Raw genomic sequence first — 72089 nt, forward strand, 5'->3', positions numbered from 1 at the left:
CACCGGACTGAGCCAGGATCGAACCTGCCAAGTTGGGGTTAGAAGGCCAGCGCCTTAACCGTCTGAGCCACTCAGCCCGGCACTTGTCATGTTAAAACATTGCGTATTTCGTCATCTTTTATATACATATCCATCTTTACACAATCGGAGGTAAATAAACAAACGTATAAACAAGCGATATAACAAACGACACGAAGCGGCAAAGCTCAGGCCTACCACGCGTGAAACTTTGCAATGCGCCAATTGAAAGCTCATAGACATCAATGTCGAATGTTATCGATATTTTCAGAGAGTAGTAACTTCAGTCTTTCTGTCGGTACTACTTATGCTGTCATCTTGCAGTAGGGATTGAACATACAGGCGAAAGAAAAAATTGGCTGACATATAGGCCCCCGGCATTTTTAGCAGCAGCTCACATGGCCGATAGAACGGCCGCCTGGCATTATAAGGCCACGCCTACATGCATGACCTTTTTCTTAAATGCATTTTTTTGAACCATTTACATCATACTTGTACTGTTTTCAAGATAACTGAATGAAAGCTTGCATAATTTCCCTTCATAGTATTGTGTATACCCTCAGTCTCAATCTTCAGCCCATAGTAAACAGAGAGTGTGTTATAAAATACTGTACCGGGCGAGTTGGCCGTGCGCGTAGAGGCGCGCGGCTGTGAGCTTGCATCCGGGAGATAGTAGGTTCGAATCCCACTATCGGCAGCCCTGAAAATGGTTTTCCGTGGTTTCCCATTTTCACACCAGGCAAATGCTGGGGCTGTACCTTAATTAAGGCCACGGCCGCTTCCTTCCAACTCCTAGGCCTTTCCTATCCCATCGTCGCCATAAGACCTATCTGTGTCGGTGCGACGTAAAGCCCCTAGCAAAAAAAAATAAAAAAAATTACTGTTTTGATAAAAAAATCCAGTATATCATAATTTCAAAGTTCTGGAAACAATGCTTTCTTCCACAGAGTAAATATATTAACCTCTGAGGTACAGGTTGTTAAACTAATTTTAAGATAAAATATAAATCACTTCTACTGTAAATGTTAAAATTCTTGGAAGTAATTTTGAAAATGATGGGGTAGCGCATATTTTATAATATTTAAAAATCTAGCAATCAAAAGTGTAAAAAAATTAAAAATAAGCTAATGCGTTTTTCTGCAAATAAAATGAGCATGTTTCAAATAGTGTAAGGTATACAGAAGTTCATTGTCAATGAATAATCAATCACCACTGGTGTACCTTTAGGGCAGTCGCACAGGTGCTAGATTCTCTACTTGTTGTTCACCCAGTCTTCTCTTAAAAACTTGAAAAGAATTTAGAAATTTATTAAATATCTCCCGTGGTAAATTATTCCAATCACTCATCTAACTATAAACGAATATTTGCCCCAATTTTTCCTCTTGAATTCCAACTTTATCTTCATATTGTGATCTATACTACTCAAAATTATTCGTCAACTAATGTCATTCCACGCCATCTAGGAACATATCACTTAGTCAAGCAGCTCGTCTCCTTTCTACAAGTCTTCTAACCCAAATTATGCAACATTTTCGTAACTATACTCTCTGTCGGAAATCGTCCAGAACAAATCGAGCTGCTTTTCTTTGGATTTTTTCCAGTTCTCGAATCAAATAATCCTAGTGAGGGCCCCATACACTAGAAACATACTCTAATTTTGGTCTTACCACAGACTTGTGTGTCCTCTCCTTTTGTGATAGAGCTTATTGGATCTGAGGAATAAAATGTATAAAATGATCTAATTTTCAATGGTGAAAGATGTATGTGACCTTTTAAAATCCAGTGGTAATATGAGCGAGATATAGCGTGAGCTCGTGTGTATGTTTGTGTGTGTAAAGGAGAGAGAGTGTGTGTCCTACTCTAAAAGTGTCATGCGATTGTGAACTTTTAATGAGCAAAGAATTTTAAATAATTATCATTACAATAATAATAGCCTAATAACAGCAAATTCTGTGACTTACACGCCAGCCCCGTAGTGTAGGGGTAGCGTGTCTGTTTCTTACTCGGAGGCTCAAGTTTGGATTCGCGGCCAGACCAGACATTTTAATACTGGGCTGAGGCCTGGAATAGGACTTACTCAGCCTTATGACATAAACTGTGGAACTGCTTAATACAAAAGGTAGTGGACCAGGCCAAGAAATGTGAGTAATATGACTGAGGATGACGCCATGGCGATCACATGGCACTCCAGTATCTACAATCATGTGGGCAGTCGTCTTGGGAGACCAACGCGCTAATGGGCTGTGACGTTCTAGATTTGTTTGTTTCCTGTAAGATAATGCTCGGCCATACACAGCAAGAGCCCCACAGGAATGCCTCCACAACGTTGCTACGCTTTGATGGCCAGATTTATCGCACATCGAACATATCTGACACTACCTTGGGTGCAAATATAGAGATATATACCGCAAGATAGCATACGAAACCTATATGCCTCCATGACTGCTCACACCACATCTTGCATCAAAGTCAGAGATGCACCAGCAGGATACTAGAGCCTCCTTTCAAGGATTCAGTTTTAGGAAACGAACTTTCGATCTGATATCGTAATAATTTGGTTACACCATCGTTAGCATCACCCATATCCATTTTCAAACGATTTCGACAACTTCTCCTTCGTGCGTGTATTTTTTCACTTATTTTTTGACAATGAGTGTACATACATGCGTGAACCAGGCTTTACTTGACGCTTTAATCTTCTCTGCCATCAGTCCTGTAGTCCAGTAGATCCTTATTTCAGTGCCGTCTCTCGTCTCCTCATTCTTGGTTGGTTATCACCGTAAGAAATGTATCTCCATGAGCCGCCTCAGTGAGATGCCGTAGACCCAGACTTGTACACTTCCCTCTGTTACATAGGCAAGACGCCCTTCGCCTGCCTACTCCTCTGTACACAGTTTATTTCACTTCCCAATAAAACCCTAAGAGCATTCATAACCTTCCAGGCCTGAGTACATGTCCAAAATAGCGAGCGTTTCTGATCTGATCTCTTTGTTCCAATCCTGAGTAAGACCTCCTCGTTAGTGATTACTACTGTTCTTGGCACACTCAGGCATTCGGCGCTACACCCACATCCCAACAGCTTTTATCTTATTAATCCTGAGCTGCTTAATGATCCATTTACTCTGTTACAATGTTGCTTAGATTCAGAATTAGCCTAGAACAGGGCCTCTCAGGGTGCATGCGCGTGGTGCATGCACTGTGCACGGTGCAAGAGACGACTTGGCTTGGTCGGACAGAGTGCAGAGCCCCCACTCCTCGATTTGTAGCAATAGCGCTTACTCTCTCTTTCCTCACGCCTGTCTCGCTCGCTCCGCCTGTCTCCCTCTGCCCCACTTGCGCCGTAGCGCTCCAAATCCAGGCTGACTTGAGCCGAGCAGAGGCGAGTTGAGCCGAGCTTAGCCGAGTAGCCCAGAAACGAAGCGTTGATCCGAGCCATGCCGAGCGGCAGCGATGCACAGTGCACGGAGCTCTTGCGCCTCTATCTGCACGCGTGAGATTTTGGGCGTTTGAGAGGCCCTGGCCTAGAACATCCCATATAGAGCCTTTTTCAAGAACTGGAAGGCGGCTAGTTTGGACAAGTCCTGGTAATCATTTCGGAAAACTTCAGGCTAATCTTTCTTAAAACTTTCTTGACCATTCTCTCCCAAGTTTTTTTTGTTCCTGTGATTGCTGTTTTACGAGAATCTTCTTCAGCTCGTCTTCTTCCTTCCTACTTTGCACTGTCCGCTCAGTGAGTTCCAGGTGGTGAGTCAGTGTGCTCACATGTTGAAGTGCCTCCACTTTATGTGTCCATCCTACTAAGCCCTTTACTTCCTGCAGATATAGTCCACTGTGGTGTGCATACTTTATCTTCCCTTACCGAATACACATATTTGAACCTCATTCCGCGACAGCAAAACACTCAGTCGTAGCCTACAGTGAAATGAAATGGCGTATGGCTTTTAGTGCCGGGAGTGTCCGAAGACAAGTTCGGCTCGCCAGGTGCAGGTCTTTCTACACGACACCCGTAGGTGACCTGCGCGTCGTGATGAGGAGGAAATGATGATGAAGACAGCACATACACCCAGCCCCCGTGCCATTGGAATTAACCAATTAAGGTTAAAATCCCCGACCCGGCCGGGAATCGAACCCGGGACTCTCTGAACCGAAGGCCAGTACGCTGACCGTTCAGCCAACGAGTCGGACAGCCTACAGTAAAGCAGCATCGTCAAAACCGGCCACGGGAGGCTTTCACTCTCGTTTTGCCACAAATCTTTGTCCACAACTTTTCGTGCTCAGAGCTCAAAGGTCAGTCATCTGACGACAAACATGTTTACTGTGCAACCATTATCTAAAAATACGAAATGAAAGCTCATTATGGAATAAATAAATATGCATTATTATTCTTAATAATTATTTAATATTATTTAAAAACGAAAGTGATCATTTTTTTGCTAGGGGCTTTACGTCGCACCGACACAGATAGGTCTTATGGCGACGATGGGATAGGAAAGGCCTAGGAGTTGTAAGGAAGCGGCCGTGGCCTTAATTAAGGTACAGCCCCAGCATTTGCCTGGTGTGAAAATGGGAAACCACGGAAAACCATCTTCAGGGCTGCCGATAGTGGGATTCGAACCTACTATCTCCCGGATGCAAGCTCACAGTCGCGCGCCTCTACGCGCTCGGCCAACTTGCCCGGTACGAAAGTGATCAGTATGAGTTTCTGCATATCGGTGAAACGTGCTAAAGAGAAGATTATGTATGTATGTCGAGTGCTTAGTCCCGAGGCTGGTTTAGACCTCAACTGCTCCACCATCAGCTGCCATAGGTGGCCCAGGCGTCATTGAAGAGGCGTATTGGGGAAATGAGAAGTGATGTAGTTTTCCATTGCTTTACCCACTGAGCCAGACGTTGCTATTGCATATCAGTCTAGCAAGCCCACTGAAATACCCGTACAGCCGACTCTATGAGAAACATTTTCACACTATTCGTAACAGGGACTGGCTTCATACGGAATGACATTACTAGCATCACACATACCTCGGTCAATTTCATGTTGTCAAAGGCACGGATGAGACTGTGATAGGTGAATGAAAGTAATAAATTTGTTCTAGCCTACACCAGAAAACATAGTGCAGTGTAAATGCTAGGTATTGCCAGCAAAAGCATAGATAATGATTATTATTATTGTACCGGGCGGTACACCTCCGCGCCGCTAATTCAAACATTGCGCCAGTTGAAACTCCTCTACTGGAGGAAGCCTGAACTTTAACCACCATGTTAATTCTAAAGTTTCTCAGAAGATGTCGCTATTGTAAATTTTGAAGAGTTTTTAACTGTGTCTTTTTCGATTTATATTTGTTTTCTCTGTAGTGAGAAGTGTGAACATTCTCTTCTAGATGGCACTACTGAAGAACTACAATTGTGCACCCTAGTGCGAAGTGAAGGAACTGTTTTTTGAGAAATTTTGTATTCATAAGTTTGTTCTTTGTTAAATTTATTTCAGTCATTTTTTGGGATGGCAGTATAACCCTTCTCTTTCCGCTTGTTTTGAATTTAGCCAATCCCGAATTTCTCTAATTAATTTTTGACCAATAACGTATGTCTTCTCCGATATGGATATGTTGCTTGATCCTAGCCAATAAAATTGAGGGGGGTGTGGGTTCTTATCTTGAAAGGTCTCGAATGTTCCACGAGGGTATTTAAACTGCTGATTTTCTGGTCTCCGGGCCACTTCAGTAACATCTATCCGTGTGTGATAAGGTAGCAGGGGGCGGGAAGCGCCTCTTTCTTCGGGCAGCAGTTCATCCATAAGGTAATGGCCTTTTAATAACTTATTTTCTTGCTAGCTCAGCAGTTTAACCCTCGGGGCAGGTTCGAAACTTTTATCATGTAACTTTCCTTTAAAATGTAAAAGACACTTGATGTAAATTCTGTCTCTTTAACTACAAATTGGGATAGAGAGTGCCTAACCCTCTCGAGCACCCATTCATTTTGTTTTGAGGTGACTACGTTTTCATAACAGTTTCCCTTCTCTTCGTAATGTAATAAAGTTTTCTATCGTGTCACCTCTGTAGTATGGGATTAGCCCTTGCATATGCGGCCTAGTGCCAAGTAGGTTTTAAAAAGGTGTATTAGGAGTGCAAGTTACGCCTCCACTCATGTTGGTATTTTGGGGCCATGTAATTATCCTGTTTCTTTACTGAATAGGCCTCAGTAGGTTGGGTATTTTTACCCCTGTTCTTGTGTGCCTGGAGGGCAGCTTGAAGGTAGAGTTTGGTGTGGCCTTTGAATAGGCTTGAACTTTGAGAGCGGGTTGCTCTTTCTTAAATTTGGTTTCTGTGTGCCTCGAGCAGGCTTAACTGGGTAATTGGGAGCTATTGCTCCTTGGCATGGTTGGGGTTTTCTGCCCCTTTGTTGAACTTTGGACATAAGTAAAATTGGGCTCATTGCTCAAGGATTGCGTGTCTGGGGGCTCGAAGCCCAAATCCATTAACAAATTGCAATTGTACATTCTTAATTTGTTGATATCCTACTCAGTACCTGTTATACTTGTTATTTCTTGATCTTGAAAAGAAAATATAACCTTTGTTAAATTTTAAATTAACTTCCATTTCGTAAGTTGAGACCTATTCATCCCAGCACCTTCTTTCACCTCTGCCGGTCCACCAAAACGTCGTAACAATTATTATTATTCTTATTATTATTATTATTATTATTATTATTATTTTATTTAAATATTTCCTATGCATGAACGTATTAAATATAAGCTTCACATTCGGACATAGGTATGTGGTCACCGACATAAACTGATTTCTTCGTTTCACGACGTAAGAACCCTGCCTAATCAGAGGCTATAAATCTGCGATGAGACCGACAAAGAAACAGCATACCACAACCCCTACGAAAAAAAAAAAAAATTCAACGTTGTAGGTTCCCTGTCTTCTACCTCTGTGGACAAGGGCTTGTTACAAAGGCATTCAGTTACCGTTGTAGTATCCTAAGGTGTGCAGAAGGAGTCACTGGAGAGACAAAGAGATACAATGAAATAGTAACGGCGGCAACATTTGGAAACTTCTCCCATGACAGTACCGTCATTTTAAAGTACTGGTGTGGGGGCAGGGTTCTTATGTCGTGAAACAAAGATTACCTGCTATACTGTCATGCTTTTTGCCTCAACTCGCTGAACCTTCGCTTGTTGTGGCTTCTGCCTGAACTTTCAGTCTTGCGCTGTATGCGTTCTGCTTGTCTTAACCGGGATGGTCTCAGGGTCAGCGGTTGCAGAATTGGTTTCGGCCTACCACTGGCAGCGGCTGGTCCGTGGTCCGGCAGTTCTGTACTCCAACCACTGATCTCTATACCTGGATGGCTGGTAGCTTGGGTAGCAGTAAGCCGAATAGAAGATGACTGGCGTCGTAAGATGGCAGCGAGCGCATGGTGCAATAGACCACGAGGAGCGCGCTTGCTTTGTTTGTGCTTAGTTCAGTGACGCCAGGCCTCTTGATTGTAGTTTCACGAGTGTTCTGTGCTGTGTTATTGCAAAGTAAATAGTAGTGTATTTTACGAATTTAGGTTCGTTGCCTTGTAGTATGCTTGTGAATTACAAGATTAAATTTAAATATGTATGTGTTTATCTGAAATATGAATGAAGAAACATTCTACGGGGTATTAACATAGCGCAGTATTCAGCTTATGGATGTACAAACAGAACCGATCAGCAGAAGGAGAAATCATTTCATCGGGGAGTTTTAATAATAATGTTATTTGCTTTACGTCACACTAACTACTTTTTTAAGGTCTTCGGAGACGCCGAAGTGCCGGAATTTAGTCCGCAGGAGTTCTTTTACGTGCCAGTAAATCTACCGACACGGGGCTGTCGTATTTGAGCACCTTCAAATACCACCGGACTGAGCCAGGATCGAACCTGCCAAGTTGGGGTTAGAAGGCCAGCGCCTTAACCGTCTGAGCCACTCAGCCCGGCTCGGGGAGTTTTATACTGTACATAAGAATCTTCCTAGGGTAGTGTTTTGAGTTTTAGGTTTATTGTATCTTATTTCGCATATTCCAGGAGCAAAATGGCAATTAATTTTTGTAGGTTTCCTTTCTCGAGACCCGAACATCTAAGATCATCGATTAGGAGTATCAGGCGGGAGAATTGGGAGCCTTCTAAAACAGCTGTTCTCTGCTCGGATCACTTAGAGGAAGACTGTTTTGATAGAAATGGACAAACTGTACACCTTAGAAGTGATGTACAGCCAACTGTTTTCAATTTTACTGAACATTAACTGCATGTAAAGATTTGCTTATTTTTTTTCTCATAATTAAACTGACGGTTTCGATGAAATAATTGATGTGACCTTATAAGAAAATGAAGTCTGGAGGAATTCTAGACCTTATTTACATCAGTAATAATTATGGGTTTCTGACACTGGAGTGGTGGGAGAAGGGAAAGTGTGGTGGGTGTGTGGGGCTATTCCATTATACTATTCGTGGTATTTGGGTCTCTTTTAACTGGTGTTACATATTTCTGATGATGACTATCAATATCGCTTTGCTAGCTGAATTTAATTAAAGAGGTCTGTAATAGTACATTAAGCTGCAGGCAATGCGATACATTGACTAGTTTTGAATATTTTCTGGTTTTATAAATGTGTACATTCGCTTCAATGATATTTTAATTTGATAATATGCGCGTTATTTCTTGGAAACAGGAAACAGAAATTCATTATCAAGCACCGATTACGATATGTCGAATCTAGGCCTGTATATTGAGCTACGTTTATAGGTACATCATTTTAAGAATGCATAATTTCGTGGCATACATGTATACAATTTACAGCAATGTTTCCAGAAACTGGTTTTCACTCGTATTGTGTTACCGATCGCTAATTGCATGTATTCAGCAGCTAAGTTAATATTTGCCGGCCGTTATTATACACTCATGTTTATTGCTATCCCGGAGATTTACTGACCTCAGAATGACGTGTCAGTGATCCCAATGTCCTTATGCTTTGAGTGAACATGTCTCTATATTTTTAATTATTCCAATGCGCCATTAATTGCGACTTAAAATTGACTATATTATCATTGCTTCCCCATAAGGAGAGCTCGAGGTTGGGTACGCCAACATGGCGAACCGCGCGTTCAACTTCGCGTACTTTCTCCTGCAGCGGAGACCTGCCATCAGCGATCCATGTATAGAGATCAGTGACTCCAACCGATCAACCGAGCAGATGACGGGTGACCACGGCTCTACCATGGCTCTACGCCTCTGTATTCAGGAGACGGAGAGGGGCTGGTCACTACTGTGGCTGCCCTGAGAACGCTTTACCTTGGTTTTCCATTCTCCTGCACTAAAGCGAATGCCGGGACAGTTCCTAGTATAGGCCACGACAACCAACCCTTTCACATTCTCCGCACATCTCCTTCTCCGATACAAATCTCCTGGCCTGAGAGACGGCGTCACCGTCTAGGAAGCCCGCCTCCCCCTTCAGGGAAGGAATGAAACATTCAGTAGTAGTTGTAGTATGGTCTTAGCCATGGAGATGTTGGGCCCCACCGCCGGCAGTCCTGAGAACGCTTTACCGTAGTTTTCCAATCTCCTACACTAAGGCAAATGCAGGGACAGATCCTTTCATATCCCACGGCCGCCACATCCTCTCCTCTTTGGCGTGAGGGAGGGCGTAACACTTTAGGAGGTCTGACGTACTCCTTCGGGAACGAAATAGAAACATTTTAATAGTAGTAGTCGTCGTCGTCACAGCCATAAACAATACCAACATTTTTTGTTTGGTCTGAGGAGAAAACAAAAAGAAATAAATACGGCAAAGTGCCTAACACTCTGTCGTAGTCAGGTGATATATCGTCACGCAAATAATAATGGGAAGTCGCCAAATTTCTCCTTAACGAAGTAGCGTTACAAAGCTTACGAAAAGTAATTATCTGGAGCACATCCAACACATTCAGTACGTACAAAAATGATCAATGAGCTCGAGTGAAACCAGACTAATTTCCACTGCAAATAATTAATCACAGGTGTTCGGTTTTTGCTGCTTTCGTTCGGCTGTACCACTTTTAATTATGGCGGGGAGAAATCATGACACTGGTGTTTGTTCGAACACAGAGGAAAGACGAAGATGATTTACTTTGTTGCTTTTTTGGGTCAAGGCCACCGAATGTAAGCGCATAGAAAGTCAGCACAGGATAACAATTAGATGATACATGAAGGAGAAAGTGAGTAGAGAATTTGTCATGGGACATAGTGGTAGTCTTTGACGCGATTATAATAAAATTTATCGCACGGTTTTTCATACGGAGGAAGAAATACCAGTCAAGAGACCTGAGTTTATGATGGGGTGGTTATTTTACTTTATGAGGAATTACAACTGGAAAACGATCCTGAATATTTACTTTTCTTATTTTTCTACTTGCCATTTCCTTACGTCGCAGTAATACAGACAGATCTTACAATAACAATGGGATAGGGCAGGGCTCGAATTAGGAAGGAAACGACCATGGTCCTAGTACAGCTCCAGTAATTATCAGCATGAAAATGGGCATGCACGTAGAACCATCACCAGAGCAGTCGACAGTCGGGCTCAAACTCACTTCTCCCGCATGCACATTCACAGCTACGGGATTCAAATCACGTAACCACGTCTCTCGGTCTCGTCTTTTAACACGTTCAGTACCTGCTTCTGAGCGGGACACTTGAATGCCTGGACCAGCCATTTTCATGCCCGGCCCTCTTGATGTGCATCACTTAATACAATTTACAATTACTCCTAAACTATAAATGTTAAAAAAATGATACTTTGTGCTTACCTCTAGTAAATATTTAGGGTGTGATATCTGGTGTCACAGGTTTCAAAATACGTCTAATTTTATACAGCCTATCTTTATTTTCGGCATAATGATTACTGTCACCGAAGTGAAGAAATGAAAGAATATGAAGAAAGCGTATTCGGAACATTGTATTAGAAAATATCGGAGTATGAAAAACAGGTTACCGAGCTCGATAGCTGCAGTCGCTTAAGTGCGGCCAGTATCCAGTAATCGGGAGATAGTGGGTTCGAGCCCCACTGTCGGCAGCCCTGAAGATGGTTTTCCGTGGTTTCCCATTTTCACACCAGGCAAATGCCGGGACTGTACCTTAATTAAGGCCACGTCCGCTTCCTTCCAATTCCTAGGCCTTTCCTATCCCATCGTCGCCATAAGACATATCTGTGTCGGTGCGACGTAAAGCAAAAAAAAAAAGAGGTCTTCGGTCCAGTACATTTTTATATCAGGATTTTGGAATAATCGGTTTCCACGATTGCATGATCGAATTCTCTGTGAAAGGCCGGGGCACCGCTCTTATCACTTGACTCGCGTATAGATTGGTCTGCTCACACACATACTGATAAAATTCGTCATTCATGAAAATACTCACGTAACTCAAAATATCCTGCTTATTTTCTATTTGAACGTTTATACCTGAATTCTCTGTAAATGGTGGAACGGGTGGACAATAACTAGGATGATATGTGTCAGGCACTTCACTTTTCTCTATAGGCCTATCGGATTCGGGAATCGGAATTTCCTCGTCACACTCACTTTCTCTATCCGAGTCCATTTCAGGAATAAGTTCATCACCAGAATATTCATTATGAACAATATCTAATAATTAATCTTCCGTAATAAACTTTGTTTTATAAGCCATTACACTACACTCGGTAAGAACGACACGCACTGCACTGGAATCTCAAGTACCGTCTTGACGCGCGAGGAAGTGCTGAGATATTCCCGCTAAAACAGCTAAGATAAACATGAGCCCACTCAACACGATGGTTATCTCAAAAAGGTCAACCAACTTTCTGCTATAACCAGTAACGCTGACTAAGGTGTAAGAATCCATACATGACGAATATAAACAGCATTGCTTCGCGCGGAACATTAAACGTCTTATGCCGTCCACGGCCCGCAATGAGTTTCAGGAATCAAGAAAAAAATGGAAAATATATGACCCTTCGAAGACTCATGGTATCGACTAAACAAAGGGAAGACCGGGCAATTTTGGCCGTGCGGTTAGGGACGCGCAGCTGTGAGCTTCCACCCGGGAGATAGTGGGTTCAAACCCTACTGTCGACAACCCTGTCGATGGTTTGGCGTGGTTTCCCATTTTCACATCAGGCAAATGCTGGAGCTGTACCGTAATTCAGGCCAAGGCCGCTTCCTTCCCATCTCTAGACATTCCCTATCCCATCGTCGCCAAAAAACCTATCTTTGTCTTTGCAACGTAAAAAAGGACAAAATAAAAAGCCATGAAAGGCTTGAAAATGAAAGAAAATCTAGGTCTTCAAAACCTAATACCGTCGAGTTCGGAAGAGAACAATGATTGACAAGGGATGATCGAAGGATGAAGAAGGAATGCAGCGGAAGTAGAAGCTATACCCTGCGCTCTCCAGTTGATAGCCATCATAACGTTCCCTTTTATCCGCCTCTTACGACCGTGGATGTATTCTACCGCCCAATCCAACAGCGGGAAGGAAGTCAATGTCCTTGGAGGACACGTCTGCTCCTCTCACTCACTCATACGTAATGACACAAAGCATGCAGGAGGTGCGCACGGGCAGACATGTGATAGCAACGGATTGGTGCATCGAAATCACGGTTTCCAGTACTTCCTGTGATGGGCAGTTCTCTTGTTCGGTGCACCGAAATCGCGGTTTCCATCACTTCCTGTGATGGGCAGTTCCCTTATTCGGTGCACCGAAATCACGGTTTCCATCATTTCCTGTGATGGGCAGTTCTCTTGTTCGGTGCACCGAAATCACGGTTTCCAGCACTTCCTGTGATGGGCTGTTCTCTTGTTCGGTGCACCGAAATCACGGTTTCCAGCACTTCCTGTGATGGGCAGTTCTCTTGTTCGGTGCACCGAAATCACGGTTTCCACCACTTGCTGTGATGGGCAGTTCTCTTGTTCGATGCACCGAAATCACGGTCTCCACCACTTCCTGTGATAGGCAGTTCTGTTGTTCGGTGCACCGAAATCACGGTTTCCAGCACTTCCTGTGATGGGCAGTTCTCTTGTTCGGTGCATCGAAATCACGGTTTTCAGTACTTCCTGTGATGGGCAGTTCCCTCATTCGGTGCACCGAAATCACGGTTTCCATCACTTCCTGTGATGGGCAGTTCTTTTGTTCGGTGCACCGAAATCACGGTTTCCATCACTTCCGGTGATGGGCAGTTCTTTTGTTCGGTGCACCGAAATCACGGTTTCCATCACTTCCTGTGATGGGCAGTTCTTTTGTTCAGTGCACCGAAATCACGGTTTCCATCACTTCCTGTGATGGGCAGTTCTTTTGTTCGGTGCACCGAAATCACGGTTTCCATCACTTCCTGTGATGGGCAGTTCTTTTGTTCGGTGCACCGAAATCACGGTTTCCAGCACTTCCTGTGATGGGTAGGTCTCCTGTTCATTAACAAGGGTTTAATTTTTCCCACCATATACTATTTTCATTAAAGATACAATAAACTTGGATGACATAACACTGTCATCCGTACTGACATGTTTTTGTTTTTCCATTTGTGTCTTTTATTTCATGTAAAAACTGCATGACCGATCGAGCACAAGTTTGCCAACCAATATAAGTTACTGTCACTCTGTCTCTTGAGAGTACAATGCAGTGAAATAAAACGGGATGCAGATCAGGGGAAAATGCACGCCGGGGATCCTTAACCGTGAATACGCTGACTAAACGGTCAGTCCTATTAAAAAAATAAAGCCTACCAAACTTACTCAGAATTCTGTTTACCAACAGAAAGTTGATATGAATTTTTTCCCTCTTTCCTAAGAATTTTATTTGGCAAAATGCCTTTCTGTGCATTGGCGTCTGATGAATGCGATGAACATTAAAATACAGGTAAGCTGTTAGTCCAACAAATAAAAACACAACATACAGGATTTAGAATTAAATATCCTAATGCTCCTATATGAAACTCTGGTGATTTTCCGGAAATTAGCGCAATTTTTTACTGTTAAAAAGCACGTATAGTATGTGGCCTGGGGCACTCACACGTCCTGAGAGGAGACGGGAAAGCTATAGGTAAAATCCTGAGACCTATGTTTTCCTTCTATTTATTATACGTCGCAGCAATACAGGTGAAGCCTCCATGGCTCAGGCGGCAGCGCGCCGGCCTCTCACTGCTGGGTCCCGTGGTTCATATCCCGGCCACTCCACGTGAGATTTGTGCTGGACAAAGCGGTGGCGGGACAGATTTTTCTCCGGGTACTCCGGTTTTCCCTGTCATCTTTCATTCCAGCAACACTCTCCATATCATTTCATTTCATCTGTCAGTCATTAATCATTGCCCCCAGAGGAGTGCGACAGGCTTCGGCAGCCGGCATACTTCCTATCATCGCCGCTATATAGGGGCTTCATTCATTCCAATCCTGACCCGGTCGAATGACTGGAAACAGGATGTGGATTTTCACCAATACAGGTCTTACGGTAACGATGCAATATAAAATGGCTAGGATTAGGAAGAATGGGACCATGTTACAGTCCCAGCATTTGCTAAGTATGACAACGAGAAACGACGGAAAATATTTTCAGGTCTGGCGACGGAGAGGCCACGACCCACCATCTCCCGAATGTAAGCTCACGGCTACAAGGCCCAACTTTCACAGTATAAATGTTGTTAAAACCTCAAAGACATTCTGAAAATGAACTAAACATAAAGGAACAAATTTAATAATAGACGCTACAATATATATTTTCGAATAACATTGTCTATTTAAGAAGGGTTTACAAAATAACGCGTGGAAGGACTATCATTTGTTTCGCTCCTACCAGCTACAGTACGCTCATACTGACCAGCTTCACATATTGTTCGCATGGAGCGCTGAGGTACTGCCGCTGACTCAACAGACACTCAGGCCCAGTCACTAACACACAGAAGATGTTCGCCATCGCAAGGATAGGAATAGGTAAAAACTGGGAAGAAAGCGGTTGTGGCCTAGATTAAAGTGCAGTCGCAGCATTTGCCTGGCGCGAACATTGGAAACCATTGAAAACTATCTTCAGGGTTGCGAACGTCCGGCTCCATGTCTAAATGTTTAGCGTGCTAGCCTTTGGTCACAGGGGTCCCAGGTTCTATTCTCGGCAGGGTCGAGAATTTTAACTATAATCGGTTAATTCCCCGGGCACGGACACTGGGTGTATGTGCCGTCTTCATCATAATTTCATCCTCATCACGACGTGCAGGACGCCTACGGAAGTCAAATCGTAAGACCTGCACCAGGCCTCTCCGGAGGCTACACGCCATTTCAGGGTTGCGAACGTTGAAGCACGAACCCATCCTCCCTCAAATGTAAGCTTACACACGGCGTTAACCAAGCAGCCAACTCGCCCAGAAGTCAAAAATATAAGAAATAGGCCTATCTTTTGAGCATAAACGTAGCCCAAATATAGGCCGTTCTGAGTGGATCAAGGAATAAGTACATATTCCTCCTATAGAAGCAGCAGCTCAGTTTGCGTCGGGTTCGTAATTTACTTCGAGAATATTAAGCGTTATTATATTATGTAACGCAACCATTAAAACTCCTCGGCCAATGATCTCTTCACTATGCAGGAAATATATCTGCAGGTCTGCTTTCATCAGCTACTGAAATGATTTGATAGATAACTTTTATACCCTACAGCGCTTGGTTACATCCAGTTTAATTGATTAACTACTCCTGTCTGCCTTGCCTAGCTTTCCACTCTGATAGAGATTCTTGTTAATTACACATAATTAAAGCAAGATGTCAATTACACTGTATTACCTTAACATTTATTTACAGGAAATGAACTGAAAATATTACAGGGTATCAGGATGCACCGAAACGTACGTTTTGAGACATGATAGAACGATAAACTTCTTGATTCGTAATGGTTTCGATGGCGCGCTGAGCATAGGAGTATTCCGAGGTTGTCTGGGTTCACAAAAGCTCTTTACGTTGGATTCGGACGCTTTTTTCTTATTGCCCAATTTGTCCTGTATTTATTTATTTATTTATTTATTTATTTATTTATTTATTTATTTATTTATTTATTTATTTACAATTTGCTTTGCGAACACAGGTATGTGTTATGGAGACGATGGGATAAGAAAGGCCTAGGAGTGGAAGGAAGCGATCGTGGCATTAATTAAGGTATAGCCTCAGCATTTGCCTGGTGTGTAAAAATGGGAAACCAGGAAAAACCAACATCAGGGCTGCCGACAGTCGGGTTCAAATCTACTATCTCCCGAATGCAAACTGAAAGCTGCGTTGTCCATTATTTGTAGCTGCTTTTGGAGGAACTGATTTTTGTATCTCTTCTTCATGGGAGACATATTTTTGTTGCAACAGTCAATTTTGAGGACGTGTATCAAAAATTTTCGAACACCTGTATGTTCTGAGTATCTTATGACCTTTAATTTAAGCCATCACTCGTTTCTCTACGCATTTAACTTTACAAGCCCTTCAATGTTCCGGACTAATGATTTTCGTAGTCTGATTTTCTGATGACGTCACGTGTACAAATATTAAATCGGACGAAGATTTTTATTTCATAAAGTTGTGACACTATTGTTGTGTAGAACGCCGTTTGTTCTGTTGAGAATTGATGTAAAAGAACGTAGCTTTCGAGTTACCATTTTCGTAACGATGGTTGAGTCGACAAGCGTTAGGGTCCGCCAAGACCATTAAGGGCGTTTGGCAAGCCAAAACGTTTCGCTGACCTATCAGCTGACCTACAGACTGTAGATTGACATAAGGTCTATAGCTTGACTTTCTCGGTTGGCCCCATTGTCTCTAAAATCAAACAGCTCCATAACTGTCCTCAACATTCTGGATTCACCCAGTTCCAATTGTCAGCCCTGGATCAAAACCCTTGGAAGTTCGGGCCTTCGGATGATGTGCATACCCGCTGTTCTTTGTGACTTAAAAATATCATTAACATAGTTTCTTCAGTGGATCGGTGGTAAAATTTCGGCCTCCGAATCCCAAGATCTTAGGCTCAAGTCCAGAAGATGTAGTGGGACTTTTTGAATGACGAAGAAAAGTCCATTCGACACTCCACGTCGCATGATCTCATATAAAAATATTTCTGGTGACAGATTTGGTGTTTAGCTGCCAAAAATAAAAATAAACATAGAGTTCCGGTACTTCCGCGATCTGGTAGAGTAAGGACATTGACAAGCAGGCAGCCTAAATGTCCCAAATTAAATAGACTATACACCGTTGCTAAGACCATATCATATTTGTAATCCTGGGTGTTAATTCAGTGAATAGACATTATAGACAAAAAATGGTATTGGTGGCTTTTTTTCTAACACAAGGTGAAACTGACGGAGTATCTTATTGGTCTAAAAACAATGCAATACAATACAATGGATTTATTTTGTCTGTCAACATTAAGGCCGTCCGCCTCTGTGGTGTAGTGGTTAGTGTGATTAGCTGCCACTCCCGAAGGCCCGGATTCGATTCACGGCTCTGAAACGAAATTTGAAAAGTGGTACGAGGTCTGGAACGGAGTCCACACAGCCTCGGGAGGTCAACTGAGTAGAGGTGGGTTCGATTCACCCCTCAGTTACCCCGAAAGTGGTTTACCGTGGTTTCTCACTTCTCCTCCAGGCAAATGCCGAAATGGTACCTAACTCAAGGTCACGGTCGCTTCCTTCCCCCCTTCCAATCTTCCCATCCCGCCCGCAAGGCCCCTGTTTAGCATAGCAGGTGAGGCCGCCTAGGCGAGGTACTGGTCATCCTCCCCAGTTTTATCCCCGACCCAGAGTCTGAAGCTCGAAGACACTGCCCCTTTTATCTAACCAGAAAATACAATATTAATTTACATGCGCAGAACTGAAGTAAATAGACTACAATTGAATCATCTTGCAGCTACTAAAGAATACAATATTATAATAAAGAGTAATCATTTAAAAAGAAATAAATACCTTGGAAATTATAAATTAAATTATTGAAAAACAGGAAATTCAAATGGAAATTGTAATGAAATGCAATGCTGGAATCATATTAAGATAAAGCAGTTTAAAATAAGTGTAAGGCACAAATACCGGTACACATCACGCACATTTTGTCCTTCAGTGTGGATATTTCTTCTGTAGTCTGAATTCATGCGTCTGTCTTCATTCATGCCGTAGATTAAGTAGTTTTATTTCAGTTCAAAATGGTTACCTGAAATGGAATGACTACTACCATGACAGTTCTTCATTCCAGTGTCCTGGATCTCAAATTTTCGAGAGATAATTTTGTCGTATAGTTCTGTAGTGTATGTAGAGTCCTCAGCTCGAAATCTGATTCGATCCTCTGCAAATCTACTATCAACTGTCACGACGAGAGTGTCTTCTTAATGTCAGTTAGAGAGTTACTCATACAGAGAGAATACATAAATTAAATAGAGTAGCACACTTGTGTACCATGAATAGTTTAGTTCTTAGATTAATTTATATTAACAATGTATATTTTAGGAGAAATTAAAATATTAAGTTGGAACACACACTTACCACTGACTATAGTTGCTTTACGTCGCACCGACACAGATAGGTCTTATGGCGGTCATGTCCAGGAACACGAACCTTCATCAAGTAGCAGTACATAAGTTATACATAGTGATTACTTTGGTAACTCAATCCATTGGCCGTGCTGTCTGAGCAGCCAAGTGTTGGGGTGATATAGAATGACAGTTAAAAACAGAGTTGTGTGAGGTCAAGAGGTCTCACGAGGAAGTTGATACGGACAAATCTAAATAGTCACGTCCTGTCGTCTGGAGATGGCAAGGAAAGGGGGTAATTTGAAGGATACCATACTTAAAATTAATGGACGACCCAATTAAGTGAAACAGGACGCAGAGTCATGTTTTTGATGACAAGTATTAGAAATGGGGGAGCTATTTTATGAGCATAGGTTTAAGGGCGAGAAGTCAAGTTCATGTTAATAAATATTGCCACGTGCATAGCTTGGAATTTTGTGATACATGGGGGAGGTGGTAGCACCAATGGTAAGCCAGTAAGGCTTTATCTAAGAGGAGGGGAGACCCTCATATCATATTGCTAGTCCATTTAAATACGTATGTAATTGAAGGAACAAGCGTCTTATTGCATTAGTCTTCGCTTTGGAAGCCTTGCCTTCCGCTCACGTTAGGGAATCGCGATTGATTCTCCAAGCGGTCTCGCTACTTAGAATATTTCTTAGTAGATCAGGTTGAACGGTGGTGCTAATACTTGGTATTCACCATTCAGACTTTAAGTCTCGACTTGAGCCCTAGTTCTTCTGGGTTTTATCGTAGTTGGCAACTTAAAGCTGAGGAATCTCTGTGAGAGTCCACGATACTCTGTTTTTAACATCGCTTAGCATTTCAATGGTACTCTAATGTTTTAGAGTCCACTTGCATTTATTTGGAGTAGCCGTTCTGAGGAAGGCTAGTTCCAGTACGTCACACTAAGTGACCGACTTCAATTGTACGTGTATATTCTTTGTACATCATCTGTCAATATACGCACATATATAGGAAATCATATGAGTTTCAACTCTTAACAACCAACTTACCTAACGCCTATAAATTACCACATTATATCCCTTTCGTTTTTAGTACTGTTGTTAGCCATCAGATGATTCCACTCACCGCTCGGCGTCTCACCTGTTGGCCGGGATACGACATGGCGACGATGGGACAGGGAAGGGCTAGGAGTGGGATGAAAGCAGCCGTGGCCTTAAGGTACAGCCCCAGCATTTGCCTGGTGTGAAAATGGGAAACCACGGAAAACCATTTTCAGGGCTGCCGACAGTGGGGTTCGAACCTACTATCTCCCGAATACTGGATACTTAAGCACTTAAGCGACTGCAGCTATCGAGCTCGGTAGAAATAAGAAATGGAAATGTTCTTTAAGTGGGCGGAAATGCCTGTTGAACAATAAATAAATAAATAAATAAATAAATAAATAAATAAATAAATAAATAAATAAATAAATAAATATAAATAAATAAAGTTGTAGGGGGTCCGCTGTCTGTAATTTCACTTGTTTTGCCAATTTTTCAGATATTTATACGTTTTAGGTCAACTCAAGACCGAATCGGTGGTTTTTACTTTTCGCGTCTGTATGTTTGTTTGTCTGTTTGTCTGTTCCACCATCACGTCGGAACGGCTGGATAGATCTCAACCAAACTTCATATTTAGAGTATACTCATCCCGGGAAAGGTGTCGATATGCTTATCATTTTAAAATCTTTGAACAGACGGGGGGTTTATAGGAAAACCAGAACGGTTTTCCTCCATTTTCTCTTATACTATTGATTTCCTGTAAACTTCGTGGACAGTACGTGAAACGACTCTTCATTATAAACAACTTTCGTTATGTTCATAATGTACCTTACTCTTCACATGACGGAGAAATTTACTATTTTCTGCGGGTATCATGCTCTGCATTGAATGACTGACAGACTGACAACGAACCTACAGGTTACCATAGCAACGTCTCTGACTGCATGCCAGCGGGGAAGTAACGTATTGCCATTTTCCTCATCAGGCCTTTAAATTCGTGGTTGTTCCTTGGGTAGGAGGCAAGAGAGGCGTCAATCGACCTATCTGCGGGATATTGGCGAAATATCGTTGGAGGTTATAACCGCCCTCGAATAGATTAAGTAATAACACCATTAGTCATCATCTTATCTGTTTACCTAAGAATCACTGCGCCTAAATTTCTCCTCTGTTACCGCTTTATTATATTCATAACTCACACCAGCATAATTTATTGAGGGGCATTTGATTTTCCGATACATTCACTTGGCATTTACATATTTGTCGTTATCCGGCTGTCCTCAGTTATAATCCATTTTCTATTAATTTCAGCTTTCTTAACTGTATTATTTTCTTCCTTAATTACTCCGTATGTACACGAGTGCTAGAATCTACTGGATATATTTCCACCAAACTTCATATTTTGAATCCACCTGTTCTTGGGTAGGCTTTGGGGCAAATATTGTTTCCACATCCCTGAACTGACTGGGGGTTTATACGAAACCGAAACCGTGATTTTGCACTCCCACAAAATATACACAACCTAACTTAATGGATATCTACCTGCCTTAATGGAAATTAATTCCTAAACCTTTTTTCACATGTGCATCATTTAGATACGAGGATTAATAAGGGATATAACATTAACGGACCGTTTTTCGGTACAAGTCCCATCGGGCTTAACTCAAGAGCGGGTGCGTGTAAAGCGTATTTCTTGCAACTTGAAAACTACTCAAGATATTCGGACCAAACTTTATATTTAGCATCCACCTGTCCAAAGGTAGGTTTTAAAGGTCAATAACATTTCATGTTCTCAGAATTGACTGGTGGTTTATAGGGAACCGAAATGGTGATTTTACTCTTCCACAATATATACTGCACCCATAAGCGAATTTGCGTAATTAATGTATGAATTAAAAGTTGAATAATTCGCATATTGGAATACAGCAGTAGGCTGTGAGAGCTGGCAGTCTCACAAAGCAACATTCTGGCGCCGGTCAGACTGCAAGTAGATCCGCAGAACTTTTCTTAAGGCACGAACAGCAGATAGCTGGCCTAAGTGGTACATCCAATAAAGTTTATGGTGCCGACAAGAAGTGGGAACGTTCTACTCGGTTCTCACGGGAAAATCACGCGTTGGAACTTGACCTACTTAGAAGTACGAGAGAGAAAACAATAATACCCGTCAACCCTTGGCAGAAAATGGAAGCATCCATGCTGCGGAGAGCGCGAACGTCTCAGCCAATCACAAAATTGCAAATTTAAATGTCTTGTCATAGCGGGAATCTACAGAGAGTATTTCGCGATTTGGAGCCCGAAGTAGTTGTGGAAAATGGTGTCCTGACTTCCTAACAATATTTGAGAATTTACCAGTGCAAATGTGTGATTAATTAGTGGTTAATTAAGAAAATTTTAACTTTATATGGAAGGGTGGTATCGCCCAGGAAGTGAACCATCATGGCGGGAAGACAGCATCCTCAGGAAGGAAATAACGCCGGTGACGCGCGCCGTCGTATGGATTACCCTGTGATCGTTTCCCACAACGCAATATAACAAGTAAGTCAGACCGAAATTAGGAAGATTTTGTACATATTTTTTAAAGCTTTAACCTACGAACGTATGATAAATCGGTCTCAAGTGCAAGATTACTACGCCACATCCCTTCCACAGAACTATTTTCGAAGTGGGGGGAGAACTGTTTACAAAACCAACGAGCAGTGTGGTGAATCTTCAGTTCTTGTACGAAGTGTCAGCTTTCAAATTCAGTCTTGTACGGAGTGAGTTCAGTCTTGTATGAACGTTTTCTTTTGTGAATTCTAAGTCTTGTAGGAACGCGATCAGAGACACTTGTTGGCATCCGAGTGAGCCATGTATTCACTTGTGAGAGTAATATTTCAGGAGAAATGAACACTTTAACAAACTTTTATTTTTATTTGAATTTATGCAGAGATAATCAGGCAATAGCTACACTTTTCAACACTTGCCTTAAATGATCTTACACAAACAACCGATAGGGACAATGGATCACGTCGAGACATGTAACTGCATAAAATTTGTCCTAATAAATGTGTAGTTTGGATATTTGTTGAAAGGTCATTTTTTTTATTTTTGAGGATGATTAGTATAAAAATTTATCCACACATCATTGGAAACAGTACTTTTAGCTTGTTTTCATCACTTTCAATGAACTGTTATGGCAAGCGAGATGTTGCGGGAGAGAAATTAGTTAAAGCAGTTACAGGGAGGAGAATGACTTTGTTTCACTAATGGAAGGCCGCGGTGTTAAGACCTTGACTACACTGTTATGTTCCGAAGAGGTGAACAACCGGTAAGCCTTAAACAAACAAACTGAGAGGGGTGTAAGAGACACAGCAAGACGCCAGGCAGGTAGCGGAGAGAAGACTTTCGACTTCACGTCAGGTGTTTATGCAGTGTTATTGTATAATCTTCATTGAAGTGCTAGAAAATGCGAGTGTTTATGTAAATGTGAACGTGTGTAACGCCTTTATAAATATGTATCAAGCATGTGCGTGTGACATTTCGGATTACCACATCAGATTCAAGATGGAATTCTAATTCATCATGACAGAGCCCGGAGGGTGATCCAACCTGCCTCCAGCACTAAGGTAATGAGCAACAAAATGTATAAATAAATATGTAGGACTATGAACCAATCGATGATCACATGTAGCTTAGACTATTAGATAGGATTGTAAATAATTCACATTATAATAATAATAATAATAATAATAATAATAATAATAAGTGTGAGCTAGTGTTATTTTGCGTACTTTCTTTCAGTAAATGTGTTTTTGTATATTATTTCTGGATCATTTGTAGTAAGTCCTTTTGACAGGTTAGAATTCTGTTTTGCGAGGTTTAAATAAGTGTAATGCAGATTAATAATAATAATAATAATAATAATAATAATAATAATAATAATAATAATAATAATGTTATTATAACGTTGGTTATGAGCGATATTTTGTTGAAGTATGATTTTGTAGATGCCGCCTTGTTGATTTTCAATGTTTACTTTTGCTACTAGCGCATTCAATTTGTTTCATGTTGCGTAATCATCATTTAGATGACCGTTTCCGGTAGCTCTTATACCGTGTATTTTTGCGACGATTTGGTGGACACGCGAATATTTATTTCTGTGTGTAATTGCCGTTACACATTTTCAATAGCCGTGATTTTGAGAGGCAATCTCGTCATTTTAGTAAACAGTTAGTGACAGGAAGCCATTGATAAGTCAGCTCTGATATTTTGTGAAATGTAAAGCAGAGGATGATCAAAGATCGAGCAAAGTGAATAGTAATATCCCTGATGATCTGCGTTGATAATGGAAATGTGATATTGGACCATGTCATGAACAGTGTCGTAAGAAATGGAGATGTGCACGACAGATATTTCGCCCGCCGGATACGAGCGAGGCCGTATTATGAGTTACTACATCGAGAATAATGATGAATAAATAGAATTGAGAGATGAATAATTTAACCAAGAGTGTTAAATATGTAACGACATGGATTATGATTGTAGGCGGGAAGCCTGTAGTGTTTCAAATAGTTTCCAGGGAAAGTAGATGCTCGGAAAGTATGCGAGTTAGTGAATGAGATAATGTGGAAGCAGAGCGACGAATCAATGTGTATTTTGACAGTCATGTAGAATCATGGATGACATGTAATACCAGTAATTGTTGTCCATAAAGGCTGAATAGTGTCATAGCCAGACATTTTGTTGTCTGAGGTTAGAAGATTGCCATCAAATTCACAATATTTTGTTACTTGTAGCTGGGTAAATATTCTTTATACTCCGATATTTGCGCATTTTATTTATTTTTTAACTTTCAGCAGGCAGCGATGTTTGGGATCTAGATTTGTTTTGTTATTATTCTTTCTTTGTGTATATTTTATCACCGTGTTATTTTAGGATTTGATTATACGTGAATTGTTTGTATTTCATTGATGTAAATAAATAGGTGTAGGTAGGTTAGTTTTGATTTCAGTTTTTTGTTGGAGCAGTGTTTCTCCATTAACATGTTCATTTATGTAAATAAGATTTCATGTGTTAGGATAAGAGATCATCGATTAGTTCATAGTCAAAACCATAGTAGTGGTATGCTCATACCAGACATTCAGTAATTACCAAGCCTTAGAAATCCACTACATTTCAATTAGGAAAATGAAGCGATCTTTAAGAAGCAATTGTATCATAAGTGCCGCAAATGAATTATGCAAATGAGATGGGATCTGCCTCCATCTAGTGGAAGTACCACAAATATGAATTCGTAATGAAAATGCAGGCAGCGGCAAGTTAAGTAAAATTAATAATGTGAAGGGATCGCTTTCATTTGAGATGTAAACATGAGGCACTTGGCCTAATTAATTTTTAATATTTTAAGAGGTCCAGGCTATCACAATCATACAAGTGAGGTTTGAATAATTAAATGAGTGATTGTAACACTCAGGTTCATGTTTCAATAATTTTCTTGTTTTTCAACCACGAGTAGTTTAAAAAGTGGCAATGGTTACGTGGTAGATCAAGTACAATGTTCATGGTTGTTTCTTTCAATACTTTCTCTTATTTGTTACACATGGTTAGTGCAGTCCATGATTATTTAGAGTTGGATGTTTCCCAACCGAGTCACATGTGTTAAATATTTGATAAACACCTCTGAGTCAGTGTTGATTTGATGACTTAACCAATTAATTAATTATTCAACTACGCAAGTTTATTTTGAAAGACTTTTTTTTCAATGTATTACAATTCAGTATTTCAAATGAGGTGGTATTTCTGACCAGTGGTATGAATTCATTCACGTCATCGTCATGGAGACAGTGTATCGACGTAATCTTATAATTTAAATTTGATCGACCTTCAGTCATTTTATTAGGCAGATAATTGAGTTATTGTAAGGTAGATTCTTTTTAAATCTCAATTCCATTTCACTTTGTTTTATTTTTCACCAGTTCATTTTCAATTTTTGGCACTTTGCACTTTGTTCAATAAATCAGTTTATTTATTTAAATTTTAATTCAGTCTTTGGGTACCGTCATTTATAGTTTAGTTTACCCCATCTTTTCATTTCCTCATCCCCCGATCGACGTGTGGCCCATCAACCCGTGGGATAATTTTGGACGCACCACGATTGAGGAAGAAGAGTCTACATGCAGCGGTATTTTATATGTCATTATTTACAGGAGCAGCCGGCGCACAGATGAAGAAAGAAGATCACCGCATTGGGTGCCTTTGCAAGGGCACAATACAGTTCCTAATTTTACTCTCCTCGCCCAAAATCCAGATTGTGGCCTAATCTGCCAGACGAAAAAGAAAATGGAAATTTGACAAACTTATACGTTTTAGCCTGTAACGGACGGAAAACTTCCAAGATCTTTAAATTTTTTTATCTCTGAAGAATATTGAAATAGGGAGGCAATTTTAATTATGGTGCAGACCTTCGGGAAGTCCTATCACATCACGGATTGCACAATCTCCGTTCAATTTGGAATGATCTACAACCTCGGTCTTATGACTATTTGTCGTATCTGTATCCCTTTTACGTTTGATTTTTCTCTATTAATCGATGTTAAGTAAATTTGGACTTTTCATATGCATAATTCATACTTTCACTCACTTATAGGAAATATAGAATCATCAAAATCTTCACGAAAATTGGCCCACCCAGTAGCCATATGTGAGCCAAATGCTATGTATGGAGCTGTCACATAATTATCCGAAAAGTAATACAATGTGAGATAATATTACGAAAACTTTACCCTGTTCAACGTTTGTAACTCAATCTGACCCAAGAATAGACGAGATATCATAGGACCAGCCATTTAGGCCACTAAATCCGGCGTCTTATGGTACAATCCTTTGTCGATATGACGTACGTTTAGCAGCAGTTAATCTGTAAATGAAGGTCTGCAACATTGTAAACACGCATATACTTTCGTATGTCGATCTACATATTTTCATTGATGTCGATTTTTAGCGATCGAGAAAGGGTGTGTCTGCTATTGTAATCAGTACTCCCCACACCGACTTTGACCGCTGGCAGTAGGAATGGGGTCCTGCTCCATCTCCTGTGTAATGGGCATTAGTAAGGAAGGACTACCATTGTAATGAATAGTTCACTTCTCCATTTGACTTGCAGAAGGCAAGCGAGCATGCAGTTTTGTTTAAAACTCCCCTACCCGATTGTGTTTGGCAGTAGGCAAGGGTGCCCGCAATTATAAACAAATGTCCTCATCTAAAATGTGACTGGCATTAGGCATAGCGGCCTGCTATTTTGATGGAAAAACACCAACTTGGTGTGACTGGCAGTAAGCTGGCTGGCAGTAGGAAAAGGGGCCTAACATTATAATGATAACTGCACAACTCAATTTCGGCTGATAGTAGGGTAGTTGCCTACCATTATAATAAAAACTCCTCAACTGTTATATGTCTGGAAGTAGGAAAGGGGGCTGCCATTGTAACGAAAACTCCCCGAATCGATTATGACCGTGCAGTAGGCAATGAGGCCTGCAATTATAATGTAAACTTCCCAACTCGATTGTGAATGGCAGTAGGCAAATGAGCCTGCCGTTATATCACAAATCCGTAAAAACACATTACATTGGAAACAGCGTATGGGGACCTCCCCATGCTGTTTCTCGGATAACGCTAAGAGGCAATTTTAAAACAATCTTATTTACTGCATGTACAGTATTTACTTCGATATTCGATTACAATGTAGAATACCGTAGCGAAGCACGGGTACATGTGCTAGTAAATAAATAAATGAATAAATAAATAAATAAATAAAATACGCGATATAGCTGTCAGTGAAGAGTCTTACCAGAAGAATGAGGAGTAAGCTAGTTTCCGTTGCTTTCTACACCGAACCATATGGTCTACCTAGCCCACTGAAATGCATTCACTAACCGACCCGATGGCAACACTTTCACATAATTCATCACAGGGACAGGCTGAATAAGGAATGGTATTACTAGCATCGCTGTTACGTCAGTTATTTTTATGTTGTCGAAAGCCATGGATGAGACTGAAACAGAATAATGAAAATAACAAACTTGACCTAACGCGTACGAGGAGACCCAGCACACTGCACACGTATTTCACCAGAGATTGATTTGGGCTGTAATCCTCACTAGGTTTTATAAAATATCGGTTTGGAAATGAAGAAAAATAGTTGCTCATCATTAGTTCGATTGCTATCCCTCGAGATGTACTGATAGCATCCCTGTAATTTGTACAGTTCCGCACGACGTAAATCATACCGTTACACCTGCCAGATCCAGTGTTGTGATCCCTGAAAACATATTTTACAGTCCAGACATTATAAATCAGTAGAATTTTTATAGTGTATGGATCAATGACTAGTTGTTTATGTAATACATATTTAAGCATTTCAAAGTCTCGTGTAACCTGAGAAACAAGTAACGTTCATGTAGTAGTGAACAACACCGAAGAGCGTCCATGTCATTATATTATTTTTTATTTACACTTCATTTCCGGTTGTTCAAAAGTGAACCACGACCGACTATAGGCTATAACTTTCCTAACATTGACGACAAGTTGGAATTCACTTGTCCATCGCTCTGTAATGCAATGGCACTCCCGTCGTTCAAAGAAGGTACACTATACATGAATACATTGGCAGTAGTCCATGTAACCCATTTTTGGACGTAATTATCGACACTGATGCAGGAAATAGAATTGACTTTTCCAAACTGATAGAACACGTGGTACCGGGCGAGTTGGCCGTGCGCGTAGAGGCGCGCGGCTGTGAGCTTGCATCCGGGAGATAGTAGGTTCGAATCCCACTATCGGCAGCCCTGAAGATGGTTTTTCACACCAGGCAAATGCTGGGGCTGTACCTTAATTAAGGCCACGGCCGCTTCCTTCCAACTCCTAGGCCTTTCCCATCCCATCGTCGCCATAAGACCTATCTGTGTCGGTGCGACGTAAAGCCCCTAGCAAAAAAAAAAAAGAACACGTGGTATATTTCATTAGAGAGGTCGTAAAAGGTCGTTCAGAAAGACAATGGAGAGTGGTACATGCGAATAAAAATAAAGAACAAGGTAGATAAAATACCGGGGAGTAAATAGGTAAAATTTCAAGGAGATGAAATAAAAAATATGCTAGTAGATTAGAGTACTCGTTTCACACAGCATAAAGAATGTTAATTCGACATTTCGCACTAGATTTCTAGTAACTTAGGACATACCTAGTAACTGCGCTTTCTTAGCTTACTACTCAACACACATGTGCGCCTATTTATGTCTTCAGACTAGACAGCCTGGAGGTTGTTTGTGTCCTCAAATAGCACCACCAAAGTTTATGATGTTATGGAGAAGCCGCAAAAACCGACAGTAGCACTTAAACGAGGCGCATAAAAATAGATGTGATGTGAGTTTGTATGCCATTACTTTCCTCACTGGGCCAGAAATAATTGTCATTGTAGCATGTCTGGCCCTAAGAGTAGCTGCTATCAAAACACTCAGACGCACTAGTCTGCTCCGAATGGCATGTCGTTACTCAGCATACTTCTACTTCAGTAGCTTCCGAAATGACAAACCCATAGGGGTATATGAGATTGACAAGAAGACCCTCAGACGCTCGGACTACAATTTCTCTGAAACTTCGTGCACCAGTAAAATACCCTATGTGCATTACTGCTATATAGCAATAAAAATAGATTTCACAAACAATGGTGGGAAACTAGCAATATTCAACTTCACATAATACCTATTTTATTGTTTATTCATAGTGCTTAAGGCATATCCATGTTAGCGTAACAGTTAGCACTTCTACCTGGGTATCTTGGGGTAGGTTCTGGCGCGTAACGAATGTTATACGGGCCCGCCTCCAAAACTTAAAACTCGGGCCCCCTCAAATAAAATGTAAAACGTATGACTAAAACCAAACTCTATACCACAACAGTACCGAATGACCCTGGCGTACCAAGCGACCGCTAACCTATGAATAAATAATACACATTCAATCACAGCAGGAAGAAGTAATGCAATTTATTGTCATTTTATATAAACAAAGGGATTATTCATTATCATTACTGTAAGGTTTCAAAGAAAAATATTTAATACCGGGCGAGTTGGCCATGTAGTTAGGTGCACGCAGCTGTGAGCTTGCATCCGGGAGATAGTGGGTTCGAACCCCACTGTCGGCAGCTCTGAAGATGGTTTTCCGTGGTCTCCCATTTTCACGCCTCCACGGCCGCTTCCTTCCCACTCCCAGCCCTTTCCTATCCCATCGTCGCCATAAAAACTATCTGTGTCGGTGCGACGTAAAGCTGATTGTCTATATATTTAATGGGTCTTATATTTGCATGCGAGCTTAGAGTTGATGCCATCCTGGTCGGAACATCCAAATAATGTCATCAACTCATCAGTAACATCACTGGGAAATTAAATTAAAATTACCCATCTCCATTCTCTGACAGGCTTACAGGACGTGTGTGCGTGGGACGATCGGTCTCTAATAACCCTTCCAAAAATAATAGGAACTCATGCTCCCCATGTGTGAATGAGTCATGCACTCAAAAGCTATTACTGTACTTAGGAAATTGTTAGATTAGTATATTGCATCACGCGCCCACGCGATTACGCGAAATGTTAGTGTCTACTTGACTCACCTAATTTAACAAGTTATAAATTAAAATCCACCAGAACTGTATATTATTTTATTATTTTATATATTATTATGTATATTTTTTTGCAAGGAGTCTGCGGGGCCCGTTTATGGGCCCGGCCCGCTAGCATTGGAGGCCCTGCAGGCTATGACGTTACTCCCCTGGGTACGTGGTTCGTATTATGGTTTCGAAGGAATTTTATTCCTACTTGATAAGCATTCCTGTAGATTATTGTGTTATTTATTATTTATTTAATCCATTAACCCCCCACGGTTATTTTTCCCCCGGACTCAGCGAGGGATCCCACCTCAACCGCCTCAAGGGCAGTGTCCTGGAGCGTGAGACATTTGGCCGGGAATACAGCTGCGAAGAAGAACCAGTACCACCCCCAACCGACCTCACCTCGAGGATGATGTGGGATGAAATTATACGGTATGTTTTACGGCCGGGTGCCCTTCCTGACATCAACCTCAGTTGAGGAGCTAATAAAGATGAAATGCATGATGGTGGATGAAATTGGGCAACAAGGTGAAATGAATAGGAACTGCTCCGTCATTATCCTGAAAGTAAAAGTGGGAAACCACAGAAAACCATTCTCAGGAGAGCCGACGGTGGGGTTCGAACCCCTTGTCTTGGGAATGCAAAGCTTGGTTCCACAAACACGCGCAGCCACTCCATTCGTTTGCTTCTCTTTCTCCTGAGAACCCCCAAATTCTTTATTCCTTTTCCGGAAAAATGCCTTGTGTAAAATCTCGTTTCTTGTGTGATATACCCAGCTCAGCCATATCTTTTTCATCATAATATTGTCCTATGACATTCGGGATCTCATGGCTGAACAACCAGCAGTAAGAATGTGAATAGTAACTTACGGGAAATTAGTTTCAGGAGACGATTTCTTTCCAGAGTTGAAGGCTGGTCGAGGTGTGATGCTCGCCTTTATCATTCATGTTTCTCCTCTACCAAACGTGACTATTACTGGCCATTAGGTAGACATTTCTTAACTTGTCTCCTACGATAAACAACAGTGCGGCACCACATTCTCTGCGTGGTCCGTCCTTAACGTTATAAGAGGCGGCTGCAATAATGACCTAATTTGAAGGGGGTATGCGAAATAGCTCCGTAGGGAAGAGCTTTTACACGACTGGCCATCCACACGTACATTTGCAAGATCACATCTTACTAGGATTTTGATTTCCTGTCCGCCTCTTTGGTGTAGTGGTTAGTGCAATTAGCTGCCTACCCTGGCGGCCCGAGTTCGATTCCCGGCTCTGCCAGGAATTTTGAAAAGTGGTACGAGGACTGGAACGGGGTCTGCTCAGCCTCAGGAGGTCAAATGAGTATAGGAGGGGGTGGGGGTGGAGTGGTTCGATTCCTACTTCAGCCATCCTCGAAGTGGTTTTCCGTGGTTTCCCACTTCTCCACCAGGTAAATACCGGGATGGTACCGAAATTAAGGCCACGGCCGCTTCTTTCCCTCTTCCTTGTCCATCCCTTCCGATCTGCTCAGCATAGCAGGAGAGACCACCTGGGCGAGGTACTGGTCATCGTTGTATTCCCCGACCAGTTGTATCCTCACGCTCCAGGACATTGCCCTTGAGGCGGTAGAGGCGGGATCCCTCGCTGAGTTCCGAGGGAAATACCAACCCTGGACGGTAAATGGATTAAGGTAGGAAGAAAAGAATTAATTCCCTCTTGCCCGCGCGCCAAAATTTTGTTCATTGGCTACCTAGTGGTGCCAATGGTTTCATTAACTTCTCTAACGCCCACTTTGATAGTTTTGCAGGCGGCCATGGACCGTAGGTGGCAGTGGCGCTTGGGGGGCAGTGGTCTAGCGCCGGGGATATCTTGGTATGACCACGACAGGATAGCCAGGGCCGAAAATGGATATGGGAGTGCCAGGTGTGTTTGAGGAAAGTTTCCCATAACTACTCCTTTGCGGAGGGGTATACGTAACTGGCAGAAGAGTAGCCTTTTCACTAGTGATGGGTCGCGTGATGCAAAGCCCTCGATGCATTCTGAGCAACCAATGCAGTACGTGCCTCATAATGCTATCTCGGTGTCGTATAGTGACGTCAGGCGCATGAGCACTTTGTCTCGAGGCATGCTGGGAAACATATCGAGAGCTCTCGATGCATTTCGAGCAACTGATGCAATCCAAGACCAACTACAATAGTTGGTCTTGTGCAGTCCATGACTCGTAATCCTATCTCGAAGTTTGAATCAGGACATCATGCGCATGCGGAGTGTTATCCCTCAACTATACTTCGCCTGCTGATCGACTAATGACGATACGTCCACTTCTATATAATCTATTCGCAGTCAACTTACATACCGCTACTTCCTGCACTTTGCTTAGGCACTGTCCGCTTCCATGGCTAAATAGCGTGGTGGCCGTTGGTCCAAGGGCACATGGGTTCGATTCTCAGCTAGGTTGGGTGTTTTAACCTTCATTGATTAATTCCTTTGGTTCGGGGACTGGGTATGTGAAATAAATAGTAAGGAAGAGAGTGACGTGTTTAAAATTTAACTGAAACTATTTCTTTTACGATGCATCGAATAGTGTAATAATTTGAACAGAAAGGCTAATATATACCGGTAATGGCATAAAGATACAGGTATATGTGTGCATGTGTCTGAAAAGGGACTCGTTCTCGGATTAAGTCTCCTTCTGGACTATCGATACTTTTATAAAGTATGGTAACAAATAGATCGTTTCCATTAAAAGGATCATTCAAGACCAGCTACAGTATTATCAGACCTGAAGGCATATATACAGGATGAAGCCGAACTCCATCGACAAACTTTCGGAAATTGTCCAGGGAAACCTTCTGTGTATATTGGTACAAGGGACCCGTGGTCTCCGGTGGCTATTTATAGAGTAGAACCGGTAATTAAATTATGATTTATTCGATTTTACTACCGCAAACAATTTTATTTCTGTGATGATACGTTCACAACAGAGAAAAGGCCTGCAATATTCAATAACCAAAACGTACAACACTAAACACAGAGTAATGCGATAACCCCTGTCGAAACACTTATCACAGTGTACTGTTTTAAAGGTAACAATATTCCATGCCGTTGGCTTCCAGCACGTTAAAGAACTCCTGCGGGACATAATACCAACACCCCGGCGTCTGTCAAGAACTGGCATTTAGGATGGACGTAAAACAAATATTATTATTATTTCCAATGCAATACAGATACAAAGCTAACTGGTCTGATGACATGGCCACGAGGTAATCAGGTTTGTTTACATTATGATTGATTTATATTGCATGTGTTCAAGTGGAAGAGATTTTATTATCTATTGGTTATTTTGTATGTTCAGTAACGTTACAATTACTTCTATTAGCGATTTGGTTGTTTCTGCACGAACAGACGTGTGTTTGGAAGCCGAAACTCCGATTGCAAAACAAAAACAAACAAAAATATTTGAAGAGAAGATTCGAACTAAGACAAAACGTAGCGGAGGATAATACCCTCCGATGCTATTTAGCCAACTGAGCCATGCTGACAGACCATCTTCAACGTTTACTAATCCATTCTGTTTCTACCATTATACGTCCTGGCTGAGGTCCAATTGAAGCATGCCTCGAGATGTATCGAGATAGTGACGTCAGAATCGAGTATCTCGAACGAGAGTTTTGCCCATCACTACTTTCCACCTCTAGTTATTCCTGTACTCAGTGGCGGTGGGCTCTCAGGAGCACATGAGCACGTGAACACCCAGTTCTAATGCATATTCACGCATTCATGGATAATTCAAAATTGTTTCCTTTGTTTCTGGCTGATTTCGTCAATCGATCGAAAGTATTCGATTTATATCGATGCTCCGTTACACTGACAGCTGTTCGTTTCGACTGAGAGAGCACACTGGAGATTTTGCTACGAGTCTGAAGACTATACGCATGCGCATGGAGATGACGTCATGGTTTATTTACAGGTATATCCATAAGCGAGGAGCACGCTAAGGTATGTGCCTTTCAGTCTACAACTACCCTCAAACAAGTGTTTTTACAGTTGACCACAAGGGTCCGCCACCTTCCCTGTTTCTGTTGGCCACAGCTCCCAGAAGTTACTATTGCATTACATCGCCGGAAGATTTCGCTAGTAGGTAATTCTGAACACACGGGAAGAAGTTTGCTTTACATTGTGGGTGGAGAATCGTATCAAATTGAGTACTGGTAAATGTGGTAATTGCACGGACTATTCTTATGTTTGTTGTCATACTTAGGTGAACTTCGTGCTTTGTAAATCCAAGAATAGGGTTCGCATCTTTTAATATTCGCTACAATACAGCATTGTAGCAAAGTTGCTGTGAATTTTACTTTTACCGAGCTAAGTATAGAACCTGCCAGCTTGGGTTCAGAAATCCATCTGAGCCACGCAGCTCGGCAGTCGTAATTTTAGTTTTGTTGTTCACTCAATGATCAGTCTCGGAAAATGCACCCTCGGTTATAGGGGTTCTGCCAAACTATGAGTGGAGAATCAACCGTACAAGGAATTTTTATTGAAACGATTTAAAGTTATTTTGTACTGATTTGCATTCTACTTTGGTATATTTGAGACGTGAACACACATTTTGTTGTGAACCCCGTGAAAATTTTATCACGAGCCGCCACTGCCTGTACTGTTGTACCGGGCTATGTTCCCGGGCTATGTTACGGTTATTCGTCAAACAGGTAGGTCACTACGGGTTGTGAGGTGGGGTCGAAGCCTCACTGCATCCCTACACAAAACAAAGACACACAACAACACAGCACGGTTAGCAAGTTATCACTTCATCTCACGTAGAACGAGACAAACCTGCTCGATTCTATTCTTCGAGTGGGAATGAGTGGCTCAAACCGTACAGCGCTCGCCTTCTGAATCCGAGTAGGTATTGAAGGGGCTGTGCTTCCCCCCCCCCCCCACTTCTAATTCCCAGTCGCCGCTCCCGTGTATGACAACAGCTAGGTATGTTTCATACGTAGCGCGTATCGAACAGGGCACTCCTCAGCTGCCAAATGAAGGACGTTTGACTACATTATATTTGCTTGAGAAGTGCTTGTCCGATTTCCTAAATATTTTTTTTTTTTTTTGCTACTTGCTTTACGTCGCACCGACACAGATAGGTCTTATGGCGACGATGGGACAGGAAAGGGCTAGGAGTGGGAAGGAAGCGGCTGTGGCCTTAATTAAGGTACAGCCCCAGCATTTGCCTGGTGTGAAAATGGGAAACCACAGAAAACCATTTTCAGGGCTGCCGACAGTGGGGTTCGAACCTACTATCTCCCGAATACTGGATACTGCCCGCACTTAAGCGACTGCAGCTATCGAGCTCGGTTTCCTAAATATCCACAATGATGAATTTTTAAATATTTGTAAGTCTAAAGCTGTGTATAGAAAAAATGACGTAGTTTCAGTTAAGAAAAAAAAAATTGAAAAATTAGTACCATTATTTCAGAAAATACTGACACCATGAAATAGTACTGTAAGTCTGATTATGAGCTCTTTGGTATCATAACAAAGTAAAGACAATGTCACGAGTTATTTGAGGTAGACATCTCAGCTGAATGACCGTGTTTTTTACGGTTACTGCGTTCTTTGCCGAGTAAGTTGCCACGCGGTTTGCGACACGTAGTTATCAGATAGTGGGTTTGGACCCCACCGGCGACAACCCTGAAAATGGTTTTCCGTGGTTTCCCATTTTCATACGAGACATGTGCAGCTATTATAGATTCATTAACCTTGTAAACGTACATCGGGACACTGAGTGCTCCAGATAACTTTTAATTCGCATTAATTTGGTGGTCGCATCCCCCCCCCCCCCCATAGTCAAACTTTTCTTTTACCACCGTACTCTCTACTCGTGCACTAACTCTAACGAGTGACGACTGCTTGTACAGTATATCAAAACAGGTTTGCGGCATACAGTTCCCCGGTGTACGCTTAATGAAACTTTATTTCCTTGTAGCCAGTTTGGTTATTCATACTTTAACACGTAGCTTGTACTTTTTGTTCAGAGTTTGTGAATCTCTTGCCTTGAAAGCAGTGAACAAATTTTACCAGAATCATTAGTTCTGAGCCTGATCTCCTTGATGATTTCGTCAATGCTCTAGACGACTATGGAAATAAACGTTGTTGAAGAAGAATATGTGATACAATATACAATTTTCAGTCGTGCTTCAGATGAACTTACAGTATGTTCACGTTAGCAGAAGATTTAATGAGATCTTCAAAATCCCATCAACACGCAGAGAAATCCACCTGTCTATTGGGTAAAAAATTATATTACTGATTCCCATTTAGCCAATAACAGTTAGTCTCAGGTCTGGAATATGTAACGACTGCCCAAAGAGTCTAAAATCACTATTATTTCCAGTGAATGGAAGATATTCGAATGCAAAAATCATATGCTGGAGTTGTGCCGAAATGTTGCAAAGTGAAACATACGGTACAGTAGAACCAAACACCGAAAGGCAGTTTTTAAAAAGTGACCTTTTTTATTTGATTTCATTACCAGCCATTACAGAGCTGTTCTAATTTGCAAGTATATTCATATTTAAAATAACCCGTTTCACTGGTTTCGTTACATTTTAAAATAAGTCTGAATGTGTAAAAAACGTGATTCGTTCGTGGGGTACTCAGTGCCTCGGTCTACGCTTAGTGTCCTGTAACATACATACTGAAGGGGTACGGTTCCATGGTTAGGGCCACTCTGGTTGTGTTACTGCCTGAAATCTGTGGTCAAAAATGCACCACATTAATTTGGACTGGACCGGCCACGGTTGTGTCCCGTTTGCGATCACAGCAAAATTTGTCCCATTTGCGATCACTCCCATTACAGTGGAAAAAATGAATAAAGACCAGTTCGTGTCCCATTTGCGATCACTGTAAAATTATCAGCAGCCTATCAGGATTTTCCAACGTCCATGCAGCAGAGGTACTGCTAATTAGGGCGTAATCCACACAACCCGTGATAAGGATTCTCCCAACCCGTCCCCTTTCTCTTGAACGTTTTTGAGGTAATATTAGTCTATATTTTTTAAGATACTGTAATTATTCCAGCTGTAGACATCCATCGTTGACGTAGCTTTTGTTATCCGCGTGCTTGCTTACGGCATGCAGGTCATGCTTTATATAATGGATACTCTTGCAGAAATTTACGGAAAACTCAGGGATATTTGGTGACATGGGTATTTTTTTACCGCTGGCTTTACGCCGCAGCGAGACAGATAGATCCTATGACGACAATGGGATAGGAAAGGGCTATGAGTGTGAAGGAAACGTCCGTGACCTTAATTAAGGTAAAGCCCCAGCATTTGCTTGTTGTGAAGGTAGAAAACTACGGAAAACCATCCAAAAGACTGCCGACAAGGGGGTTTGAACTCACCATTTCCCGAGTGCAATCTCATCTATTCGCGCTATCATTATAGAATTATCATTTCTTCAACTTATTTTAATCTAAAAATTGTCTTAACATTAAGTTCTAGAATCTTGTACATCTAATCCGAGTGTACAGATAAAAGTAATTTTACTGTATTTATGTAGGTGAAACTAGACTGAGCGGACGCGCGTTTTAACATGCTACGGCTAGGGAACCAAGCCCTGCATTTGGGACAGTTCCTCTCCATAGGCCAAAGCTGAGTCCTCCCAACCCCTTACCCAATTTCATTTACCATAACACATTTCATCTTCATTAGTTCCTCAACTGAGGTTGGTGCCAGGAAGGGCATTTGGCCGTAGAAACATGCCGTACAAATTAATCTCATCTCACCCCCGACCCGGTATCAAGAAACGAGACTAAAGGGTAGATATACATACATACAGATGAAAGTAGGCTTAATTATATTTTGAACAGCTGTTTACCTAACGTGTTAGTATGAATGAACAGTTTGAGCATTATTTAAGCAGTAATTTAATAGTGTCCCCTATTGTATAAGAAAGTAGGTTAACTGCTAAGTTTGAGATGAGCTACAAATGCTCCAAAAAGGGTAGCACTGCCGAAGAAGCAAAGTGTTTCAGCAAAATCCTTTGTCTTGAATTTTTAAAGTGTTAAATTCAACGATTTGAATACGCCCATCTTTTGTCCTACTTTTTAAAACTCATTTAACCGTCTTTACACCCACAAAGCTCTGGTAACTAAATGAAAGGCTCAATTGAGACCTGTTTATTTTCCGTCAGTCCCGAAATTAACGCATCAGTCTCAAACGGTAAATATAAGTAATTGAATAGGTTCCAACATACGATTTGTAAGAATCCTAGTACGTAGTTTCGCCTGTTACTTGAGGATTGTCTTCCTGTACCCAATCCTTCAGTAAGGAATTCCCTCACAGCAACCTGACTGTATGTCACTGATTGATAAAGAGTGATCGCAAATGGGACAATGCTTAACCCGTCAAAAATAAATTATTCTTGTATTCTACCTGAGTGATCACAAATGGGACGACACCTCGGCCACACAGCGTGATTTCCCGCCTCGGTACACGAGACAAGGCGCGTCTTCAAGGTCGCCCGCTCCAGAATGGGCCGAGGTTCATTTTGTTTGCGTGTTTTCTCGTTCAGTGCCTGGCCAAACTTGCGGAAACATCTGCGTTCGTTTTGTACTTTCACTTTGCAAAAGGGAATTAGACAGCCAATTAATAATTTTCTAGGTACAAAAGTACCCGTGCCTTCAAGATACAAAGGGCCATGATTTGAAAAATGGAGACATGTGTGATTATCCGTAACGGGCGCTGTCTTGAGAAAATGTTGTGTTTATTTTTCTGGTAGCATTTTTCAACAAACACAAAAATAATTTCAAATAACGTCATGGAGATTCTGTAATACTCCAAAAATGTACCTTGGTTGTCTTCAAGTTTATTGAGTAGGAAAACGAAATGTCCACGTGAGGACCTGTGACTTATTATAGAATGGATCCAATACAGTATTTTCTTAGACGACGACGTACAACCAACGCAGCGCATAACGTAACAACGGAATTATTTACTGGAATTCTTTCCATATGCAGAACAACAGCGATACTTTGCTACTTCATCGCCGTGCAAGCACGCAAGTGCGGCCACGCACCCTGTTGTCCAGCTGCGTGAAAAGCACGCAGCAACGCAGCAAGTGCGGCCACGCACCCCGTTGTCCAGCTGCGTGAAAAGCACGCAGCAACGCAGCAAGTGCGGCCACGCACCCTGTTGTCCAGCTGCGTGAAAAGCACGCAGCAACGCAGCAAGTGTGGCCACGCGCCCTGTTGTCCAGCTGCGTGAAAAACACGCAGCAAGTGTGGCCCTAACCAAAGGTCACGGACGTTTCCTTCCCAGTCCTAGCCCCTTCCTATCCCATCGACCCCAAACGACATGTCTGTGTCTGAGAGATGTAAAGAAATTTCTATTTTCAACAGTCAGAATATCCGCCCACATGCAGTTGATGACAAAAATATAGGTACGGTATCCAACTCAAAAATATTTGTGAAACAAACTAACTTCGATATAGAGCTTAATCACAAAATGGCATAAATAACTTATCATATTAGTTTAGTTTAATTTTCAGGCTGACTGGATGATATCTGGACCGAAGATCAAAATAAAATTTGAAAAACGACCTTAATCAACATGAATACACAACCGCACTGAAGAAAGGAGAACGCATACTGGTGCGGACTGTCGAATCTTTCCTCTCTCCGCTAGGAATAATCACTTCTTCGCTCCCCTCTGCGATGTGGTCTGGAATGCTGTTCAACCAATCAGCTTTGAGTACGTGCGAAGTCACTGGCCGTTGATTCATGCCAAACAGCTGCGCGGTAGAAAGTTCTACGAGATCCGAAAAATCGTTGTGTCTAGAATATTCCAGACCGTAGATCAATGTGAGTATTTAAAAGAGTGACAGTAGTGGGAGGTAGGGTTGTTTGAGGTTGCTCGCTACGAGTACGTACTGTTGTTCGGGACTTGAGTTTTCTCTCAACCAAGGTGAGTTGTAAAGCTTCCCATATTACCGTACTATTTTGCGGAGTACACTTTTCGTTCGAGCTGTGTGTTTAAATGTGAATTGTGAACTTTTTATCGTAAAAGACGTTTCCTGTTTATCAGTCATATTTAAATCGGACGATATTTCTCGAACTTTCTTAGTTTGTGATCGGATATATCAATTAATAATTAACTACAACTTATGTGGACTGAATTAGAACCAGCGGTAATGAAAAGCCTTCACAAAAGTGATTTAATGGGTACTGGCAAATACTAACGTGCCTTGGTGAATACCCCTTCATACTGAGTTCGGTTTCACGGACATGCTCATCTGAGACTGCATTTGTGTTTTTCGTGTGTATTGAGAACTTAACATATTCAGCTTCAGATATTGAATATGTTATCACCGACATAATTACTTGTTTAAATAGTTTGAATGAAAACTTGCAGAAACTTGTTCTAGAACTTTGGAAAGGTGATATTCGACAATAGTAGAAAATATTCCTATAGTAGGCCTACGTCAAATCTTCATATTGTCATGAAATATCCAAATTTTACGTTACATATATATTTCAACTGAATTTCCGTAACAGTGATGTCAACCTTCCGGCGTACAAGATTGGTAGTGCTGCCATCTTATGCATATCCCGACCTATCCGACTGACTGTAGTTACTTGATGATGATTCGCGTATACGTGTCGGATAGCTTCTCTGTGCAGGGTTAAATATGTGTAAATATGCAGGGTTATTCAGCTAAGTTGCCCATCTCATATCTTCTGATCCGTTAAAGACACAGACCTTCTATTTCAAAAGTTTTAAATTGTATTAAGGGGTTCATACAACACTGTAATTAGTTTCCATCACATGCGTAATTACCAAGAAAAACCGGTAGTAACTTCGATTTTTTTTTAAACGAGATATGGTGTGAAAACTACCGCACCATTAGTTTAGTATCTCATGCCTGCAAAATTTTAACACGTATTATTTACAGAAGACTGGAAAAACAAGTTGAAGCTGAGTTGGGAGATGATCAATTTGGCTTCAGAAGAAATGTAGGAACACGTGAAGCTATCCTGACTTTACGTCTGATCTTAGAGGATCGAATCAAGAAGGACAAGCCCACGTACATGGCATTTGTAGATCTAGAAAAGGCATTCGATAATGTTGATTGGACCAAGCTATTTAAGATTCTAAAGGTGATTGGGATCAGATACCGAGAACGAAGAATTATCTACAATCTGTATAAAAATCAGTCTGCAGTCATAAGAATCGAGGGCTTTGAAAAAGAAGCAGCAATCCAGAAAGGAGTGAGGCAAGGCTGCAGTTTGTCCCCTCTCCTTTTCAATGTTTACATAGAACAGGCAGTAAAGGAAATCAAAGAGAAATTTGGAAAGGGAATCACAGTCCAAGGAGAGGAAATCAAAACCTTGAGATTTGCCGATGATATTGTTATTTTATCTGAGACTGCAGAAGATCTCGAGAAGTTGCTGAATGGTATGGATGAAGTCTTGGGTAAGGAGTACAAGATGAAAAATAAGTCCAAAACAAAAATAATGGAGTGCAGTCGAACGAAGGCAGGTGATGCAGGAAATATTAGATTAGGAAATGAAGTCTTAAAGGAAGTAGATGAATATTGTTACTTGGGTAGTAAAATAACTAACGATGGCAGAAGTAAAGAGGACATAAAATGCAGACTAGCACAAGCAAGGAAGAGCTTTCTTAAGAAAAGAAATTTGCTCACTTCAAACATTGATATCGGAATTAGAAAGATGTTTTTGAAGACTTTCGTGTGGAGCGTGGCATTGTATGGAAGTGAAACATGGACGATAACTGGCTCAGAAAGAAAGAGAATAGAAGCTTTTGAAATGTGGTGTTACAGAAGAATGCTGAAGGTGAGATGGATAGATCGAATCACGAATGAAGAGATACTGAATCGAATTGGTGAGAGGAGATAGATTTGGCTAAATTTGACGAGAAGAAGAGATAGAATGATAGGACACATCTTAAGACACCCAGGATTTGTTCAGTTGGTTTTTGAAGGACGTGTAGGTGGCAAGAACGGTAGGGGTAGACAAAGATATGAATATGACAAGCAGATTAGAGCAGATGTAGGATGCAATAGTTACGTAGAAATGAAAAGGTTAGCACAGGATAGGGTGGCATGGAGGGCTGCATCAAACCAGTCTATGGACTGATGACTCCAACAACATACGAATTTTACCCATTGGAACTAAAAATCGAGCGACAAGTTCAGTTATGTGCTTATTTCGTAAATCCAATGAGTAATTCTGGAGATATTGAAGGGTATGCTATGTGTAGGCATCAGACAGGAAGTGATGCGCAACTCGCTGTGTTGATAAATACACATGCCTCACCCTTATCTGGAGCGGGCCCGGATAAACAAGGGTGACTTACATTTTTTCGGGGTTCCGAACTTTGCATTCATTGACGTTCAATCGGAACAAATAACACGGTGAAATTGAAGTACTTAGTGATTTACAATCCTTCTCATGAGTACACAGTGACCGAAATGAAACTACTTCAAAATCCAATGAACGAGTCATTGGAAAAAAATGAGCCCAAAAATTTTCGGAGAACATTGTGCTCTTTCGTCCTTAAAAGCAAACATGTTAGATCGACACACCCTATTACAGAATGTTCTATCTGATAAACCTTGTATGCTACGAAAACCATTTATGCTCTTGTTCAATTTGAGCCATTCTGAAAGCATTGACACGTTTTGTGGCGATAATGCCAACAAGATACTTTTTTACTTCATTTTCTTTGGAATATTTCGTTCCAATCAAGTTTTGAAGGAAACTGGTTTCAGAAACGACAAATTGTCGAATTTAAACATTCAGGATTTTCCTAAAAAATGTTCTTTAATGTCACTTTCAAGGAATTTCCTGTGCATGTTATTTACAGTGTACTGTAAACACGGTTCATTTTCTAAGTTTTCTTAGAAAACATAGTTATTTAGAATTTTTTTTTTTCAGTTGCATGAGACTACGAACAGAGATTTCCCCCATATGTTAGTAATAAGTCATCTTCCCAATTTTCGTATAACATTAAATTTCTTTTGCATTCATATTTCAATGTTCTCAAGCAATATCCTTGTATTTTTACGAAATGCTAATCGTTGCCCCACTGTAAATAGTAAAAGGAAACTGAAACGAGTAAATCCTCATGAACCACGTTTGTGGCATTGCCTTTTGGGGCTAGGATGACCAGGCTACGTATTGGTGTCGTCGCAAAATAAATTCTAAATTTTTCACCGCCATTCATTCCATTTTCGTAAAATGGAAGTGTTCAGTTTTAAAGGATTCTAAATGCCAAATTTCACGTCTGTAAGCTGCCAGGTTTTTTGAAATATGAATTCAAACGATCCATCTCCCCTCCCACTCTTCGCCCCCTTAATGAAAGAATATCCAAGAATCCATCCTCCGTGAGGACGTACACTGAACTACAAGTGTACCCCCAAAGTGTAATTTCTTATGTCCAGTAGTTTTGGCTCGGCAATGATTAAAAATTTTAGACAGAATTATGCATTCCGTTTTTACTTTCAGTAACGGTACTAATGGGCTGATATAATCGACTTGCAGTACTTTTTTTCATGGTATCGAATATCTTGATATAATATAATTGTCTTTGTTTTCTTAAATATAACCCCGCTGTTTTCTACACATAGCCTTAAACCTACAAGCATTATACATTCAGCACCGCGATTATCCTGGGAATTGGACGAGTGTTTCTTGAGAATATGTATTGTATTCAAACATACTTCATTTGCGGTCTGGGGGCTGCCCTGTTAGATTCGCGCTACATATGAAACATGAGTTAACTTTTGGCATAGTATTCCTTCGCTTTCTTTTGACAGCTGGGTATTAGCTATACTGAGCCCAAAAATACACTGATAAAAATGTATGATTCAACGTTTAATATCGCCGTAGGTAAGGGGTAAAGGAAAAATAAGATAAGACGGGTTTCCTTTCCCATCAGACTTCCTATAGTCAACCCTTGTTCTTGTTCTGATCCCGATAATTTTCGTGGTCGTTCTATTGATTCATTCTTCCAAGAATCTCTTCCCCCCCACCCCACCCCACCCCCTTTCCCGATTAGTGTTAAGGGGTGATTGTCCACTTGTACTTTCATAATACATCAGTTACCTCCATTACTTTCAAACTAGGTAGGCCTTTTTTTTTCAATTTGGCCGAGTTTTGCGGGAAGATGTCCTTCCAGATGTCAATCATGTACCGCGTGCTTTTTTTAAGTGTTAACACTAACGCAGGTGGGTTTTTGATGACGATGGGCTTAGGAAAGGACCAGAGCTGAAGTGAGCGGCAATGGCCTTAAAGGAAAAATGGCAAAAGAGAACCATTTTCAGGACTGCCAATAGCGGGATTAGAACCTACAAATTGCCGAATGCCAGCTAACGGCTAAATGGCCCACACCGCGCAGCAAGCTCGTTCGGTCCTGTGTGGTTCGTCACTTCAGGGTACCCCCCTGTGGGTGGTAAACGGAGACGAATGCACCCACAGTATCCCCTGCCTGTCGTAAGAGGCGACTAAAAGGGGCGACAAGGGATGATCAAATTCGAAACATGACACTACTTGCAATTAGTACCATCACGCAGGGAACACCATGCGTCGCGTTTACTTGTGCGTAGTACCACTATGTTGGGTACAAAATAGTATTGTGATTAGTAGCGACAGTGTGTGGCTCAGGATGAATTTTGCAGTACCTGTGATTCGTAACCCTATGAGACTCGCCATGGGATGGGTGACGCCATGGTTTTGCCTTTCCTATGCTTAGTACCCACTATGTGAGCAACACCACGGGATAGTGTGGGTCCCTATGGTTAGTCCACTTACGTGAGGAAAGCCATAGGTTTGCGTTCCCTGTACATAGCGCCGCAGTGTGCGAAACACCATACGTCCGTGTTACACGTGCTAATTTCTTTACCTGTGGGTAGTACCATACAGCAGGGCCTCTCAAACGCCCAAAATCTCACGCGTGCAAATCGAGGCGCAAGAGCTCCGTGCACTGTGCATCGCTCCCGCTCGGCTCGGACCAACGCTTCGTCTCTGGGCTACTCGGCTAAGCTCGGCTCAACTCGGCTTGGATTTGGAGCGCTACGGAGCAAGTGAGGAAGAGGGAGACAGGGGGAGCGAGCGAGACAGGCGTAGGGAAAGAGAAAACAGCGCTATTGCTCCAAATCGAGGAGTGGGGGTCTGCACTTTGGTCAACCAAACGAAGTCGTCTTTTGCACCGTGCACAGTGCATGCACCAGGCGCATGCACACTGAGAGGCCCTGCCATACAGTAATGTGTCTACGCTGTTTTAGATTAGTACCGCAACATGACAAATAGCATGGTTCTGTTTTCCGCAGCTGTGAGCTCGCATACGGGAGATAGTGGGTTCGAACCCTAAAGATGCCTTTCCGTGGTTTCCCATTTTTACACCAGGCAAATGCTGGGGCTGTACCTTAATTAAGGCTACGGCCGCTTCCTTCCCATTCCTAGGCCTTTCCTGCCCCATCGTCGTCATAAGACCTACCTGTTTCGGTGCGACGTAAAACAAATGGCCAAAAAAAAAGTATTTTCCTAGCGATGAGTACCATTGAGGGGCCGATGACCTGGATTTTGGACCCGTCTTGACTACAAGCATCATCGATTCAGTATTGTGCTTCAGAAGCAGTCACTTGGTCAGTAATACTATTGTTTAACGCTAGTATCTGGAATGTGGTGCATTGCGGGTCGCATCCACTGATTGTTTTAACTCCATATCCATCCATTCATTCTTCGTCCTCACGTTTGCGAATTCTGGTCAATGGAGGATTATGGATTAAAATATATATATATATATATATAACATTTATATTGTGTTAAATCACACATGTTATTATAGTGTATTTTTGAGCTGAATATGGCGAAACTCCAGCTGTCGGAAGAAGGTGAAGAAACTCCGTATGCCAAAAGCTAGCTCGTGTTTATGTAGCAGTTCCTAGCTCGGAAACTGAGTACTTGTCAGATTTTCAAAATACAGCAATTATGGTACTAAATTTGCAATGTTCGTAGGTTTAAAGCTCTGTTGGAAACGGTGTTCTTTCCATTTTAAAAAAAGTTAAGACCTCAGGTGTTCCGAAGTTGGGAGCATGGGTTGGTGACCACGGGACCCGCAGCACAGTACTGGCATTGTTTCCACTTGTGGCAGGCTCCTCACTTTCGTCTATCCTATCCGACCTCCCTTGGTCAACACTTTCTTTTTCGACCCCGATGATATTACAGCATTCGAGGTCTAGGAAGTCTTCTCATTTCCATGTCCTTGCCTTTCTTTGGCCGGTACCTTCATTTTTCCAAGTGTCGGATCCCTTCCGTTTTTCCCTCTGATTAGTGTTAGATGATAGTTGCCTTTTTTTTTTTACTCTTAAAACCACCACAACCACCAACCGAAGTTGATATCCTTTATCTCGGAAGGTACGGACGGAACGAACAAGTAGTGTCGGATTATAAGCCCCCTTAGTACCATTACTGAAAGTGAAGGATTGTGTGTGTTCGTCTTTGTCATCCTTCAAGAAATTTCATTTATGTAAATCTTCCTTAGACCTAGCCACAACTAGCATATAGCTGCATGAATGTTTATTATTGATAATTTTCAACTGTTTCAGATGTCTCTTGTTCCGTACATGCTAAATGACTTCTTTAGCGACTGGGACGTTTTCCGCCCAAGATCACTCTTCGATCAGAATTCTAGACTGGGCCTTTTCGATGAGGATGTGTTGTTTCCACAACATAGCCTCATGTACTCGAGACCGTGGCGTCGCATGCCTACCCGTGACAGCAGTGTGTCGAACATTCAGTACAATAAGGACGGATTCCGGGTAAAGTAGTATTTCTTATTCATGCATCTTTAATAATACAGTCGGATTTCGGCAAAATTCTTATAACATGTCAATCTTTCAGGCAAACATTGATGTGCAACAATTCAAACCTGAGGAAATTGTTGTAAAGACTGAAGGAAATTCAGTTATCGTCGAAGGAAAGCATGAAGAGAGACCAGATGAGCATGGGTTCATATCTCGCGAATTCCAGAGACGGTACACATTGCCCGAGGATGTTGACCCTACTACCGTTACGTTCCAACTCGCTTCAGATGGAATACTCACCATTGAAGCACCTCGCAAGGTATAAACACTTTATTTACTCCTGGAGTTGTCACATGAACTTAGCAAATTTTATTGGTCGTGACGGGTACGTCACACGTTCTCTTTGTCGTTTTACATTTTTGAATTTGATTTTTAATGATTATTGTGACGTTATTTCATCTACCCATATTTGAATACGTGAAACATGACTCAAAAATAAATGTTCAACAAATTTCTCCTGAATTGCCGTATTTTTAAAAATATATGGAAAAACAGTTTTCATAAACGTGTAAAATAGACAAATATTTTACTTGGCTTGCAACACGTTTTTGGAAAAACATATCTTTTTCCACAGATTTAATTTAGGTTCTTCTTACTAATTTTATTAATCATTTTCCTGAATATTTTGCATATGAAATTGTAAAACATTAATACGGACTTTTTTTCCATCCATGTCTTATTTTCGGGGCACAATATTTAAAAACGAATCAATATCAAGTGAAATTATTCTTGAAACCCGTTGAAGATCATGACATCAGTTCATTTTAAACCAATTCCCATGGCGCAACAACCGCAAAAGACCATGGCCTACCAGGCGACCGTTGCACAGCCTGAAAACCTACAGATTACGAAGTGTCGAGTGGTCAGCCCTAAGAATCCTCGGTCGTTATTCTTGTCTTTCTAGGCCGGGGCCGCTGTTCAGATAGCTTCTCAATTATAATACCGCAGGCTGAGTTGACCTCGAACCAGCCCTCACAATCCAGTAAAAATCCCTGGCCTAGCTGGAAATCGAACCCGGATTTGCCGAATAAGACAGGCATGGTATCACTACACCGCAGGGCCGCTTCAGTTCAGACAACTGCCACACAAATGCTGCAAATAAAATTGTTCATGTTGCCATTGATGCTTTCACGGCCCGTATTTGTAGACATATGAGCTTATATCATGTCTAAAATTGCCCATGTTTTCCACAATTATAGTGTTGTCACTTGGGACACAGGAAGGATGCCTATCTTTACCTCATCCATCACATTACTACCATCACTACTTCAATCTCCACCTAGAATTCCTCATTTTGAGATTTCAACATCAAAACGAATCCATGCGACATTACCTTCATCCATTGTAAAACATTCAAAATAACTGAAGCAAAAGGTTTTGAAAATTGCAGGAGAAAATGATCACATCGGGTCGGCGAGACATGACAAATCCGTACGCAATGAACTATCGAAGGCAAGTAAATATTCGTTACTAGCAAGATACCCGTGCTTCGCTACGGTATTATACTGAAATTTATAATTGAATGCTTCTTGTTTTAGATATAAAATCGCCGAAATTCGCGATCTGACTCGTTTTGTAATATATTACGGCAAGTTTCCTCCCATTTTTCAATCTTTCTTTCCAGCAATCGATTTCGTACTTCACGGGGCTAGGTCCAGGTATTCCACCCGGTCCGTTGGGTCCCTAAATCTTTGCCATTTTTTCCTATAAGCATTTTTAATATGGATCAAATCCTTAAAGAGATCCGGCGTGGTGTCGTCTTGGGTGCCTTGGCGGTACGCAACCCGCACCCGGACAGCATTCTTAGTCATTACTCGTCCTGGACCCGTTTCCAGCGCGGTCCGCTCATTTGACGAAGGTCCAGAACATTTATTATTAATGTTCTGGACCCCACAGTAAGATGCAAGACCGCTACTTGGCGGTAAATTATATCTGCTGCCAGTGTCATTGTTGACAATGTGACCAGCACCATTGTCGCGCGTAGGCAAGTGTGCGGGATTTCTGGCGATACGAATGACATACTTCCGTGCATTATTGACCTTATTATAGAGGTGAACAATTTCATGGTCAATCTCATTCCTATCGTTTAACTCAAATATATTTATATTATTATTTATATGCCAGGAGAATGTACTGTAATCTAAGAACGTTCTCCGAAGGAAAAGATGGCTGTTGAAAACGAACCCAGGAAAGATTAAAAATGATTGGTTTATGGTCAGAATAAGTACATCGAAAATATACAGCCTGTTTCCATTCATTCGACAGGGTCAGAAATGGAATGAATAAAGCCCCATCTAGCGGCGACAATAGCAATTGTGCCGGCTGCCGAAGCACTCCTCTGGGGCAATGATCGATGAGATGACAAATGAAATGGAAATATTGAACAGTATTGCTGGAATGAATGATGACAGGGGAAAACCGGAGTATCCTGAGAAAAACCTGACCCGCCTCCGTTTTGTCCAGCACGAATGTCACATGGAGTGACCGGGATTTGAACCACGGAACTCAGCTGTGAGAGGCCGGCGCGCTACCGCCTGAACAACGGAATTTCCTTATAAGTACATTATGAACAGTAAATTCACTAAGTCTCGACTCCTTTTACACCCCACCGCCGTTAAGCTTATTTACCGCCCCCCCCCCAAAAAAATATTAAAAGAAGGCGTGTTTCTTTATGTTTAAAGGAGGTTCCAAACACCAATGTTCACGTCTATTACCTTCAGTTTTGAGATATAAGTATCCCCATAAAAATAATTCACTTTGTTCACTTCCTTTCACACTCCTGATCCCCCCCCCACCAAGTGAATTTTCCGGCAAAAAATGCTCGTTTCTTTAATAGTAAAGGATATTCTAAATACCAATTATCACGACTCTAACTTCATTTTTTGATTTGTGTCCCCATTAAAGGAATTCAACTCCTTTTCACTCCCGCCCCCCAAGATGGTTTTCCCCCAAAACGCCCTTTTCTTTCTTTTAAAGGAGATTAAAATACCAATTTTCACGTCTGTAACAACTTTAGTTTTTATTAGATGTATGTATTCTCATACAATTAAATCAATTAATTTTTCGATTCTTTCACCCCCACCCCCACCCTTCATTGGATTTTCCGAGAATACGTGTTTCTTTAATTTTAAAGCAGATTCCAAATATCAAATTTTCACGTCTCAAACATCTTGATTTTTGAGATATCAGTAGCCTAATTAAATTAAGTAAACACCATTTTCAGTCACTTATATGCCCCCCCCCCCTTTCCACCCAAGTGGTATTTCCGAAAACTAAAAGGTTTCTTTAATTTTAATATATAAAAAATACAATTTTTCACTTATGTAACATGTTAAGTTTTTTGAGATACACTGTAGAAATTCTCATTTTAAAATTTCACCCCTTTTTAGTTCCCCTTAAGTGGAGTTTCCAAAATCAAATCACCTACGTTTCTTTACATTTACAGGAGATTCCAAATGCCCACTTTTTACGTTTGTAATATATTACGTTTCTCATATATTCTGTAGTTATAGTCTTTCAAAAAATTCACCCCAATTTGTCACTCCCTTTTAACCGCCAATAATTGTATTTTCCAAAAACAAAAAATACGTGTTTCTTTATTTTTAAAGGAGATTCCATATACAAATTTTCAGTTCTGCAATATCTTCAGTCTGAGATATATGTATCCTCATCAAAGGCATTCAACCCATTATTCACCCCTTTGCACCCACCCTATTGGGAATAACAGAAAACAAAGAAATGCGTGTCCTTTTTTAAAGGAGATTCTAAATTCCAATTTTTACATCTGTAAACTTTTAAAGTTTTAAGATGTAGACACACTCATTTTAAAATTTAACCCCCCCCTTTTCATCCCCTTAGCGACGGAATATCCAAAAATACTCTTACCGAACACCTACATCTTAATATGAATATATTCCCAAAATTTCATTTCTTTATGTCCAGTAGTTTTGGCTCGGCGATGATGAATCAGTCAGTCAGGACAGGTTATTTTATATATATAGATTGTGTTTCGTGGTGGGGAAGGGGAGCTACGAAGGTACCTTAAAAAAAAAAAAGGGGGGGGTGGAGTGCATGCCGGCAACAGGAACAACAAAGTATTAAATCAGATCTCTCAGACCCAGTGTGATCACTGTTAACAGTACTCTTGTTAAACTTTGTTCGTGATTACAAATGTGATTCTTTCCTTTGTGTTTTAGGCTTTGCCTCAACCTGAAGGGGAACGTGTTGTCCCGATCACTCGGGTGGGAGCCCCTGCTGTCACCCAAGTTCCAAAACAAAGTGCTAAGCAAGGACAAGAGCCAGTGGTACAGTAATTTATCTTAGACAGTTGTGTAAATATTCCACTTGTTCATAATGGCTTCTAATGTAACAACTCTCAATTAATGTAATTGTAAAATTGTTTAGAATACTTTGCACTATCCCGGGAAGACTGACGTGTAATGTGTAAATTTTGTGTATCGCTTAACTATTCAAAGACTGTGTGGATGATATATGGTTCCTGTTTCATTGTATATAGTCCATAATATAAAGGAACTGAATTGAAAAAAAACGTTGCTTTATTTACTAATACATACGTATATAGCTCAAAAAATATCCTTCATTGTCCTTTTACCTTTAAAAGGATCTTTTGTGATGTGCTGCCTGATAGGAAGGGAAAGTCTACTTGGCATACCTGATGTTCAACTTTGGTTGACGTTGCTGCAGGCCATTACATCCAGTGCCAGTTTGTCAGAAAATGACAAATATTGTTAAAACTCAGTGTATGTGAAACACCGGACGTTTGGTACAGTGTCCTGCGAAGTTTCTTTCGTGGGACCTCGTAGATGATGCAGGTCCAGGTGAAAACTTCACATCCATGTGGAAGTGTACGTGCAAGCAAGTACTAAGGAATGTCTAAAATATGTGGAATAAGCAGCGCATAAGCTCTCAATTTTATTATGTTGCTAAAACGCCAAAGAATTTTACAATAGTTTCCTTGATGCACTTCGATGGACATCAATAGCGGCTCGTGGGTAATGAATTGAGGGGTTCACACAGACGAGAGAATAGAAAATACTGTAAATGCTTCACGAAGCACCACTGAACATTTACGATTTTCGGAGACGCCGAAGTCCCGGAATTTTGTCCTGAAGGAGTCCTTTTACGAGCCAGTAAATTTAGAGAAGAGATTGGCCTTCTGGATCGTTTACCTTTACAACACTGTCATGAATACAAAGAAAAGTGGGTTGCATTGCACAGAATAGCGTACGTTGTAAGCAGTCATATGAATACACTGAGTATGTTGAACAGTGACTAATGATCACTTGAATAAAGAGAGAAACATCATTCGGGCTGTTTTCTTCCTTACGAAGAATCTACTGAATAGAACTATTAAATTGTTTTTATAAGTATTACGCACCACACTCTCTGACTTACATTCGCAGTTACTAACACAATGAGTACAGCACTACAGCAGCAAGTTTGCAGCCTTCAACCAGCACATCAGGGTGAAAAGACAGCACCGTTAGAAACCCTCAATTCGCCGCCGCCCCCCTTCCCCGCCTCCCGACAGTGACAGTAGTGAGCTCCGGACACATCGAGCTTGTGACCGAGGCTCCTGTAATGTTTGTAGTGTTCTCCCACGTCCACATGCCCGGCGGCAAATTAGCGGGAAGGTTTCATTGTGCATTGCTCCTTCAGTTACGGAGGATTATGCCCAGCTGTTACATTTAGCACTGTCATTAACATGATCATAGGTTGTCCAAATATGGCTGTGACCTCCATCTCTCTCGATTTTGTGCCCTTTTCTTCACCTCTGCATAATATTCCTTTCTTTTTCTAATGCTGTCTATTAACTGATATCGTCTCCTTCCCCTTCCTCGTTTTCCTTTTACCAACCCTTCCATCGCTACTCGTAGTAATGTATTGTGTCTTAGATTATAACCTATCCAAGTTTTCTTCCGTTTTTGGATTACGGTCAGAATGCTCCTCACTTCTACTCTCTTCAGAACTTCCTCATTTGATACCCTATCTTCCCAGCTTACTCTTTCAATTCTTCTCCAAATCCACATCTCAAATGCCTCTATTCTTCTGTTCCTCCTACCTTAACGTCCATGTTTCAGCGCCATATAGAGCTCTACTCCATACGCAACGCCTTGCAAATCTCTTCCTCAGATCTTTCTCTAGCGGGCCACAAAAGTTTTTCCCCTCTTGTTGAAGCTCTCCTTGGCTACGGTAACTCGAGCTTTTATGTCTGTTATAGAGTGAAGGTCTTCAGTAACAATAGTTCCAAGATACTCAAATTCACCTATTCAATAATTTCTCCCCCTATCTTGATTGTTGCTTTTTCACCTTTACCTCCAAGTATTGTGACTTGGTTTCTTTTTGTTTATATCATTCCGTACTCTTCACACATTTTGTTTAATTCTCTCAGCATTTTGCGGAAGTCCTTCAAACTGGGACTAGCCGAATGGAAGCGTATGATACATGTAATTGCGTGTATTTACACCACTGTGAAATACTAAGTATTATTCAGATGATGCTTTTCAGTCTTGTTCATCGGAGCAGTCTCTTTCTATTGGGGACTCATCTTCATCATCATTTTCAGCCTGAGGGATCTTCCTAACGTATCCTGGGCATGAGAGCTGTAAATGTAATGTTTCTTTTAAGAAGGGTTTGTTGTTTTTCTTTGGCTTCGGTCTCATACCTGTAGTAGTAGCCTGTTAATTATGAACAGATTGCATGTTTTGCGTGAGAATTTCCTAGCAAAACTCTGTACAAACGAAAATGCTTATTGCGGGCCTCAGCTGCTTCTTCTGATAAACTGCCTATGGGTAAGAGAGCATGTTCAGTGACAGTTGGGCCATGCGCCAAGATCTTGTTGTACAATGGGAGACATAGGATGCCATGGATATAAATAAACGTAGTCTTGCAGTTTCAACAGTACAAGCAGAGAATGTGCCGATGTCTATCTGATATTCACCGGAAATTGCTTCTAGAATAACCCTGAATCGATGGATGAATTTCAGATCTAAACCTGTTGTTTCTGCTGATGTTTCAGGGTCCGCAAAAATCTACTGCTATTTTCATCATTGCTGCTTCCATAGTCTGGCTTGAGAACATCTACAATTAATCACAATCGATTTCGAAACTCTTCTTTTGTGACATTTTTCCTCTCATGAACAATATTCTTTTCCGCTTTTGGACGGATTTGATATTTCTTGATGTTTATTTTATAGAAAAAATGCAACCGAAATTTGAAAAGTCAAATTCGGACATGGAGTATAGACAGGCCGAACTGAAGAGTTTCTGTATTTACTATGATTTTTTTACAAGTCATTGAAGTCTTGCAAATGTAACATCTCACTGTAGATGCTGTATTTGTTGCTGCATTGCAGACCTTTGCATCTATCATAGTAAACAACAAACGCTAACGAAGAACAAAGACACACAATCACAAGACTAGCCATTCATGGCTACCACCACAAGTTATGTAGCAATAAGAAATTCCACCTACCAAACGAGAATTGCATATGCTCGCTCTGTAGAAAGTGCTGCGGAAAATACCATATTGTGTTGTGTTCAAAAAGGACCAAAAGCATCACGCAAATTAGCAAAGAATAATTTAAAAATTTGACGCAATCATATTGTATATGGCCTTTCGGGTGCTTTTCCTATTAATAGTAAGCAACAATGTGTTATGGATAAATCACCCTCTGTTCTTGAAATGGTTGTTTCTTCTAACGTTTCGATTTGACTGTTTATATAAACACTTTCTTCTTTAGTAACATCAGCAGTTTCATGAATAGATCTAATTCCTATTGCTCTGCAATAGCGAGCGGATGATGGTGTACTTAGGATTTTTCCAAACAATTACGTCTTTATTTTTGCGACTAACAAGTCGGTGAGGCTCTAAAAATGACTGAAATACGTTAGCATCAGAATCACATTTGTTTTCAAATTTTTGTTTAAACTGAATTTGCTGTGAACCATCACAACCACATTTATAAATAAGTTCCAATGATTGCACGTCATCGTGTTGAAGACCATTTAAAGCCTCTTCCAAGTACAGTATAATATTAATCGCGCGCAAGTGTAATTAAAAAGGGCTTGAAGTTGAATTTCCGCCCATGTGGCAGTCACCTGATAGGATTCAGTCACATGGTAGCACTGCTTTTTAGCCTCTTGAAGGATGCTGTAACAAGGATAGCCCTTCGTATCAGCTGTTCGTATTATTTCGTATTGTTTCCTTGTCAGCGAGGCTTTCACAAAGATTGACAAAGCTTGAATATGTGGAAGTCGTTATTTGTCTTCTAAGTCTCTGCTACTACTCCGATCTAATGCTTGTCTGTATGTAGCATTTCGTGTAGGAAATGAAGTAATATCATTAACCGCTTTGGATGCCTCAACATTTCCAGATTCTAGAGCTTCATTTAACTGGCATAAATTAATTCTGGGGTGTCAAACATGCTTCTCAATAGTTGTGTCTTACGCTTTTTAATACGTTCGCTTAAATATATTAACGACTTTGATGGCCTGCTAACTCGAGTTTTGCAACAAGGAATTGTAATGGCACTTTGCAGCCAATTATGGTTCTTTTTTAAAGAAGGTATTTTCAATTTTGTATGAAACAAGCCATATTTTCTTTGTGACTTTATATAAGGCAGTTTATGTTTAAAACCTTTCTTTTCATCATTAGGGGAGGTAGGATCTGATAATGTAGAATTCAATCGTTTTACAAAATCGTTTTCAGAACATCTCTTCATAAGGTCATAGAGGCCTTTTCTACTCATCAGTTTGCATTTCGAAGGACCTAGAATAATAAAAAAATTACTATTAATTGTGGAAATGGCATTGGTTATAACTGACACATCATCCTTGTAAACAAATCGTACAAAACCAAACTGCGGTATTCATCGACTAATTTCTTACATTTCCTGTAGAGGAATGATTTTATATCACACTGCATTAAATAAAACATATCCAGAGAAACACCCTGAACCATAACAAAACCCTTGCATTACCGTACTTCTAAGTGGCATTCCCTTTGCTTCAGAGGTTAATGTTAAAAGACGTATTAGGTCTACTTATATACATAGTAAATAATATGAATGAAATTAATTATAATTAACAGAACATACCCGGATCTTCAGAATCCATAACGATTTTCACACCACTTCACGTCAACACACTTTACAACAGTCACAAACGCAGAGTGATTTCGAGCCATGCCATGCCATCCCCATGTTCGATGTATGCGAGAACTTTTGGCCTATCGACCTTATTGGTCTTAAGTGCCATGTCAATCAAGTGATCCCATTTCATTAACGAAGTTGGTGGATTGGGATACATGATATCTAGTGCTCATTCATTGGCCAGAGTGTGACCAGGCGCACGTACAGTCATGTGCGCTGTGAGTGCTTGAACATTTCTTAGCAGCGCGCGGAAAGTGAAGCAGACGTACAGACAGGGGTCACCCATCCAATGCGTGACCACGCCCGATATTGCTTAACTGTCGTAGCAGCTTGTTCCAGTGCTTTAAGGGAGAAGAGAGCAGGGTGTTGTTTGCTTAAGAGGAAGAAATTTCGGGTGTAGTCGGCAAGAGGAATTTCTAAGCGTGGTTGCTTTGCGGGAGTGAGGGCTTTGCATAGCGTGGCGGGAGAGGGATGTATTTCGTGGCGGGGACGTTGTTTTCCTGGTAAGGGATGGTGGGTTTAGTTTAGGATTAGTTGTCTGCTTGGCATGGTAGACGAGAGTAACTTGATCAGTAGTAGGTTCAGGAGGGTAGTTGTGTCTTGGCTGGGCTGGCTGGTGTGATCATAGCTGAGGATTCTGGGGTTCGGGAGTGGAGGAGGAGTTGAGGTTTGTGCTTGTGTGTGCCGAGCCTGTCTGTAGTGGGCTTTAATTGCCTTTTTAAGAAATGGGCAGCCAGAGAAAGAGGCGGCGTGGCTGCCTTGTCAGTTAGCGCACCTCGCCTGGGCCCGTGGAACCGTACAATCAGTGTGGCGGTGAGGACCCCCACATCTGTTGCATCGGGTAGCCTCTGAGCACGAGGCTGCAGAGTGATTTAGCTTCAGGCAATTAAAGCATTGTGTTATGAGAGTGGGTCGGGGTGGGTGCCGGGTTCGAGTTTCTGCAGTGAGGGAGTTGTGAGTTGGTGCGAGGTTGGACTTAGGGGCAGGTTTGTTACGTCTGCTCCTAGTCTGGGTATATCTGGATTATGAGTCTGAGCCCGGTATTGAGACTAATGATGTCTCGGTCCCGGGTTCGGTTGCTGGCTGTGGGGAGAGGGGGGAAGTACCTGTTTTGAGTGATGAAGTGTCGACTGCTGTGTCTGGTGGCAGTGTGACGTCAGTCTGTGTTGCTGGGTGTACATTGGTTATGAGGGTTTGTGAGTATTTGGTGAATGTTTGTGGCGGAGGGTTGGTCTGTGCTACTTTGTGTTTAATTGCGGGCGTAGTCTGTGTATGTTTATCCTCCGTGTCAGTGTCATCTGTTAAAATTTTGAACCTCATTTCGTGTAGATTTACCTGTTTAATGATTTCGTAGTAGCCTTCTTCGGTGAGAGAGAAGATGAGAGTGTATGTGTTGGCGGACTTTGCGAATGGCTGTGTGTGTTAGTTTGCGGTAATCATGGCGTAATTTTAGTTGGTCCTGAGGGGTCAAATCTGAAGCTTCCGGGAAGGTAATAACAATGGGATGAAAGTGGGAGTAGGGAGTGTCAGTGCGGATTAGTAGTTGCTTATGGAAGGGTGACTTGGGGTTTTGGAATTCAGAGGACATGTTGGTAGAGGATGCGTACGATTGAGACTGGGGTGCCGGTGTCCTGGCTACTCGATCCACCAGGGGGGTCCCGACTGGGTGAGGGGTGTATCAGGGGTGTTATTTAAAACACTGGAACGGTCAAACTCACGAGGAGGACCGGCTCGTTGCTTGGCGCAGCTCAGTGAGTACTGGCGGTTCAGGTGTAGGTATCGTATCTCAACGTGACAAGAAACGAGCAGGTGACTACACTGAGTGCTACTGACAAATTGCTTTTGCCCGCGCAATCTTTGGATGCACTGCACGCGAGACGACACTACACAATAGCTCGACCGCTTATCAGTGCACAATACGCAAACAAACCACTGCCGCAGTAATGCACTATCTAGCGGACTATCACAGGAAATTATGCATTCCGAGAATTACTCGCATTTTAAAAATGGACTTTTGGCCAGCATTTCTGGCCAGATAGCTCTCTGTGCATCGGTCACTTTCATGTTGCCATAGCCAAGGATGAGACGGAGAGAGGTCAATGAAAGTAACAAATTTGTTCTAGCCCACACCAGAAGACATGGCGTTGTGTAAATACTAGGTCTTGCCAGCAAAGGCATATAATAATAATATTAATACTACTACTAATGATAATAATAATAACCATGTTATTGATTCTATGTCCCACTAACCACCTCCACGGCTCATCAGCCTGGAAAGTGACGTGAAGTGGTATGCTATTCGTCTGGTTCATACCTGTTCTGATAACCACTGATATCAAATGGTAATTCTAAATTCCCATGGAGGGAATTAGATATTTTTCCACCAATAGAGCATATAAAAAATCAGATCAAAAATTAGATGTTGGCTTTTCAGGCGTTTGCTCTATTAACCAGCATTTCGTCTTAGGTCTGACACTAGACTCGTCAGAGTGGGATGTGTCAGACCCTACCCACTGATTACCATTTGGAATTGGCTAGGCGGGCATTAATTCCATTGGGGAGTTTTTATCTCCCGTATGCAGTTATCAGACTGTGCCACATAAGAGGCTTCTGATAAGTTCACCTGCATACACCCCAGCATCAGTGGGTAGGGTCTGACACATCCCACTCTGACGAGTCTAGTGTCAGACCTAAGACGAAATGCTGGTTAATAGAGCAAACGCCTGAAAAGCCAACATCTAATTTTTGATCTAACCACTGATATGTTACACACTGGTTCATCCCGTATTCTTACGTTCACTCTTAATGCAAACCAGATTTATTTTCTCCATTTACCTCAACCACCAACATAGCCGACTTGATTACATTTTTCACAAAATTCCAATTATTTCTGGAAATATTACGTCTAACGGCAATTATGGAAGGTCTAGTCCTTAATTTTGTATGTATGTTTTGTCTCATACATTTTTACATTACGAGGTATAATGGAGATATTTAATGAAATGAGGACTTTATTGGCAAGTCCATGAACGGCGAGGATTGCCGACGGGGATAGCCTCCATTATTCAATCGACATGATAATCATCTAGCTAATAATGTTGGGGATTGTTACCTGATTGTTTAAATAACCTGTAAATACGCTCGGTCATTAGCCACTGTCGATCAGGAAGATAATGAAGATGACTATCACAATAAGTAAAACGCGATCACTCAAAGAAGGAGGGAAAGGAAATCGTAAGGAATGTGGTTTATTTATTATCATCGAATTCGAAGGAAACGAAATGTAAAGGTCTACAATGCCATAAGTCCGTAAAACTTACCAACTATAATATTACCCTGACTCACTATTGTTGTTGAGTTGTTCTGCCAGTTCACTGCCTCAAGAATGCAAAGAGTAACCCGTGAATCACGGGTATGACAGCAAGAATTCACTAATAATTGACCTAAATGCTTCTTGTCTCCATCCTGACATAATGCAATGACAGGATTTCATTTACAAAGTGTGTACTGGACAAATGGATCGTATGCGGGCTGTTTCGAAACATGAAGGATTAACCGGGGGTTGGTAGTACACCCTAAAACAACTCGAGAGATCCATGTGAAAATAGGCCTTACGGTCGGTCGTTCGTTTACGAGCTAAGCCTGTTTTAGTTATTAACTAGAATTGGCGGGGGTGATTTCATATTTGGAATTAAGTTTGGAGTGAGGCGTGCTGTCACTGCAGTACTTCGCCAGTGAGTGGAACAAGGTTGCCATCGAATGCGTGCTATGTATGCCTAGAGCGTTCGAATAGGAGTGCATTTAGGGGCATGGTGGACATTTTTAGGAATTCATCAATGCGGCGAAAATTACTCGACGTGGGATGTGCCAGGTAAGGTTATCACCAATACCTCCCGTACTAAGTTGGAAAGTCTGTAACTCGTAAATGATCGACCAAAGGTCACACATTCATAGGAAGTTTTGTGTTGTTTTGGGCAGAACTATCCATCCTCAAATTATTTTCCACATGTTCGGGAACACCCTAGGTAAAGAGTAAGGCAAGGAATATTATTTTTCCAGACAATCCCCGTTATTTTAGTGTCAGTACTAATGTAGATATAAGCAGTTTTACGGCTGAATGACCATCACTACATCAATACCGTGAGGAGGAGTATACAGTATTCACTGCACCATGTTTCTGTGGAAATTTGTAAAGTGATATGTTGTGTGCATACCGAGTGGTTCACCAGCCCCTTTTTTTTCGGAGACAGGCAACCCAAATAACGCTATAACCTAAAAATCCTTATAATTTAGTTTTATGTACACCTTATAGTCAACAAGGCTCTCCCCTAGCTGTGTGTCATCACTGTAAATGTGGTGCGACTCGTTGGCTGAATCGTCAGCGTACTGGCCTTCGGTTCAGAGGGTCTCGGGTTCGATTCCCGGCCGGGCCGGGGATTTAAACCTTCATTGGTTAATTCCAGTGGCTCGGGACCTGGGTGTTTGTGCTGTCCCCAACATCTCTGCAACTCACACATAACACTATCCTCCACCTACACATGGCAGATGCCGCCCACCCTCATCGGAGGGTATGCCTTACAAGGGCTGCACTTGGCTAGAAATAGCCACACGAAATTATTATTATTATCACTGTAAATTGATCCATGGACCTATGCAAAGGGAAAACTACTATGCACAATTCCGCGCCAAATGCTAAGGTACATTCTGCAAACATGCGATTTGTAATAAATAATGTTATCGGCTTTACGTGCCACTAACTACTTTTACGATTTACGGAGAAGCGGAGGTGCCGGAATTTAGTCCCGCAGGAGTTATTTTACGTGCCAGTAATTCTAATGACACGAGGCTGACGTATTTGAGAGCACCTGAGCCAGGATCGAACCTGCCAAGTTGGCGGTCAGAAGGCCAGCACCTCAACCGTCTGAGCCACTCAGCCCGGCAACATGCGATTTATTGCGCCTAGAGTGTTCGAATAGGAATGCATTCAGGAGCATGGTGGACATTTTCACGTAGGCTACCCGTAGTACGATCGAATTAATAGATTATGCCCCGTGCTCTGTAATGTAAGGAAGTTAAATGAACACTGTAAAGCTTCATTGAAGACTTTGCCACCTATTTCAAGACTTATGAAACCTAAAGAGTTTAATATTATGTACACTTCGTGGCTGAATTGGTTAAGGACAGAAGATGTGTTAGTATCGGCAGCATAGTAGTTCGAATCCAGGATTAAGCAATTTCTTTGAACAACAGAGGTAACTTTAACATCACACGAAAATGGTAAACATGGTATTTATAATGAAATGAAAACCTACAACCTGTTTTCCAGTCATTGACCGGGTCAGGGATGGAATGAATGAAAACCCCACCTTGCGGCGAGAATAGGAATTGTGCCGGCTGCCGAGGACTGTCGCACTCCTCTGGAGCAATGATTAACGACTGACAAATGAAATGAAATGATAATGGAGAGTGTTGCTGGAATTAAAGATGCCAGGGAAAACCGGAGTGCCTCCGCTTTGTCCAGCACAATTCTCACATGGACTGACCGGGATTTGAACCACGAAACCCAGCGGTGAGAGGCCGACGCGCTGTTATCTGAGCCACGGAGGCATTAACATAATGTTTATACATCTATATATTATAACATGATTTAATATTAAAACGAATGAATAATAACAAGCAAGTATTTAGCGTATACAATAACCTTTCTGCATTTCTTATTCCATTTACCCTCCAGGGTTGGTTTTTCCCTCGTACTCAGCGAGGGACCCCACATGTACCGCTTCAAGGGCAGCGTCCTGGAGCGTCAGAATTTGGGTCGGGGGATACAACTGTGGATGAGGACCTATACCTCGCCTAGCGGGATCACCTGCTATGCAAAACAGGGACCTTGTGGAAGGATGGGAAGATTGGAAGGGATAGATAAGGGAGAGGGAAGGAACGGCCATGGCCTTAAGTTAGGTATCATTTTTGGCATTTTCCTGCAAGAGAAGTGGGAAACCACGGAAAACCACTCAGTTGACCTCCCGAGGCTGAGTGCACCCCGTTCCAGCCCTCGTACTGAGAAGGTGCTAACATAAGGGCCTAGGAAAATAGGAACATTCCCAGAGAGGAAGCTAGGTGGACCGAGTTGAGGGAGCTTTCCATCTGTAAATCTATCTGTCTTTTATTCACTGACAACAACATATGTACAACATTATGTATAACATTATAGCTGAAACACTCTTTAAAGGTAAACCAATAAACTTCTATTGGCCTCTTACGTATAAGACAGAACAGGAGATCTGTTATCCCCAGAAAATATAATAGAGACAAGTTGTTAACATTAAAGAAAAGAAACGGCCTTCAACTGGCCATACGCCCCTGGACTACGAACCCGGCCCATCCAAACAGCACAGCACACACAGAAGCACAACTCAAATCCACTTACACGCACCCATTCGCGGCCACAAGCATTAACCTTTCACTCAATACACACACATACAACATTCACTCACGACTTACGCTCCGATGTTCGCAGCCCAGAAGCCTTGGGTTCGACAGGAACCTCCCAGTAGTTGCTCAAGAGAGCGACAAATAATTAGTGAGTGTCTAACGCTGGATGCAACCAGCCACCAAGACTACGTTTGAGAAGGGAAGGGGAAGGGACAGGAGGGGGAACAACCAATGTAGAAACTCACTCACAGCGCAGGCGCACTTCAAGTGTCTGTTAGAGTCTTGTGAGAGAGCGTAATAGAAGTTTCTCGTAACAATTTCTTAAATATAAAATGAAAATATTTCTTAAATGAAAATATCTGTGATAGTAGTACTTTTCAAATTTCGTGGCAGAACCATTACGTCATAGTCCAACCTGGTTACGTAACATCGGATAAAAACGGTCCTTTTCGGGACCAAATAAAAATTCACTCTTTGGAACGGGATGATATGCGGCCATATTACAGTCAGAGTAAACAGCGTTAGTCGATATAAACAGTGCATCAGTCTTTGATTCGAACCTACCACCAAGCAGCTTGGCTGGCGCAACGACAGGGACGCGTCGCTACAGCGAGCCTCGCAGCGCTCCTAGCACGTTGTAGTCATTATAGACACTTTCTGTCCAAACGTAAGATAGTCTTAATCGCAGCTGTAATCGTTTTCCACATTCATTATAGTTTAAGTAATAGGAATAACGCTGACGTTAATGATTTCTACCATATTCATAACATTATATAAACCGTGCGGTTGTATTAAGGCCATAAAGATGCATGTGCTAATGTTTTTCGGATGACTGATATACGCGTTAGTTGGATTACCTACCTCCGAAAAAGTAAGGGGCTGGCAAACCACCCGGTATTAGGCGAACACAAACACCCTGCCGCAGAGCAAGAGGAATTAAACAGACTCGGGTCAAATCCCCATCTGGCCGAGAATCGAACCTGGGGTTCTCTGAACCGATGTTCATACGCTGACAATTCAGCTAAGAAGCCTGCTTAAGAAAAGAAATATTGTTTTAGTAAAAAACAGAGCATTGAACGAGGTACGTAAAGTTTGAGGCTGATTCTTGCGTACAAGACACCACTTAGTTTTTGTGTCAGGAAGTGAGCTCCTTAACTTAGAAATTGATCAAGTCCTAAATTTAAATACAAAAAGGCCATTAAAAGTAGGAGACACTCTTTCCCAGATCATTATCATAAAATACAGAGAAAAAGTGAAATGTATATACTGAATCGAAAATAATATCCTAACCTTATCCTCTTGATTTCTCCGGGTTTTTTTTTTTTTTTTTTTTTTGCAATGTGCAAGCCATTCGGAGCCGCCTCTGTGGTGTAGTGGTTAGTGTGATTAGTTGCCACACCCGGAGGCCCGGGTTCGATTCCCGGCTCTGCCACGAAATTTGAAAACTGGTGGCAGACTTTTTTTTGCAGAGGGCGTCGGCAAGCTGGTGTCACGATAAGACAAATGCCTAAATCGTTTTGGCAATTATGTGCAAAAATAAGTATGGATCTACTAAACATTTAGTGATAAAATCATTTTGTTATGTCAAAAATGAGGTTTAATAAAAAGCAGCCCTCGCATATGGAAGCAATACCAACCTCAGATAGGGACTCCATTGTCATCATCGCAAGCTCCTAATATGAGAGGCCTTGGAGTTTAGACTCTTCTTACGGCGGGCTGGGGATACCGTGGATGTATTCTAATGCCTCCCCCACACAGGGGTATGTAGACTTATTGGTATTCTGTAAAGAAGAGAGATTTCATGATACAGTATGTAGGCCTGCAACAAAATATGATTCAACTTAACAGGTCTCTTTCTCCTCTCTGTAATTACTCTGCGCTGACCTGATGTTGTTTTCGCCCAATAAATACTGGTCTTTAGTTTCGAGAAAGTAGTTTCTTGATCGATAAAGACGCCAAGAAGGTGTATTTCAGATTCATCTGAAGTGACTGGTTTTGTTCGTGCCATCCTCTGCTTACATAAATTTTACACAATCTTCTATTATCTAGCTGACAGGAAAAGCCGAAGTTTGATCATCGCTAAGAGAGGAGATTGTTACCTTGTCCATGTGCCCCAACAGGTTCCTGGTCGGCTCAATTATTGTAGTTGTACCGGAGGCGTTTCCGGGAAGGGAGGATTTCCGCTAGCAGAAGAAGCCACTTGACTCGGAGTACTGACTCATCTCCTCTGCAGGGTAAGAAAGTGTTCAACCTTAACCTCTATATTGTTCTTTGGCACCAAGATCAGTAAGGAGTTTCATTAATCTGCACACAACCTTCTCCATATCCGTAGGTTGTTGCTGACAAATTTATTTATTTATTTATTTATTTATTTATTTATTTATTTATTTATTTATTTATTTATTTATTTATTTATTTATTTATTTATTTATTTATTTATTTATTTATTTATTTATTTATTTATTGCTTTTACTGTACGTTTCCGATTGTCGAAGATGACGTGGTACCGGAATTTTGTCTCGCAGGAGTTCTCTAAATCTACCGGCACAAAGCTGGCACATTTGTGTATCTTCAAATACCACCGGACTGAGCCTGGATAGAGCACAGAAGGCAGCACGTTACCTCATGACGTACCCAGATCGTCATTATTGTTCTGACATGATATAAAACTCAAGAATATGCCGTCATAATTCACCAGGTCTCTTGAAACAACCTGTCCACATGTGTGACATAGATCACACCCGAAACTGCACCAGGATGTCAGAAAAGCAGCAGCAGCAGCAGCAGCAGCAACAACAACAGAAGAATAAGAAGAAGAACAAGAAGAAAAAGGCCATTATTATCATTAATATTACAACTATTATTTTTATTATTATTTCGTATGTTTGCGTATGAAGAAAGTGGAACTTCACGATACTGTAGTTACGTACAGTGCGTCATATCTTCTGCCTACATATAGTATAAACATATCAACAAACACATGTTTCAGTGTACTTTACTTTTTACAATCTGCTTTACGTCGCACCGACACAGATCGGTCTTATGGCGACGATGCGTTAGGAAACAGCTAGGAGTGAGAAGTAAGCGACCATGGCCTTAATTAAGGTATATCGCCAGCATTTGCCTTGTGTGAAAGTGGGGAAACCACGAAAAACCATTTTCAGGGCTGCCGACAGTGGACTTTGAAGCCGCTATCTCCCGAATGCAAGGTGATAGCTACGCGACCCAAACCGAACAGCCACTTGCTCAGTCAAAGTACTGTAGGTAAAAAAGTTACTTAGATACTAACCAAATGGCTACACTGCTTCATACGGGAGAATCAATATACTGAGTGTTCGGAAACAACGTGAACTGGATAAATGAACGTCAGAGGTTGGCCATGTTAAATGATTTGAAGTCCGCCTCTGTGGTGTAGTGGTTAGTGTGATTAGCTGCCACCCCCAAGCTCTGCCACAAAAAAAATTGAAAAGTGGTACGAGGGCTGAAACGGGGTCCACTCAGCCTCGGGAGGTCAACTGAGTAGAGGTGGGTTCGATTCACACCTCAGCCATCCTGGAAGTGGTTTTTCGTGGTTTCCCACTTCTCCTCCAGGCAAATGACGAGATGTTACCTAACTTAAGGCCACGGCCACTTCCTTCCCTTCATTGTCTATCCATTCCTGTCTTCCCATCCCCCCGCAAGGCTCCTGTTCAGTATAGCAGGTGAGGCCGCCTGGGCGAGGTACTGGTCATTCTCCCCAGTTGTATCCCCTGACCCAATGTCTCGGGCTCCAGGACATTGCCCTTGAGGGGGTAGAGGTGGGATCCCTCGCTGAGTCTGAGGGAAAAACCAGCCCTGGAAGGTAAACAGATTAAGAAAGAAAGAAAGAAAGAAAGAAAGAAAGAAAGAAAGAAAGAAATGATTTGAAAAGAACAATTCAATATCTATCACCGTTGTCATTTTATGAGCTGCTAAAGTTAGGCAATCAGCTCGCTTCGCGGGGGAATTGAAATGGGCTTTCCGAAGACGTGTTGCTAAGTCTGCACGTGGCTTAAGACCGGCTAGAGACCATCAATCGAAGAAAAGAGTTTCGCAAGGGGAGTGATTCGAACACGGATCTCCGAGCTGACAGGATCACATCATAGCAAGTACGCTACGGTGACACCTGTTGAAACTCACGGTGTGTTTGCTGATTTCTCGGCAAGGCTCTCAAACCAACCTTAAGTCACGAGCAGATCTAGCAGCACTGTTTCGCAAAGCCAATTTGAAATCACCCGCGAAGCGATCTGATTGGCTAACTTCAGCAGCTGATAAGATGAAAAGGACGCGAGAAGTCGAATTATTATTTCAAAATTGTTTATCAGTATAACCAACCCTCTAGCGCTCATATACCCGGTTCACATTGTTTCAGACCATCCTGTAGATTTACTCAGCTCCCATCTTTCAACTATTTATCTATAGAGAATTACAATCAATATCTTGTATAAGATATATTTTTAGATACATTCAGATGGACGAACAGACAGCTCTAACAAGACCAACAGCTGTTAGGATCCTGAATTTTGCTTTCGCTTACAATTATTACTTCACTTCAGTTTCATAACTTCGAACACAAATACTGACCGCCTTGGTGACAATTGAATAGCCGCGAGTGTTTTGAATGGTGGACTATCTGGGGCAAAGTATGTTCCGTTCCCTGTAGAAAGGTTGCGCAAGAAATCGTGAACAGTTGTATGTACCTAGACGATGGGCAACACCAGTGATACAGCCTCCGCTAAACAATGTCTCCGTAAATCACGGTGTCAGATGAATGGAACAGAGCCCTTCACACATTAAAATATGTACATTTAAATCATCCACGTAAGTTATATTCTGTTTCAGATTGTAAGATCATACATGTTATCGTCGTTCATACAGCCTACAGTAGAGAAGAGAATTGTCCGTCTAGTCTTTAGTGGTACATTAAATTACATTTCTTCTTTTTCTCTCTTACAATTACAGTGCAGGCACAGCCTTTTAAACCTAAAATGTTTTTCAGCTTTGCCTGTAACTTTCCGTCATGTTTTAATAATACCAATCTTTCTTTCTTTCTTTCTTTCTTTCTTTTTTTTTCTTTCTTTCGATTTTAATCCATTTACCACCCAGATTTTACCTCGAAGTCAGCGACGGATCCCAACTCTACCGCCTCAAGGGCAGTGTCCTGCAGCGTGAGACTTTAGATCGGGGGGATACATTTGGGAAGGACGACCAGTACCTCACCCAGGGGGCCTCCCCTGACTTGTGGGGGGATGAAATAGATTGGAAGGGATAGACAAGGAAGGGTATAATTTTCGCCCTCGGGCTCTCATGTACTCACTCTCAAAGAAAGGTATAACGAGGGTTGATTCAGATGCCATGGCAACAATGATTCTCTAGAAAAATGTCAGGAAATTTACTAAGTACATCTGAAAATTTAAGACGAGGGCTTTTCAAAGGTGAAACTACAAGAGGTAGAGATGCAGGAATCTCTGATAAGGTAAAAGAACGCACTGCGAACAACCTGTATACAATCAGCTGTACGCATCGTACAAGCTTTATAACATCCTTCAGTGCAGGACCCTAGGTTGTCTATGGTCCATTACCATTGATGAGGAACACAGAATACACCATTGGCTTCATGAGATGCATCAATGTGCGCTACTTCAGGTCAAAATTCTCGTACGATGCCTTGTTTGCTAGCAAAGCGTTTCCCAGCAATGGCTAGTTTACTTTGGGAATAAGACTGAAGAACCCCCTGTGTGTGGGGGCGGTACAATAACACCCACGGTATCCCCTGCCTGTCGTAAGAGGCGACTAAAAGGAGCCTCAGGGGCTCTGAACTTTGGAGCGTAGGTTGACGACCACGGAGCCCTCAGCTGAGTCCTGGTAATGCTTCCACTTACTTGTGCCAGGCTCCTCACTTTCATCTATCCTATCCGACTTCCCTTGGTCAACTCTTGTTCTTTTCCGACCCCGACGCTATTAGGTTTGCGAGGGCTAGGGAGTCTTTCATTTTCACGCCCTTCGTGGCATTTGTCTTCCTTTGGCCGATATCTTCATTTTTCGAAATGTCGGACCCCTTCCTTTTTTCCTTCTGATTAGTGTTATGTAGAGGATGGTTGCCTAGTTGTACTTCCTCTTAAAACAATAATCACCACCACCAATCATAAGACTGAAGAAGTCACACGGACTAAGACGTACGAACACTGCTCGACTTAGGTTACTTCCGTTATGTGCCGTTGTCATCAGGCAATTGGGTGTTAGAATGAGAGGGGGAGCTAACCCACACAGACATGGAACTGAGATATTTTGAGTTTTGCGTTTCTCTTTATTGCATTGAAACGAGTGTATTGGCAGTCTCCTTTCTTGTTTCGTATCTATAGTCCAAGAATATAGAAAAATTAAAATCGTCTTCATATATCCATTCTTTATCTGAAAAATATCAGCTCCAAATCTCCAAATCTGACATAAAAGGAAATTTAAAAACTGGGTTATTTTTACAAAAGTCCAGTTTTGATCAAATACTTGTTTTCAAATACAGTACACTTGGGTTCAGATTTATTCAACATGAAATTCTTTTACATTTAAGGTTTACTAATAGTGTCCGGGGTTCAAGTCACACAGATTTTAAGCGGCCGTCTGGATCTTCCTCCTCGCTGTTTACAACTTGTTTAAGAGCACGATACACGGCAGAATTGTTTTCAGGGATGCAAGGGAGCAGGGACATCAAATACCTGTGTTTTGTAACAGTAATATTTCTGCTAACAGGATACAAGGACTCACTCACCCATTTTGTAAGCGTGAATAAACTGTGATGGGGTTGAAATCCGAGGTCGACTAGAACCTTTTTTCAAAATCTCAACTTCCTCTGACACAGCCAATGGAGAATAGTTTCTTTAAATTCCCTGACTTCGATCTTCATCACACAAATGTTGCGTGATTTCATCTTCTGCCCAGATGTGCACGTCTGTTTCATAGCTGGATTTGAAGTTGCTGCTTGCAAGCGCGTGTGGTATTGGCTACCACTAGCGTACGTAATGTTACCGCTTGGCTTAGATACCTCTCACACTGCAAGACTGCCTTTCAGAGATATTCCAAAACCTTTATTTTGTATTGCGGGGGAGTAAAAGTGAATAATAATAATTCATATACTGTGGGACAATATATATATAATAGTAATATTCAAATACGTCTATTAATCATTTTATAACAATTTGCGTGTTAGCTCCTTCTCGCATTCTAGCATACAATTTATATAGGGAGCGTGACCAAGGCCAGCGAGATGACCCCATAACTCACCTTCCGGAAATATGATGAAGTTGAAGTAACGTACTTTCAAAGGCATTGACACATTTTCGGAAAATGAAAAATCGTTGCCATGACTTCTGAATCAACCCTCGTACGTAAGGTGATAGGGGTGGTAATGGTTTCTTTCTGCCTTTCAAATTCGCATGAGTACAGATAGATTCTTCAGAGATTTTCAGCGACTTTGAGACGGGGGAAGGGCTAAAACTGGGAAGCAGGACCTAAAGATCTAATTAATGTTCAGCCCTGAGATCATATTGGTGTAAAAATAAGAAACCGCAGTATTGCCGATAGAGAAATGCAAATCAACTTTTGAGTATAAAAATAAAAACTCTTCTACTCGTCCGTCGGATGGGTGCGTTAAGCCTTGAGCAGACCCCTTGATGTTATTCGACAGGAGTTTACAACGTGGCGCACCGGATTTCACCCTCTCCCTACTTCATCGTCATCTCACACCCGACGATGGCCGTCAACACCATACCTCTCCGGAGGTAATCAATCAATCAATCAATCAATCAATCAATCAATCAATCAATCAATCAATCAATCAATCAATCAATGGATCATCTCTTGAATTCATGTTTATCCCTACGCAGTGTGCACTGCATTTCATATTCGCTCAGTAATTATTGCTTTTTTTAACAATAGGCTTTACGTCACACCGCATCATATACTGTACGTCTTATGACGACGATGGGATAGGAAAGGGCTAGGAGTGGGAAGGAAGCGGCCGTGGTCTTAATTAAGGTTCATCCTCGGCATTTGCATGGTGTGAAAATGGGGAAGCACGGTAAACCATCTTCAGGGCTGCCGACAGTCGAGTTCGAACCCACTATCTCCCGACTGCAAGCTCACAGCTGCCCGTTCCTAATAGCATAGAAAACTCTCTCGGTAATTATTGCTTTACAACGGAGTAAATATCTTTCAATTTTAATCATTGGAGATAAATGAAATAGCGTGTGGCCTCCGGACAGGCCCGATGCAGGTCTTTTGATTTGACTCCCGTAGGCGACCTGCGCGTCGTGATGAGGATGAAATGATGAAGACGGCACATACATCCAGTCTCCGTGCCAAGGAAATTAACCAATTATGGTTAAAATTCCCAACCCTGCCGGGAATTGAACCCGGAACCTCTGTAACCAAATGCCAGCACGCTAACCACGTAGCCGTGGAGCCGGACATCATTGGAGATGCAGGAACGGGTCTGATCTTTTGAATAATGAAGATATCGGCATAACAGCAATGAAGGTCTCCTAGGCTTGACAAATCTTATTGTCTCACCAAGCTAAGTGGTTCAACTGGTAATGCGCTGGTTGATGGATTCGATTCTGGCTCAGTCCTCTGATATTTTACCTGATTAAATACCTCAGCCTAATACTGGTAGATTTTCCGACATGTCAAAGAACTCCTACAGGATGAAATTCCGTCTTCTCTGAAAACCGAAAAAGTAGTTAGTTTCTCAGGTCGGTAGATGTAGAGTGGGTATCGGTCCATAAGTGGCCACGGTTGGTCCGTGGTCCAACAGATCTGCACTCCGACCGGCCAATCGAGCAGAGGAGGGGTGGCCACGGCTCTACCGTGGCTCTACGCCTCTGCGTTCGGGAGGCGGGACAGGGCTGGACCTCACGGCTGGCCCCAACCGTCGGATGACCTGATAATGGTTTTCTGTGGTTTTCCATTCTCATGCAGTAAGGCGGATGCCTGGACAGTTTTGGGTATAGGCCACGGCCGCCAACTCCCTCACCTTCTCCGTGCATCTCCTCCACCGTAACAAATACCCCGGCCTCAGAGACGGCTTCAATATCTAAGGGGCCAGTCTCACCATTCAGGGGAGAAATGAAAACATTTTAGTAGTAGTAGTAGTAGTAGTAGTAGTAGTAGTAGTAGTAGTAGTGTCGTCATAAAACCTATAACCAAAATAAAAACACCAAACGCAACAGCCCCGAAGGGCCATGGCCTACCAAGCGACCACTGCTCAGCCTGAAGTTCTGCAGATTACGAGGTGTCGCGTGGTCAGCGCGATGAATTCTCTCGGCCATTATTCTTGGCTTTCTAGACAGAGGCAGCAATCTCACCGTCAAAGAGCTCCTCAATTGTAATCACGTAGGCTGAGTGGACCTGGAACCAGC

The 72089-nt window shown here is 41.7% G+C and overlaps 1 protein-coding gene across 1 annotated transcript; it reads left to right on the forward strand.

Annotated features, from left to right (window-relative positions):
- The first annotated feature begins 18995 nt into the window (after positions 1 to 18995).
- On the forward strand, positions 18996 to 51424 carry LOC136879239 (alpha-crystallin B chain-like). The gene is made up of 4 exons (XM_068229081.1): positions 18996 to 19019; positions 46796 to 47008; positions 47091 to 47312; positions 51250 to 51424. The coding sequence occupies exons 1-4, from the start codon at positions 18996 to 18998 to the stop codon at positions 51364 to 51366; spliced, it is 576 nt and encodes a 191-aa protein (XP_068085182.1). The 3' UTR covers positions 51367 to 51424.
- Positions 51425 to 72089: the final 20665 nt, after the last annotated feature.

This window comes from Anabrus simplex, chromosome 8 (genome assembly GCF_040414725.1).
Source record: "Anabrus simplex isolate iqAnaSimp1 chromosome 8, ASM4041472v1, whole genome shotgun sequence".
NCBI lineage: Eukaryota > Metazoa > Arthropoda > Insecta > Orthoptera > Tettigoniidae > Anabrus > Anabrus simplex.

Coding starts and splice junctions, on each gene's coding strand:
- LOC136879239 (XM_068229081.1), top strand. CDS start 18,996: ATGGGGGAGGTGGTAGCACCAATG. Junction 47,009..47,090: donor ACAATAAGGACGGATTCCGG/GTAAAGTAGTAT, acceptor TCAATCTTTCAG/GCAAACATTGATGTGCAACA. Junction 47,313..51,249: donor CCATTGAAGCACCTCGCAAG/GTATAAACACTT, acceptor TTTGTGTTTTAG/GCTTTGCCTCAACCTGAAGG.